The sequence below is a fragment of the Schistocerca serialis genome, chromosome 5 (assembly GCF_023864345.2).
Source record: "Schistocerca serialis cubense isolate TAMUIC-IGC-003099 chromosome 5, iqSchSeri2.2, whole genome shotgun sequence".
NCBI classification, from domain to species: Eukaryota; Metazoa; Arthropoda; class Insecta; order Orthoptera; family Acrididae; genus Schistocerca; species Schistocerca serialis.
This window is the reverse complement of record NC_064642.1, coordinates 829,965,810-830,037,898: the sequence shown is the minus strand read 5'-3', so window position 1 is coordinate 830,037,898 and position 72,089 is coordinate 829,965,810.

The following is a 72,089-nucleotide window of genomic DNA, read 5'->3' as shown; positions in this document are numbered from 1 at the left end:
CTGCTTATGCTGCCCATGTTTTTAGCTTGCCCGGGCATCCAAATTACCGTGTCCTGTTCCCGCGGTCAGTCGTCCATCTGCCAGAACGTTGGCCCCGGTCGGGTTGTCCGATCGCCATATGCGTCAAAGAGCTCCTCTCTGGGCTTGGGTTTTCCCAGTTCCACCTCCTTTCCGGGCACCTCTGCGCACGCCCCCATGGTGTGTGCCTTGCCCTTGCCTTCGGCTCGATTTGGCACAGGGCCCAAAGGATTCAGTCCCTCCAGAGGCCTTCAGATGCCACTTTTCTTCCATCCTGGCCACGTATCAGGGCTCTGGAATTGTTTACACCGACGGCTCGATGGTCGCTGGTCGAGTCTGTTATGTGCTAACTCTAGGGGACCATTCCGAACAACGTTCCTTGCCGGCTGGCTGCAGCGTTTACACTGCTGAGCTGGTCGCCATCTTTCGAGCCCTAGAGTATATCCGCTCCTGCTCAGGTGAGTCCTTCGTTATCTGTAGCGATTCCCTGAGCGGTTTACGAGCTCTCGACCAGTGTTTTCCTCTTTCTCGTCTGGTGATGGCTATCCATGAGTCCCTGCATACTCTTGCGCGCTGCGGCCGCTCTGTGGTCTTCGTGTGGACCGCAGGCCATGTTGGGATACCTGGCAATGAGAATGTTGACCGCCTGGCGAAAGAGGCCACTAGTAAATCATCTCTGGGGATTGGCCTCCCAGAGACTGATTTGCGGGCAGTCTTACGCCGTGAAGTTCTTCTTTCGGTTTGGGACGCTGAATGGCGCAATCTGCCCACGCCCAACAAACTCCGTCCAATCAAGGCGACGACGACTGTGTGGCGGTCGTCCATTCGGGTCTCCCGCCAGGACTCTGTTGTCCTCTGCCGGCTGCGCATTGGGCACACTCGGCTGACACACGGCCACTTATTGCGCCGTGAGGACCCACCTCTATGTCGCTGTGGCTCCGTTTTATCTGTGGTCCATATTTTATTGGAGTGTCCACTTTTAGCTGTGCTCAGGCAGTCGTTCGCACTGCCTGATACGCTCCCTGCCCTTTTAACAGATGACTCTGCTATGGCTGACTTAGTTCTACGTTTTATTCGGGCAGGGGTTTTTTATCATTTAATCTAAGTGTTTCTGTTTTATCTTCTTGTTTTGTGTTGATTCTGGCCTTTGGCCTCCGGTTTTAAACTGATTTTTTAATGTGTTTTAAGTGGTTGGCTTTTCCTTTTTTATTTCTATGGTCGGCCAACTACCGTCACACTCTGTGTGATTTTAGTTCGTTTTGTCTGGTCTTTGTCTCAGTTTCTCTTGTTCTGTGTCGTCTGTGCTCTATTCTGTTACTCTTTTTTATTCTCTGTGGGTGTTTTTCGTACTTGGAAAAGGGGACCGATGACTGTAGCAGTCTGGTCCCTTTAATCCCAGAAACCAACCAACTTTACAAGCATCCTGCGCAACACTCGATCACCCTGTCCATCAGTACAAGAGTTCTGCCCGGTCTCGTCTCGGCTTACATGTGGTCGTTCCTTCGCGTTTCCACCTCCAAATCACATCACCAGCAGTTGGCCCAGGCAGGTTTAGCAGGGCTGAAATGTCCCTGACGGATTTCTTCCTCAGGTGAAACCCAGTGACTAACTCGCATTGCAAGTACTGAGCCCTCCCGGCCGACTCACTCCACCGTTACCGGTGCCCTGCTGGCAACGCAGCCCTCCCCGCCTCCTTTTATCCTGACGTGTCCACCTCTCATAACATCTGCTTGCCAAATTCGTCACTACACAAGTGTGTCCAAACACTTTTCAGAACTTAGTGGATAATGAGCATCACGAAAAGAAAACAGTTCAAAATTAACGCTGAAGTTGTTGAAACAGTTGTTGATCTTTCGTATATCGGAATATTCCAGAAAACGGCTGGATAGTCAGGAAATGTAATAAACAGCAGATTAAAAATGGTGCAAAACACGTTTAATAAACTAAACTGAGTGTCTGAAACGAAGGCTGCGATGTGTTTGCTTGCTGTCTTTGCGGCAGCATTGAGCAAGCAGGGCTTACGGAGGAGAGAGAGGCTGCCTATGCGGGAGGCAGGGAGTGGACTCAGCGTGCGACTGTCAACCAGTGACGTGGCTGGCGCGCAAGTCCCAGACACCGTCTGGATCGACAGCGCGGCTGGGACTGCAAGAGTTAAAAATCGTGTGACAGTAGTCGTAACATGACAGCTAAATGAAAACTGAAATAACTATCGTGCAGAACAGGATCTAAAGGCACAACAAGATGAGGGGGAAGAAATTAACCTGTGGTCGCGTGAGGGGGTACTTGCTACAGGCGGAGGCTCTCCCCCACACAAACACCGATAACACTGAAAGTGGGGGAGTATTATAGTTTAATGTAAAGTCCTCTTTCCATCAGGATATTCAACACTTCGGCAGTGGCGGTTTCGTCATCCGCAAGCACCTGAGGTAGTGAGGTACGGAAGCAGAGAGCGTGCCACACGTCGGCCAGCAGTGCGCACTCAACAAGCGTGAACCTCGTGTGGGAAATGTGTAGTTAGCACAGAACAATGGCATCTCCCAGAAAGGCCCGGAAAGGTGTACGCCACACCTTTGTTGGCACTTAAGGGGTCGTATTGATTGGCCTGCCATTCAAAATCCCAGAACCTCAAAATATTGCGTCGAAGTTGTAATCATAAATCTGTGCCCAGTATTCCGATTGGTTGGTTGGCTGGTTTAAAAGGGGGGGGGGGGAAAGGGACCAAACTGCTTGGTCATCGGTCCCTTGTTCCTGTTAAAACAATCTCACAAGGGAAAGAATAAAACAAACGAGACATAAGCACAGTACCAAGAGGCAGGAAAAACCACAAGAACGACAGAAAGGCAACAAACACTACAAGGAACAAAAGAGGACAAGAAAACCACAAGAGACGCAAGAAACAGGCAGAAGAGATTAAAACAAGAAAGCAGATTACCATGCCTGGAAGATCACGAGAATAAAAAGACAAGTGAGCCATTCTCCAACACATTAAAACCTCCAGCCTAAAAGCCCTGGGATGGTCGACGCAGAGGGACGAAGGACATGCGCCAAAATTTAGAGAGAATGATAACCCCTCCCCCCTCACGTATAAAACGTAAAAATAAATCAGGCGATAAGGCGTTGCCATCTAAAATTAATGGCAACGAGTCCAGTAACCGAAGATTTCGTCGCAGGGCAGCCAAAGTAGGACTGTGCAACAGAACATGGGCCTCTGTCAACCGGTCGCCACACCGACACTGAGGTGGGCCTTCACAGCGCAGCAGATAGCCGCGGGTGACCCAGGCGTGGCCAATGTGGAGCCGGCAAAGAGCCACAGAGTCCCTGCGAGAGGCTCACATGGAAGACTTCCACACATTCACAGTCTCCTTAATGACACACAGTTTGTTGTGTGTACTGTTATGCCATTCCGTCTCACAAACCCGAAAAACGTTGTGGCGTAGTAAGGAATGCAGGTCAATTACAGGAATGCCGATCTCCATAAGCGGGCTCTGTGTAGCCTGTTTGGCTAGCCTGTCAGCAAGTTCATTGCCTGGGATGCCGACATGTCATGGAGTCCACACAAACACCACTGAACGACTGGACCATTTCAGGGCATAAATGGACTCCTGGATGGTCGCTACCAGAGGATGGCGAGGGTAGCAGTGGTCGATAGCTTGGAGCCTGCTCAACGAGTCAGTACAGAGCAGAAACGACTCACCAGGGCATGAGTGGGTATGAGGATGGCGAGGGTAGCACTGGTCGATAGGTTGGAGCCTGCTCAAGGAGTCAGTACAGAGCAGAAACGACTCACCAGGGCATGAGTGGATATGAGGATGGCGAGGGTAGCACTGGTCGATAGCTTGGAGCCTGCTCAAGGAGTCAGTACAGTGCAGAAACGACTCACCGGGGCATGAGTGGATATGATCAAGAGCACGAGATATGGCCACCAGCTCTGCAGTCAAAACACTGCAGTCATCTGGCAAGGAGTGCTGTTCAGTATGCCCTCTGTGAACATAGGCGATGCCAACATGACTATCAGCCATCGAGCCGTCGGTGTAAACCACTTCAGAGCCCCGGGACATGGTAAGAATCGAGAGAATCGAGAGGAAGTGACAGTGCAGAGCCACAGGAGTAGCTGAGTCCTTAGGGCCATGGGAAAGATCCAGACGAAGCTGTAGCCCAGGGCTATACCATGGAGGTGTATATGAAATGGCCTCGAGTAGAGGTGATAAAGGGAAAGAGTCCAGTTCAGATAGAAGGGATTGGATGCGAACTGCAACTGTAAGCCCTGACCTGGGAAGCTGATGTGGGAGATGAACTGCTGTGGTTGGGAAAAGAAGATGGAAATCTAGATGCTCAGGAGAACTACAAATGTGTGCAACGTAACTGGCGAGCAGTTCTGCACGCCTGATCTGCAATGGAGCGACTCCAGCCTCCACCAGTATGCTGATCACTGGACTCGTCCTAAAAGTTCCTGTCGCTAGCCAAACACCACAGTGGTGCACTGGGTTGAGCAACTGCAACGCTGAGGGCGCCACTGACGATAAACCAAACTACCATAGTCAAGGTGGGACTGAACAAGGGCTCTGTAGAGTTGCAGCAGTGTAGAGTGATCTGCACCCCAGGTGGTGCTGCTCAGGTAGCGGAGGGCATTGAAGTGGTGCCAGCACTTCCACTTAAGGTGACGAAGGTGTGGAAGCCACGTCAATCTGGCGTCAAGAATCGGTTATAAAAATTGATATGTTTCCATTAATGTGAGTGGATCGTCATCAAGGTAAAGTTCTGGTTCCGGATGAATGGTAAGACGCCGACAGAAGTGCACGACACACGACTTTGTAGCTGAAAACCGCCCTGGCATGGAGCCAGGAACCAACACAACTGCCGACTCACCACACGTTCTAGCAGCTTACAAAAAAAGTTGGTGACGCTGAAGGGCCGATAGCTATCCACATCAAGCGGGTTTTTACCGTGTTTGAGCACTGGAATGATGGTACTCTCCCGCCATTGCGATGGGAAGACGCCATCGCACCAGATCTGGTTGGCGATGTCGAGGAGATGTCTACTGTAGTCGGACGAGAGATGTTTAATCATCTGACTGTGGAACCGATCTGGACCAGGAGCTGTGTAAGAGCAACGCGCAAGGGTGCTGAGGAGCTCCCACTCTGTAAATGGAGCATTATAGGGTTCACTGTGATGTTCAGTGAACAAGAGGACTTTCCCGTCCATCCGCCATTTGAGGATGCGAAAGGTTGTGGGGTAATTCTCCGGCTCAAGCATAATGCTCAGCAAAGTGCTCAGCAATTGCGTTTTCGTCGGTAGCTAACACACCATTGATGTTAATGCCAGGGACACCTGTCGGGGTCTGGTATCAAAAACATGTCTAATCTTCGTCCAGACTTGGGAAGGTGACGTTAAGCACCCAGTGGTAGAGACATACCTCTCCAAACACTCCTGTTTCTAACTTCTTATATGGTGGTGAACGTGGGCATGGAGATGTTTAAAAGTTATTAGGTGCTCCAGGAAATGGCGCCACTTATGTCGCTGTAGAGCCCGCCTACGCTCTTAAGTGGCCTCAGCAATTTTCAGTGTCCACCAAGGTACTGTCTTCGCCTGGTGCACCCTAAGGAACAAGGGATCGCGTTTTTCGCTGCAGAGACGATCGTCCTGGTGACTCGCTCAACCACCACATCGATGTTACCCTGTGGGGGAGATTCAACAGTGACAGCAGAGGTGAAAGCTTCCCAGTCTGCCTTGTTTAAAGCCCATCTGGGTAGGCGTCCTTGGGCATGATGCTGGTGGAGTGAGAGGAAGATCGGGAAATGGTCACTACAACACAACTCACTGTGGGTTCTGCAGTGGATAGATGGGAGAAGTCCTGGGCTGCAAAGTGATAAATAAATGAGCCAGGTGGTGGAATAAACCACAGCAATTCCACCGGAGGATGACGTTATCGTGAGGCTGGGAAGGCATGAACCATGCAAGGAGGCAGGCTACCCCTTAGGGTCACCTGCTATCACCGACGAGCATTTGTATTCATTCCTATTGCGAATGAGGCATCATTAAGATCCAGGTCCTCAGGGGACGCTGAGATCTCGACCTCATCCTCAGATGCAGAGCTGGTAGGGAGTGGGATGATGCGGCCACCAGAGGGTCCTGTTTCTTTGCAGACTTCTTCTTGGTGTGCTTGCTCTCTTGCTTCTCTTTAGGGGCTTGCTGGGAGGACTTTTCCAAAGTAGCTTCAGGCACAGAGGAAGATCGTGAAGCTCTTCATCCAGCAGCTTTTGGCTCCTTTAGCCACTGGCGGGTGTCCATTGTGGCATTAGTGGTGATTTTGGGAGAGAGGGTCCCAAGGGACCCCTTCCACACGAGAGGAGCCGGAGGAGGCTATAGCTTCTCCAGCTAGGGGGAGGGGACCGATGTCCCCTGTGTTTGGGGGCAACAGAAGAAGATTTTGGCTGTACCATCAAGGGGTTAGATGTATTCTGGCGGCCCGGAGGGCCCACTGTTCGTGGCACAGAGTGTGGAACGACTGGCACTTGTTATGGCGATGTTAAAGTAGCTGCAGCATATGTGGACGTTAACCGAATGGGTTGTAATTTTTCAAATTTACGTTTAGCCTTTGGTAAGTCAGCCAGTCCAGGGTCTTGTACACCATTATTTTGTGCTCCTTTTGGAGTACTTTTCAGTCTGGCAACAGGGGGAGAGGTGCTCTCCACAGTTGATACAAGTGGTAGGAGGCGCACATGGAGTATCTGGATGCAGTGGACATCCACAGTCTCGACATGTGGCACTGGAAATGCAGCAGGAAGACAGGTGCCAGAATTTCCAGCACTTAAAGTGCCACATAGGAGATGGGACGTATGCTTTAAACCATCACCTTTTGAAGCAATGAATTGCCCTCAAAGGCCAAGATGAAGGCACCTGTAGCAATGCTGTTGTCTTTAGGTCCCCTGTAAACGCGCCAGATGAAAAGAACACCTCGCCGTTCTAAATTGGCGCGGAGCTCGTCGTCAGACTGCAAGAGGAGGTCGCGATGGAAAATAATCATCTGGACCATGAGGACTGACGGAAACAGGCGAGTACCGCCCGGGATTTGGCTGGGGGATACTGTTTGAATCTAGACTGCACTGTTCCTCATCTTGGACAGCACTGCCACTTCCCCAAACGTATCCTCAAAATGGCTTTTTAGGTAGAAGGGAGTCACCACACATTCTGCTACAGACTAAATACTGAGGCGAATATGGCTCTCTTCTTTCTGTAGCCCTACGTTCCTCCCATGGTGTAGCGAGGGAGGGAAACGATTTAGGGTCGTACCTGTTAGCATTGTATTCGATCTTGCCCTTCTTAGACTGCTGGCGCCTTATAGTCACAAGCGTGAGATGACTTGGTCCACGTCATCCACCTTGATGCCACCTGCTCTGATCAGGGGCTCTCCCCACAGGCGCCACCCAGCCACAGGAAAGGCCACCTGACGCAATGGTCATTGCCTGGAGACCGGATGCCCCACGAAGATGGGTGTCTACTCCTTGGCATACGTGGGGAGTTTGCAGCTCAGGAATCAGCAGTTGGATCCCTGTGTTGTGGGGTGGGGGGGGGGGGCTACCACCAAATGGGTGCATGATGGCCCGACCACAACAGACTGGCTACCATGCTGGATATTGGGTGGAGAGAAATCCAATATTGTCATGGGGGCGAAAGAGCATAGGACACAACGCAACAAGATGATATACCCCGGAAAGTGTCCTCGTCCAGATAGTTGAATTTCGGGTGGAGATGCAAAGCAATGTCGACAAGAGGTTCAGGAGATCGAATCTAAGGGTACTATGGATAACTCGTGCACCATGTAAGGCGTCCTTCCCCATATGGCCCGCACTTCTGTAGAATTTGGAAAGTTACAGGTCAAACCATAAAATGGGACCTGGACTTATAGAGCCGAAAAGTGTGAGACTCCTTTCAGTCGCCTCTTTTATGACAGGCAGGAATACCGCGGGCCTATTTTATCCCCCGGACCCACATGGGGCCAGTATTCCGACATCAAGTTGATCTCCTGTAGTAGCATCTTTAGCTAAACGGTCGGCAAGTTCATTTCCTCGAAAGGCTTTATGGTACGGTGTCCAAATGAAGAACACTGTCTTTCCAGAGATGTAGAGATCAATCAGTAGGTCCTGAATATTGGCGACCAAAAGATTTTTTCGGTAGTACAGGGATATGCCTTTACGCAACTCATGCAGTCGCTACAGGTCAGAAAGTTCGTCGCGGCAAGGGATTTGACCTGCCGCAAAGCTGTAAGCCTGTGTCCATATGTCAGGAGCGGAACTCCCACTGAGCCCTCTGAGCGAACACGGAAGTGACGAAAGGGGGGGGGGGTTCCGAGTGTCGGTCTGTGTTGAAGCTGGGAGCTCGTTAGGCCAGTGGCTCGCAGGACTGTTATCCTGCCATTGCTTGATCTATTTCAGCACGTGTTGGGTGGGTGAACTCCTCTTAGAAGGCTTCGTCGAATGGCAATCCACTCTGCAGTGTATACACTGCAGGCACTCGCCAGAGAGTGCTTTTCGTGTGCCCTTGCATGTGCAAAACCGTAACCAACCCTGTCATTGACTTTCGATCCATCCGTCTAGATGCATACCGAAATAGAAAAAACGTGGAGGATCTAACGAAACAGGTGTCAAAGAAGGGTAGGATCAGCATCCTTCTTGGGGCTACAAAAGAGGTCCATCCGTATCACAGGACAGGGTACAGACCACAGGTGATATCGAGAGGGAGCTCTAGGAACACATACTAAAGGAGACTGTCGAAGGTCCTTCAGCAAGGTATCGAGTCGGATGCCAGCCGGTTGGGCGGTGTGCAAACAGTCTAAACAGTTGGTTACGGAACAGAGTTGAGTGACGTGGTTGAATAGGTATCTGGCAGACTATTACGGCGTAATTAGCCAAAAGCTGCTGGCTACGCGATTAACTCTCGCGTGCTCGATAGCACGTGTGACAGCTCCCGGCCCGTCGGCACGGGCGTGAGCAGCCGGTCGGGTGAAGTAACTGCCGTGGGACGGCTACTAGCGGGTGGTTAAGCTCTCGCCTATTTACGGCGGCCGTAAGCTCTGGCGCAAAGTCTGTTGTACGCGATGGGGAGCTTTGGAAATTAATTAACCCGGCCGTCGCGCAGGCGTGTTTCACGCCGCCCCGGCCACGCGCCTGGTTAATAACTCGGCTCAGTGGCGCCGCTGCACTGGCGTAAATAAACGTCTGCCTGCGGGTGCGCGCTTCCGTGCCCGGCCTAGCCCAGCCTCAAACCGCTGCGTCGCAGTTCACGGCCGGCCGTTAAATGAGAACACGCCGCAGGCACTCCCAGTCAACGCCTCAAGTGTTTGAGCTTTGTCTGATTACTTGAAGTTCAGACAGCTGAAAAGTGGCGGTGGCAGTGCGGTTTTTAAAATAAATGTTAATGTTGTATCTACTCGATCACTCCACCAATTGGAACAGGGAGCAGAGCTCAACTAAGCTAAGAAGAAAACCAGAAGAACAAAAAATAAAAGCAGTCTTGTGGAATACAGAGGGAATCAAAGGTGCTCTTAGTCTAACGCCAACAGACATTCTCCAAAACTTGGATCTTGCAATTCTAACAGAAACATTCCTGATAGACAACTGGCAACATTTCTACAATTTTCACCTAATGGCAAAGAAGGGAGAAAGAGGACGACCCATGGGAGGAATATCTATCCTACTGAAATCCTGGATGAACCCCACAAAAAAAATCATAAAACAAAAAAATACTATGCTAGTAGGAGCATCAAACGTAAATATAATGGCAACCTATTTGCAACCGCACACAAATGCAGTAAAAATAATTGACGAAGTAGTCACACTCATCACACAACGCGACAGCAAACCCACCGTTATTGCAGGCGATCTCAACTGCAGAATAGACGCAGAGAACTATAAAACAGGACTAGAAGATGTGTTCACCCTACTGAACGACAGACAAATACCTACATATATATGCCACAATGGGAAAGGCACCGTTGATATCGCATTAACAAGACGAGAAATAAAAGGAAGTATTCAACCAATATGGCATGACTCCATCACTCCTATACGAAAGCACATTCCAATGAAGATAAAAATAAATAATGTCAACTCACTAACAGCAAGAAAGACCCACCAAATCAGACAAAGAAAAATAGATAAAGAGAAAATAACAAACCAACAAGACGGACTCATACGCCAAATATAGACATGAAGGAATGGGAAGACCAGTTCAGTAAGATACTGAACAAACGAGCAATCCAAATACCCCCAAAGAAAGAGAAACATCATCAAAAAAAAGGAAAAAGACAATGTATGGGAACCTCTAAATGAAGAAGATGTAAAAGAAGTAATACGAGTAAAAACGCTGAAGAACAAGAAAACAGAAGGACCTGATAATATACAGGGTGATTCAAAAAGAATACCACAACTTTAAAAATGTGTATTTAATGAAAGAAACATAATATAACCTTCTGTTATACATCATTACAAAGAGTATTTAAAAAGGTTTTTTTCACTCAAAAACAAGTTCAGAGATGTTCAATATGGCCCCCTCCAGACACTCGAGCAATATCAACCCGATACTCCAACTCGTTCCACACTCTCTGTAGCATATCAGGCGTAACAGTTTGGATAGCTGCTGTTATTTCTCTTTTCAAATCATCAATGGCGGCTGGGAGAGGTGGCCGAAACACCATATCCTTAACATACCCCCATAAGAAAAAATCGTAGGGGGTAAGATCAGGGCTTCTTGGAGGCCAGTGATGAAGTGCTCTGTCACGGGCTGCCTGGCGGCCGATCCATCGCCTCGGGTAGTTGACGTTCAGGTAGTTACGGACAGATAAGTGCCAATGTGGTGGCGCTCCATCCTGCTGAAATATGAATTGTTGTGATTCTTGTTCGAGCTGAGGGAACAGCCAATTCTCTAACATCTCCAGATACTGTAGTCCAGTTACAGTAGCACCTTCGAAGAAAAAGGGACCAAAAACTTTATTGGCTGAAATGGCACAGAAAACGTTCACCTTAGGCGAGTCACGTTCATACTGAGTTGTTTCCCGCGGATTCTCAGTGCCCCATATACAGACATTGTGACGGTTGACTTTCCCAGCAAGGATAAAATCACAGAAATCGATTCTTTTAATCTTATCAGCTGCAGACAGTGCTTGAACCAATTTCAGACGATAAGGTTTCATAACTAACCTTTTTCGTAGGACTCTCCATACAGTTGATTGTGGAATTTGCAGCTCTCTGCTAGCTCTGCGAGTCGATTTTCCTGGGCTGCGAACAAATGCTTGCTGGATGCGTGCTACATTTTCATCACTCGTTCTCGGCCGTCCAGAACTTTTCCCTTTGCACAAACACCCATTATCTGTAAACTGTTTATACCAACGTTTAATACACCACTTATCAGGAGGTTTAACACCATACTTCGTTCGAAATGCACGCTGAACAACTGTCGTCGATTCACTCCTGCCGTACTCAATAACACAAAAAGCTTTCTGTTGAGCGGTCGCCATCTTAGCATCAACTGACGCTGACGCCTAGTCAACAGCGCCTCAAGCGAACAAATGTACAACTAAATGAAACTTTATAGCTCCCTTAATTCGCCGACAGATAGTGCTTAGCTCTGCCTTTTGTCGTTGCAGAGTTTTAAATTCCTAAAGTTGTTGTATTCTTTCTGAATCACCCTGTATATAATGAACATATACAAGATGCGAAAGAGGCTCTCCAACACGTATGGATCAAACTATTCAACAAATGCCTGGAACTTGGAAGAAGTCCGACCCAATGGAGACACTCGATAATAAAAATTCCCTACAAAGGTAGAGGAGACCCAACGGACACAAACAAGTAAAGAGGCATAGCCCTAGAAAATACTAAGTTCAAGATGTTTTCAAAGATAATTACACAAAAAATCAAAGCCTTTGTGGACAGTCTCCTTCCAGAACCACAAATGGGCTCCAGATCTGGGAGATCAACACTTACGGCAGTCAGACTTCTTCTAAACAACATCGACGAAGTGCTACAAAAGAAACAAAGGTTCTACACAGTGTTCACAGACTTTACCAAAGTCTTTGACCTGCTGGAATGAGATCTCATATTCCAAAAACTGAAAAACACAATGGGAGAAGATAGTGTATGGGCAAGAATAATCAAGTCAGTCCTCGATTACAACTAATCACAATATCACACAACCTCTCTTTTTCGAACCTCATTTTGCAATCGAACAGAGCCTTACAGGGTGACCCAACGAGCCCTTTGCTGTACATTCTTGCCACTGAAGAAGTACTGCGAATTGGAGAAAATGAAGAAGATGTACACATATATGCATACGCTGACGACATAGCCGTAGGATCAACAGATATACAGAAGCTGCAGAAAATCATTGAGAAAATAGATAAATGGTGCAGTGAACACAAACTACACATAAAGATAACAAAGACAGAAATGGTGATTTTCAGAAAAGGAAGCAAAACACCCAAGAATGTGGAAATCAACATCAGAGGACAAAAAATTAAAATCTCATCAGACTTTAAATACCTAGGGGTGACATTGCAACCAACAGCCAAATGCTTCACAAAACAAACAATAGAGCGTGCAGCCCAAGCAATTACATACATGTATCGCAAGCAAAGGGTGACATCCGAAATAAACAAGCTTCTTCAATGCAACAATTCTAATACAGGCGAAGTAATGAGCTTTCACGCTTCTAGTCAGGTTCCTAGTCTCGAAGCTTCTCTTCGACTGGGCCGCTACCAGTCGGGCACTGCGCCTGTGTCCTCTTCGAATAGAGGCCGCTAGTGTCGCGTTGTCGTCCTGGAGAGGGGTCGGTCAGCGTGCGATTGGCTGACGCCTTCTTCGCAGCGCTCTCTCCCCTCTCTCGTTCCCGACTGGCTTTCCGGCGCTTGACTTTAAGCCGTAACATAAATCATCGTACGTTGCACGGCACAACAATCATTCACTTGCACAGTACTGTCCAAATAATTGTTCGTTGTATGCCTCGAATTTGGCCTATACTCAAGCCTATAGGTGCAATTAAATTCAGCCTCAATTAAATTCAGCCTTCTAAGATTTTATAATTACTGGCTCAGCACTTACACACATTGCTACAGGGGGAATACAGCCATTGATGCATTGCTCCACTCGATCTTTTTTACACATATTTATAGTATCCTCAACATATTTATAGTATCCTCCTCTCACATATGGACGCCAGAGAGATAATCTGTAGCAACAATGCACAATACAGGTCTTTTAGTTTAAAAACATTTGAACGTTTTAAATGTGTATTAGAGTGCCACGAGATTAATTCTAGCATTGCCTCACCATACTCATGTAGTATGTGTAGACACTTTACGTCAAACATGTGAATTTCAGTAGAAGTATGCGATGGGTAATACTCGACCATCATCTTCCTATCTATATATTCCATCATACTGCGTAGATAGTACCGCCCATACCACGACCATGCAATTTAGCGTCTGCAAGTTGTGCAGATTCTACCCCTACAACTAGTTCAAAGACATTGTCAGCCACCAGACCTACATTTGCTCGTTTAGAACGACTGACAGACATAGTGCATGTGTCAGGTAATAAGAATACTCTTGTGGGCCTTGGCTGCTACTGTTGTGCTATGACTTAGTTGTACAACATCAGGTCCAAGAGGACAGGGAGACATCCCGTGGGCAGCGACTGTAGTTCAGGTGGGAACACCTGCGTGGCCGCGTGCAGCCGTGGATCAGGGCCCCGTTGCTGCTGAGGTTGTGTCGGTGCATAGTTGAACGACACTAGGTTAGCAGGACACAGGTGCAATTCAGGAGCACACAGCGGCTGTGCGGCCGTGTCTGTAACAATAATAGCAAAACCCTAAATATAACGACATAGATACATAATAATAATAATAATAATAATAATAATAATAATTAGAGATGATGAGGCAGAATCAGTTATTCTGCCTCATTATCTTATTCATCATCATCATCATCATCAGCCAATTCAATCATTAAATGATGTGGCCTCTTCGAGTCGTGGATTCAGGTAGGCTTTCAGCAGTCTTCTCCAAGTGGGACGGTCTTGGGCAGTTCTCTGCCAGGTGTTACCATCGATCTTCTTGATGTCATTGTCCCATCTGTCTGGTGGTCTTCCTCTAGGCCTCCGGTGCTCTCTCGGACTCCACTCCAGTACTAGCTTCGTCCATCTGTTGTCTTTTCTTCTTGCGACGTGACCAGCCCACTGCCATTTCAAGGAACCTACTGTCTCTAAGATGTCATTAACCTTCGTCACAGAGCGGATGTCATCTGCCCTTTTACTGTCCTTTCATGTATAGCCCAGCATTGATCTCTCCACGGCTCTCTGTGCTGTCCTAAGTTTCCCTTTTGTAAATGAGTTCAGTGTCCATGTCTCGCAGCCATACGTCATCACAGGAAGAATGCATTGATCAAATACTGCTTTCTTCAAATTTACTGGCATTTTTGATCTGAATACTTTTGAATTCTTCCCAAATGCTTGCCAGCCAAGCTTGATGCGTCGATAGATTTCTGGCCTTATGTCTCCCTTCATATTTATAATATGGCCAAGGTAGACATATTCACTGACTTCTTCTGGTAAACTGTCCTTGACTTTCACATCTCCAGCTGGGACCCATTTGTTGGACACTACTTTTGTTTTGGAAAGGTTCATGTTCAAGCCAACCAGCTGACATCCCGATGCAAGATCTGCAACTAAGTTTTGGAGCTCTGCGAAGTCTTTGGCCAGTAAGGCAATATCATCAGCAAATGTCAAGTTGGTAAGCCCTCTTCCATTAATTCTAATTCCCTTACCTTCCCAGCTCAGCTTTGACATAGCCATTTCCAATACAGCAGAGAACAGTTTTGGGGAGATGGGATCGCCTTGCTTGACACCCCTCATGATGCGGAATTCTTTAGTTGATTCGCCGATGTTAACATAAGCTGAAGAATTCTCGTAGATTTTCCTGAGCACTTCAGTGTATGCTGCTCCCACTCCTTGCTCACTCAAAGCTTGGAGGACAGCTACATGGCTAACGGAGTCAAATGCCTTTTCAAAGTCAACAAAGGCAATGCAGAGAGGCAGTTGGTATTCATTCGTTCTGCTTATCACTTCACTAACGGTCAGAATGTGGTCAATAGTGCTAAAATTGCTTCGGAATCCTGCTTGTTCTATAGGTTGGGCTGAGTCTAGGGTGGAACTAATTCGTTTTAACAAGATCTTTGTGAAAATTTTGTACAAAATTGAGAGCAAGCTGATAGGTCGGTAGTTTTTAATATTGTGAATACTTCATTTCTTGTGTATCAGTGTAATCTTAGCCTTGTTCCACGATAATGGGACTGAAGCATAGTGCAGGCAGGAAGTAAATACTTTTGCCAAGTGATTTATTGTTACCTCTCCTGCCAGTTTGAGGATGTCAACGCTGAGCTCATCATCACCCGACACTGTTCCCTTCTTCATGGTATCTAGAGCACACTTGACTTCCGATGGGAGTATATCTGGGACACTAGGTAAATCATTTAATTTAGATACACTCAAGTTTTCCCTTGGATTGCTATACAAATTGCTATAAAAGTCTCTGATGAACTTCAAAACCTCCTCCTTTTCAGTGATTCGACTGTCATTTCCATCGAGTGCGATAATTTGCTTTTTACCGATTGTAAGTTTGCGTTTGGCTGACTTTAAACATGTCTTGTTCTCCTAGCTTGCTCGTAAGGGGTCTTCAGTGAATTTCTGTATGTCAGTTTTCATTTCTCTTCGCACTGCCTTACATAGTTCAGAATACGCTACCATGTCACGATCGGTTTGGATTTTCATTTCCCTTCTCTGTTGTAAAAGGGTTTCAGTTTTGGCACTGAATTTCTTGGGTTGTTTATTTTTTTGGCATAGGCCACCGACTTCTTGTGCACTTGAAACAATCATTTCCGCCAAATCACCATCTTGAGTTACGTGGAACTTGCTTTGGAGGACTTCTTGGAATTTCGAGGAACGTTCCTCCAGATTTTTGATTATCTTATTACGAGGGCATAATAATTTTGTTGTCTCAATGACATAAATGGTCATTCTAATTCATGTTATTCCGTGAACCTCTGGTGTAGGAAGGTACATCACTGTGTATCTTTATTATAAATCACTTTATGCACACACTGTCCTTCTCCATCTGTGTTGCTATGTATTATTAAATGTTGAATTGTTATATGGGTCATCTGCTGGGTTATAGAGTATCAAAGATAAATTAGGTGTTGAGTTTCTGGTGCCAACCTAAATGCTTGTGTGACTTCGGGCTTGAGGGGATGGTAGCGGTTCCCCGTCCTCTTCAGGGAAAGTAGAGCGACCGCTGGGAGTGGTCCCCACCTTTTTTTTACTCGTTTCCGGGACTGCAGGGGTTGAGCACGGAGCCAGTGATGGTCTCTGCCATATGAAGATTTTGTACTGCGCCACGCTTTAGGTATCACTAAAACCAACTTTGTACTATGTTTCAATCGTAGGAGATATACTGTACGAAGAAGCTCTACCAGCACTGCAATACGTAAGTGAAAAGCAACGCCGGCCAATGTAACTCACTCTCGAAATTCTACAATTAGTTGTCCTGACAAAATCTTGCGTACACTCAACGACGTAATCTGACTAGAAACATCGTCTGTACTATCACAACGATGTCACGTAAGAATTTATAGTCAGCTTGTCACGTTATGAATTACATTACCGCTCGCTACATCACTATGTAGGAAAGAATGGACACAATAACACTTTTCGTGGTATAATGGGGTCAGTGATATCTGTCTGCGTACTAATCACAACAACGCATCTGAGTGTCAGGATTCACTAGGCTCGAAGCTAGTATCAATCACCTGAAAAATACTAAATGATAGAGTTTGCGGGGAGCAGGAACGATGAATTTACTTCACCAATAACAGCATCCTATATTGGAGAATACATTCACTGGGCAAAGATATAATTTTATACTGTTTATGTCTCGTTGTCAATCAACTATAACTATAAGCAGTGCCTTGCTACAACAACATCCTTGATTCTATTGAAATTATATCGTAATTAACTACTTTGTTAATCTCAATCTTTCGGAATTAAATGGACTAGCCTTTCACTTATAATTAGTCGCATTTCCATAGCACGCAAACTTCCTTTCGCTGTCTAAAGATTAATTATCTTTCTTTTCGATAGAAGTTGTTCATTGAAAACTACTATTCCTTTTCTTTAATTTCTTTGAACTTAGCTGTTACCAATATTCCAATCTTTTACTTTACAGGCCTTTGGATTTACATTATTCCGAAAATATATATTCCAGATATTAGCCGGCTATCAAATAAGCCTTTGATCATTTTTCCTGTAATAATTGTGGGATAAAAGATAAATAGGGTATTGACTTTCTCAGTTTAAAACCATTTTCTTTATTTCCTGCATTTAAATCAACTTCAGGTACAAGTCAGCGTTTAATTTTTCGAGTGTTGGTTATCTATTCAAAACCGCACTGCCACTGCCACTTTTCAGCTGTCTGAACTTCAAGTAATCAGACAAAGCTCAAACACTTCAGGCGTTGAATTCCGCGGCCCACTAATATTTAAAATTCCAAACCACATTACTCGATGATCTCTTTCGGAGAGAATTAGCGCGCTCTCTTTTAAATGGTTCTTGGTTTAGGGCCAAAGAGAAAAGCTGTCACATTCTCGATAAACTACCGACTGTTTTTCAATAAATAACTATTGCGCAGGACGACCATTCTCTTTAATATAGACTACACATTCAGTGCAGCCAACGGGATTTCCGGAATTTACTATATTTCGACGCTCACGACGAAGTCACACAAAAAATTCCAACCCCAGTATCGGTAATTCACTGCTCCTTAGTGCTTGCGAACACCTATCAAATCACAATAATACAATGCAACGCTAGTATCCCTTAGTGCGTTCTTTAGTCCACCACCACAAAACAACTAAAAGACTTCGTGTGAACACGTCTCTTCACATACACTATACAACGGAAAATCTCACAAAAATATTGAAATACGGTTAGATTACCATTGCGTGGCTATTAAACAGCACAGCACACCATTAATCACAACTAGGAGAAACTGATCTCACACTTCAAAGAATCGGAGCTTTCCCTATACCTGGTGAGTCTACACTCTACCAAAACCCGGCGGAATAATCATTTCCTACGTAAGCCGATAATCTTCTCAAAATACATTTCTAAACAAGTTAGAACTACTCTGAACACATTTGAGTTCTATCACCATTGCATGTGCAAATCGATCTCTTCACCCTCGTGAGTCTGACTACGCGAACGATACTCGGAAACTATTCGAAATATACTGAAATTGTTAAAGGACAAGCCCAGAACCATTCTCTGCGAACAAACATATCACGCCAATTCTCTCTTTAACAATAAATGTTTCTTCATTGCAGTCGCCAACAAACGTTCGTAGTGGCCAGTTGCATCGTACTTGTTAACTTAGCTGCACAACGCGATTCAACCATGAGCTGGGCGTTGCAAACTCGCTGACTTGACGGAACACAACTTTTCTCGACCATCAACTGTCACATATCTAAACATTTTAACACAAAAATTTAAGAAAACCATGTAACAACTTTAACTCCGCTACTGCAGGTTCCAAGCCTGGGGCCTCATCTCGCAAGTGATGAGGAAGGAGGAGGGGGAGGAGTAACACCTCGTAAAAAATCCTGGGTCCATCTGGCTCAGGATGGTAGCACCCTGTGAGGGCCCCTGGCTAGGGTTACAGGTGAAGCCCCGGAACCCAGACACGTCTTTGTGGTAGCCACCGGAATCTGGTCAGCTCTGTGAGCTCGTCTGTGATTGAATTTTCTGGAACTCAAAACTCCAGTCGAAGTTATGTGATATATTAAAAAACTAAAAACCCGCCTCGATTGCGAAAAAAGCACCTACTGTTAAGAGTTAAACCAGGTTTCGGCGTAGATAACTACACCTTCTTCAGAACAACAATAAAACACTTAACACTAGGTGCTTTTTTTCTCAATCGAGAAGGGTTTTTAGTTTTTTAATATGCACTCCTGGAAATTGAAATAAGAACGCAGTGAATTCATTGTCCCAGGAAGGGAAAACTTTATTGACACATTCCTGGGGTCAGATACATCACATGATCACACTGACAGAACCACAGGCACATAGACACAGGCAACAGAGCATGCATAATGTCGGCACTAGTACAGTGTATATCCACCTTTCGCAGCAATGCAGGCTGCTATTCTCCCATGGAGACGATCGTAGAGATGCTGGATGTAGTCCTGTGGAACGGCTTGCCATGCCATTTCCACCTGGCGCCTCAGTTGGACCAGCGTTCGTGCTGGACGTGCAGACCGCATGAGACGACGCTTCATCCAGTCCCAAACATGCTCAATGGGGGACAGATCCGGAGATCTTGCTACGGCCAGTGTAGGAGATCGCTCCCCACACCATGATGCCGGGTGTTGGCCCTGTGTGCCTCGGTCGTATGCAGTCCTGATTGTGGCGCTCACCTGCACGGCGCCAAACACGCATACGACCATCATTGGCACCAAGGCAGAAGCGACTCTCATCGCTGAAGACGACACGTCTCCATACGTCCCTCCATTCACGCCTGTCGCGACACCACTGGAGGCGGGCTGCACGATGTTGGGGCGTGAGCGGAAGACGGCCTAACGGTGTGCGGGAACGTAGCCCAGCTTCATGGAGACGGTTGCGAATGGTCCTCGCCGATACCCCAGGAGCAACAGTGTCCCTAATTTGCTGGGAAGTGGCGGTGCGGTCCCCTACGGCACTGCGTAGGATCCTACGGTCTTGGCGTGCATCCGTGCGTCGCTGCGGTCCGGTCCCAGGTCGACGGGCACGTGCACCTTCCGCCGACCACTGGCGACAACATCGATGTACTGTGGAGACCTCACGCCCCACGTGTTGAGCAATTCGGCGGTACGTCCACCCGGCCTCCCGCATGCCCACTATACGCCCTCGCTCAAAGTCCGTCAACTGCACATACGGTTCACGTCCACGCTGTCGCGGCATGCTACCAGTGTTAAAGACTGCGATGGAGCTCCGTATGCCACGGCAAACTGGCTGACACTGACGGCGGCGGTACACAAATGCTGCGCAGCTAGCGCCATTCGACGGCCAACACCGCGGTTCCTGGTGTGTCCGCTGTGCCGTGCGTGTGATCATTGCTTGTACAGCCCTCTCGCAGTGTCCGGAGCAAGTATGGTGGGTCTGACACACCGGTGTCAATGTGTTCTTTTTTCCATTTCCATTAACTAATGATTGCTGACGCGCTGCGATGTTGAAGGTTCTGAAATTATGTGAGATCCTTCGTGATTTCACCACCAAAACCTCAACACAAACCAATAATCATGACAGAACAACAGGAAAGAATCCGCTACCCTGGGCCCCAGTCAGTAAGACTGGGTAATAGACCTGATCATCGGATTCCAGGCGATCAGGCATGTCATGAAGGGAAGAATCCGAGCTTCTCGAAAAGCGCCAAGACAAAGAGAATATTTTACATGGGAACGCTCAACATAAACACTCTATTGAAGCCAGGTAAATTGAAACAATGAACAAGCACCATGGGTAAATTTAACATCAAAATTATGGCAATACAGGAAACACGATTCTCAGATGAGAACCACTTTGATTCGAAAAATTACATAATATATAAGGGGAAACCAGCCATAACCATGCCAGGAGGTAATCTCAAACTCTTCGGAACAGGATTTGTAGTACATTAATCGATACTGGACTCTGTAATAAGAGTTCATCTCAAAATCAGAAAAACTTTCAACACTCACGATACAATCTGGAAACAAAGCCTATACACTAATTAGTGCACATGCCCCCATAAATAATTATAACAAGAAGAACCCAGAGATTATAGAGTAATTCTGGGAAGATCTGGAAGAAACTACCAGCAAAATCCACAGGAATCACGTAAAAGTGTTACTAGGCCCAGTTAGGCAAGGAAAGAAAATTCCGAGACACGACAGGGAAACACACGGCCCACAAGAGAACAAACAAAAATGGAAAGAACTTGATAAATTTCTGCAGGAATTTTGAGCTGAAAAACATGTCAACGCAATTCCAGAAACCACATAGAAAACTAGTAACTCGGAAATCCCCCAACAATGCTCTAGGAGAATTTCAGATAGACCACGTAGCAATATCCATGAAAAATGCTAGAGAAATAATGAACGTAAGAACTAGGAAAAGAGTTTTTGAGTCTGATCATCACCTTCTCCAAATTAAAGCAAAATTTATACCCAACAGACAAATCAAGAGAAACAACAGGCCTTTCAGAACAAGAAAGAAATAATAGAAATAATAGAACAAGAAAGAAATAATAGAAGAAATCACGAAAATCAACAGCAACGATTAGACGCAACTGTCAGAAAAAATTAGAGAACTGTTAAAATTGGGGCAACCACCGACAAAAAGCAAACTTTGATGGTGAACATGACATGCGACAGAGCCATAGAAGACAGAATACAAGCCTGGAAAAAATTTAACAGTCATAGAACGCAAGAAAAATGGGAAGCATAACTTCCCACTATTGCTAGCAGTACTTGTCTAGTTGCAACACAGAGAAAACACAAGAACACGAAACAAAAGTCAATACTCTGTAACGCAGCCAAAGGCTGGAAAGAGAGTGACACCTGTTCCGGAATCTACAAGAAATGGAGAGAAAGGATCCCGTTATTTGTCAACTCTCTGGAACCCCGAAGGCCAGCGGCTATTTCCGTAGCAGTACGAAAATATTCTGTTCACTCCAGTAACTATCTTCTCTGGAAATATCACGGGTTCTACGACCTTTAACTGGAGTCGGGAACACAGGTTAACTGTAGTGGTAGCCCGTTAACCGACAGAGGACAAGAACTGTTAGCGAATACGATCAACTGCCAGAGAAAAACACCGACCTCTGACAGTTATTTCCACAGTCGCTCGAATTTCTTATGGTAACTGTTTGTATTACCCGCCCAAACTACAGAGCGGTGGTTGAAGGGAACGACCGTACACGTGTATTGTCTTTACGATTGCTCATATCAGCCACCGCTCTGACGTTAACTTTAATTGTTTGTGCTGAAAGTACTTATCAACAGACGACGCGCAGTCTTACAGCTATTTCCATGGCGTGTAGAACACCTACCAGATGTACATGGAAACGCAACCAGATCTTAGATGTGTTGACGCGAAAGCGTAGCACGATCTTCGTTCGGTAAACAGATGGCGCGTGGCACTGCTGGCAGTTGTTGAAATAACTGCTACTGCTAGTATCAGAAAAAAATGGTTCAAATGTCTCTAAGCACTATGAGACTTAACATCTGAGGTCATCAGTCCCCTAGAACTTAGAACTACTTAAACCTAACTACCCTAAGGACATCACACACATCCATGCCCGACGCAGGATTCGAACCTGCGACGGTAGCGGCAGCGCGGTTCCAGACTGAAGCGCCTAGAACCACTCGGCCACTTCGGCCGGCGCTAATATCAGATGACCGGTTATCACAGTAACTGGTGCTTCTCAATAACCTGGTATTTCTATCAGTTACTTTATTTTTAGCCACCTCTAGTACAGGACGGCGTCGTCCATCTGCCACGAAAACTGTACCGAAGCCTTCAAACGTCACTTTTCGGCCCTCGGAACGCCGGTGAGGCCGCGTCCTCTGTCCTGTCCACATTAGGGTGTTGACGGCTTCAGAATCACATCTCTGCTATTAATTTTAATAGGAGACTGAAATCTGGTCGTAGTAAACGTACACACGTGAATGCAACCTTTAGGATTCACTGCTTCAAAGTGCAGAGGGTTGCATTTGTAGAGCGTTGGAACAGTTTCATCTAGTGCGAACGTTACACGTATTATTAGCTGTGTCTAAGAGTTAAGTTTGTGTCAAACTTTTAATGTCTTTAGTTAAAAAATAATTTGATTGAAATATCACGCCGATTACAATATTAGAATGGTATCATGGTAAAAAGAACCGTTTTAACCGGTAAACTGGAAACTTGTGCAACGCTTGCTTTGTGACAAGTTTCCCATTGTCTAACACGGCTGGGCAGCCCAAGGAAACAGGGTGAATTTAGCGTCCTGGAGGCTTCTGAACCTCCCAGGCGGAGGGATACCAGCTGAAGAGGAAAGTTTGTCTGTCAGAGCACTCCGTGGGAAGGACGCGGACACTTTGTGCCTAGAAACACTACCACCTGTTTCTTCTTGCCGTGGAATGACCGTCACGGAATGCGACTTATTGCTTGGGCTACTAAAGGTCGGCCCCCGGCACTAATAAATTTTTTACACACCATTAAATGTTCAAAAATGCTGAACAGAAAGGAATTTGAACGCGATAAGAGGCCACGCCTCTGAGAAAGAGAGAAAACGAAGATGGTAGGAGTGATCCGTGTCGGCAGTTAACCTTCTGGCCAGGCCCACTGCCTTACACCCGACCTGCACAGGTAGCGGGCCGGACAGCCGCACGCCGCAGCTGCTGGCAACACTGCCAAACCACTCCGCCGCTCGTCCTCCAGTGCTGCTTGGCTGCCGGCTGGCTGAGATAGAGGGCCCCCAACTGTATGTATCCACTGGGGCCTGTTCTGCATATCGTACGTTCCTGTTTTCTGACGAATTTAACAAAACCTGCGAGGCAGGAACTCAGTAGTAACAGGTATTTTTTTTTCTAACCACGGTCGCGTGAGATTCAATTTGAGTAACGTTTTTGCACTAGTATGTGACAGCCCATAGCTCATCGAGATAGTCTCTGCTAGGGTAGCAGACTTGAAAAGGCCAAAGCGCTTTACAGACGACCTGTTTAATGGTATCGAATAAATGACTATTCGCGTTCTACGCGGACTCGTACAACATTTCTCACTTCTGCTGCAAGCCCGTCGCAGTCTGGGGCGACGGCTGCCCCCTCGGCCTCCTTTCCCCGTTTATGGGTAACTATTGGCCGCTATGGTTCATCGTTTGCTGAAAATGGCTTCCTTATTAGCAAAGGATGGAATGGTTGCTTCTGTCCTGCAGTGCTGCCTAAGGACGAGGGGCTTCAGCTTGAGCTCGCAGTGGGCGCCGACCATTGCAGAAGTTAGTTCTTCCACGAGGCTCGGTATTTCCGGCGCACAAAGCCCTGATGCGACCGCCCACCTGAGCAGGGCGTGGCTTCCTCCTCCTCTTCTAACGTGATCCTCTGTGCTGTCTAGTGTCTCTCAAGATCTCCCACAACCGGTTTACCAAAAAGAAAAAGGGCGCTTGGAGACGACACCTCGTAAATGATCAGAGCATGAACGAGGTAACTAAGACCGTAGCGAGATCTTTTATTTTTCTCCCGAGCGATATTGCGCTCCGTACTATACGAAACAAATGCGAAAACGACGCCGACCAATAACAACCAAAATCTCCAGCAACGAAACGCGTTAATCGGAATTCAGTTTTATATTTTAGCAAATGTGATGTTAGCGTACGCAAGCTAGGAAGAGTGCTTAGTGCTCGACAATCGTAGCGCCAAATACAAACAAGAACGACAGCGTAAAATTCTGCCGCTGATTCCGACTCGACCGCTTATAGTTTATCCTCGCGGCCGATCTGTATTTGAGACCGGTATGGTCGCTGGTCCGGTAGTTTACTTTGCACGCTGGTGTAATGAAAAATAAACGAACAGAGTTAATGGAAACCCCTGCTCCCTCTAAAGCACGAAAAAAAAGGGGTGCGGGAATCTTGCCCCCGTCTCTACTCGATCCAATATCCGTTCGTTGTCCCCCAGGGGCGCCAACTGTTATTACTTGTTAAACGAACCACAGGTCACGTTCCAGCCAAATCGGGAAATTCTGATGAAGGCTGTAGTTTCTCGCATACGCCACAGGCGGATGTACACCGGATGTAAATTCTGTTTATCGTCGGGATTGTCAGAGCTGTATGCCGCAACCCCGCCTTTCCCTCAGGCTGGGCGCATACGTCAGTTGTTACCCGATCGGCGGAAATGGTCTTATGTGTGTGTATACACTCTGAAAAGGAGGGTGGGAGGGAGGGGCGGGGGGCGAGACGGTGCTGGCCACGGCGCGGACGGCCGTGTGCCGGGGCTGCGAAGCTCAGAGACGCGCTGGTCGGGGAATTCTGTAGACACAGGCGGGATCTCGTGGTTCACCGGGAAGAGTGAAGGGTGAAGCTGCATATGGTGCTGTGATGTCGTAACTTAGACATAGGCCACGAACCACGATATGGTGGACAGCCTGCAAAATAAAAATCTAGTGCACAGATACGAGTATCTTCAGAATTTATTTCGTAACGATTTAATTATACTCCGCGATTGTACGTATGTTCCCACCTGTTGGGAAAGTAATACGATAACTAGGTACTGAAGTATCTGATTATCTAATTTCGTACGGATAGCCGTCACCGTTTGTTACATTCTGTTTCATTCAATATGGCTGCCGAATTTTGCAACAGCCATCTCACTCAAACCTGCCTACTTGTCCACCTTTCGCAGATGGCCTGCAGTAGCCCAAGACGGGGCGACGCTGCCTGTCCTGGATTACACAGTGGAGAATGCTTGTGATGAGACGTGGACGGCCTGCTCGTTATTCCACCATCCTTCAACCACTTTCCATAGTTGCTCACGGCAGTAGCAAGGCAACAGGAGACCAGCTTCGTCGTTTAAGAGATCAACAGCGCCAAAACAATGTACACTTTGTCGAAACATCTTACATCAGTGGATTTCCGTATTTTCGGACCGTATCTTCGCTAGAATGACAGCCCATTCATGTCTCTTCCGCTTACCTTCTTTCCTTACTGTGTCGCGTGCTCGCAACATCACCAGCAGACATTCAACCTCGCACTGGGCAGTGGTACTGGGTGCGTACAGGGTAATCAGAAACAATCTGTGAAGTTTGCAACGGTGTTGCAGCGGAGGTTGGTTGAGATGTGATTGTCAATTAAAAGACGTCACACGCTACGCCGTTTCCGAGCTATTCAGCAAATGAAGTCAGCCAATCACATCGTCGCGCGCGCAAATTGAAGCAGCCTGCCTCAGACAGTGTTGTGAAACGTGTTTTCGTTTGGTTTCCTCAAACCGAATAACCGTAGATTCAGCTCACTTAAATTTATCACTTCCGAAAAAGATACATTTTAACTGGTGATGAGCATTTAAACAAGCGGTAAACTCACGTGCCCACAGCTGTACAGCAGTTTAGCTCGTTCAAGTGCTTGAATTTACGATCGCAATGACCTGCTTGGCTAATTGCAATGCTAAACAACCGGGAATCAGCACAACGTATAGAATGTTTTTCCTTAAGAATTATTTCTCAGCACAATCTCACCCAAACACCTTTACAAGCTTTTCTGACAACATTGTATTTCGTATACTAGGTATGATCATATTATGTGCACGGTATTCTGAATAATAGATTGTATACAGAAGGGACCTGGAGACTCCGGAAGAGTTTTTAGATAGGTTATATAATGGTATGATAGGGATTAATTACCCAGACTTTAATCTGTAAATCTTCCAGGACGAGATCTCTAGTTATAATTTATTGTTTTGAACTGCATATTAAAGCTGAGGAAACTGCAGAGAGAAACTTTACAATATGGAACCTGCCTTTGGCACAATTGATTTATTAATCTCCATTGCATGATGTAATTTTAGATTTTTTACTTCTGATGAAGGTATATTTATATGTACCGAAATTTTGGTCAAGAATTTTAATAAATTTTTATCCTGCAACTGTTTTGGCTGTCATCCTTTATCGTGAAGAATTTCAACAGTTACTGTTGCAGCCATGTTTAAAATCTTGTAATATGATAGAACCAGAGGTTGTTTTGTTCAAATGGCTCTGAGCACTATGGGACTTAACTTCTGAGGTCATCAGGCCCTAGAACTTAGAACTACTTAAACCTAACTAACCTAAGGACATCACACACATCCATGCCCGAGGCAGGATTCGAACCTGCGACCATAGCGATGGTGTCTAGAATCGCTCGGCCACCCCGGCCGGCCAGAGGTTGTTTAAGAGAACCATTAGACAGTAGTTGACTAAGAGGGTCTGAGGAACCCAATAGAAGACGAATGGGTAGTCTTGAGAGTTGAAATATTGAAGGCAGCAGAGAATCAACTGATCAAAAGCACCAATCCCCGTTTTTGAAGTCCTCGAATAATAGAGGATTCGAATTTACACTGTCTGATATAAAAGGTGAATCATCCATAAGACACGGTAGGATATCGATGTAACTTCAGACATGTACACATCTGCTACAGGTAGGACGGAACCCACAGTAGATGGTTGCTGTTTGCGTTTAGTGTTGTTACCAGGCCCGACACAGTATATAACGGGCACGAACAGCGCCACAAGTTGAGCGATCGCTGTGTAGGACCGGGCGCTGATGACCGCCCAGTTGAACGCCCCACAAACCAAACGTCATCTCTATCATGTAGAGCACGGAGATGCCAGGTACTCTAGTGAGACTGCGTTATCAGCACCTGACATAAGGGATAACCATATCGGCGGCTCGTCGAATCGTGCAGTATCCAGATTTGTCGGGCATTCGAATGTGACAGTGGGCCGACGCCGGAGTGCACGAGAACGTGGGGGCAGGCAGACTCCTCGTCACGTTTCCGGTCGATCAAGTCTGATCACTTGGAGGGAGGACCGCCGCAGCCCCTCCACGTCTGTGCCTCTCGCCCGAGAACGAGTAGCGGATTGCCTGCAACGCTCTGCGTCACCCCCCACTACGGGTCGGGCACGAGCAGCAGCCGGGCTAGGGAACTAAGCGACGTACGCGTAGGCACCGCGGCACAAACTGCTGTGTCTGGTGTGACGCCGCGACCGAGAACGTTGAACTGCTGACCAGTGGCACCCCACTGTGTTCAGAGTTCGGTGCCGGCCTTTATGACCGTCCTTGGCGAGCATGACGGTCCCCCTCCTCCACCACTTTGGAGGGGCACAGCGGTGTTGGTTCTGGCGTCACGGCGTGGGAAAGCGTCGGCTGTGGCTCCACGTCACCACTGGCCGTGATCGGGGGAACACTGACAGCACAGGGGGACGTCGCGGGCGTGCTGCGCCCCCTCGCTCCACAGCATCGTGGTGTCGTTTTTGAACGGGACAGTGCCTGTCCACATGTGGCACCTGCCTGCGTGACGCTGAGATACTCGTGCGGCCAGACACGTATCCAGACCTACCTCCGACAGAATCGGTGTTCCACCCGCTCGGAAACCAAATCCGTCCCAATTACAGTATCGAGGATATAGAGGCCCAGTTACAATAATTGTGAATCAACTTGCATTAGTTGAGGATACAGTGGCGTTGTGACACCCTCCCCAACCGAGTCGGTGCATACATCCAAGGCAGAATCGATGGAATCTCATACTCATGACAGGCGTCGTACTGCCAAGTTATTTGTCAAATTTGACTCATTTTGTAAACGCTATAATAAAATCACATACCCTCTCCCCTCATTTCCCGGGTGCTCTTCTTTCTTTTCAGGCAGTGTAATTGTCGAAAGAAGAGAATATAAAAATTAAGGAAATGGAGCAGGCAAAAACAAATACAGACGACTAAAAATGAGATAGACAAGGTTTAGTGTCAGCAGAAGAGCCAACACCGTGTTACGAGTGGAGGCCGAAATGCACGCGTTTCAGCTCAAGCAGGCTGGCGTGAGGAGGGAAGGACTATACTGACGTGAGGTCTGGATCATGACAAGGAATGAGAATACAGAAAGCAGACGTAATTAGTTTGATACTTAACTTTAATCCATTAATGATGAACGTCGCTCTTGACGGTACATCAGTCACAATACTATCTGTTCAGAATACATTCTTGAAGATATTACTTAAAGTAAGTGAATATGGCGCCTTGCTACGTCGTAGCAAATGACGTGCTGAAGGCTATGCTAAACTGTGGTCTCTGCAAAAGAGAGTGTATGCAGACAGTGAACCATCGCTAGCAAAGTCGGCTGTACAACTGTGGCGAGTGCTAGTGAGTCTCTCTAGACTAGACCTGCCGTGTGGCGGCGCTCGGTCTGCAATCACTGATAGTGGCGACACGCGTGTCCGACGTATACTAACGGACCGCGGCCGATTTAAAGGCTACCACCTAGCAAGTGTGGTGTCTGGCGGAGACATCACACAAGGAGTGCAAAACGGCTAAGTAGGTTTCCCTAGAGGACAAACGCAAGGCCGTAGAACACATGACGAGGAGGGAGACAGATGACGCTCGTAGCAAAATTAAAGAGACCTTTGGAGAAGCAGCTCTATGAATATTAGTAGCCCATACACTAAGCCAGTGCTGAGCAAAGAAGCAGTAGCTCAAAGGTGGAAGGACTGCATAGAAGGGCCGTACAGCGGAAATAAACTTGAAGGCAGTATTACAGAAAAGTAAGAAGAAGTTGATGAAGATGAGTTGGGAGGTATAATACTGCGAGGAGAACTGCAAAGACAGCTGAAAGATCTAAGTCGAAACAAGACACGAAATATCCCCAGACTTAAGAAGATATATCAATTCCAGTTTCAAAACAGGCAGGTGCTGACATATGTGAACACTACCGTTCAATTATTTTCACAAGGCGTGGTTGTAAATTACAGACACGAATTATTTACGAAAGTCTGGAAAAAGTAGCGAAGGCCAAGTTGGAGAAGATCAGTTTAGAATACATTGAAAAAGGTGAAGCAATAGTGACATTACGACTTATCTTTCAGGATGGGTTAAGGAGGGTGGAACTTGTGTGTGTAGAAGAACCAGCTGTACCCGCCGCTAGTGCGTTGCTGTGATTCAGTCTGGTTAGCCCTTGTGTCCACATTGGGTAACTCAGGTAACCTTTATAATCATAACTACCGATTTATCCGGTGTACTGAAGCTAGTATACACAAGCCTCAGGTTATTCCTCATTTGCATATTTATAAGTGTCAGAGACAATCATCAACATGTGCAAAACATATGAACTGATTACTAATTTGACAGATTAAGTTACATAATATTATATAGATACTAAATTTTGCTGCTCGTTACACGGGGATATTATTTATTAGCAAAATCCTTACACTGTTGCAGTAATGCATTGATCATCACATTTTTTTTATACTTCTTGCAACTTTTTCTTATTTTCCTCTTCCTTTTGTTGGGCTGAGGTTCGTGTGCAAAATAGTCACCAACGATTTTGAGCCGTCACTCGTTCAGGTACCAGAATCCGAGGTCTTCCTATCGTGCACTCAGTATCTGATTTCACGAAAAAATATCTGAAACAGTTAGGATTTGATGATCGGCAGTAATGGAAGACTACCTCAGATGTTTTCCTAGATGCAGTAGAAACAGTCTGCGTCTATTATTTAGGAGTATGTGTACGCAGAGACCTAAACCAGAAACTGTCGTGTAAAACTGGTTGCATGAATATCAGATTCAAGAGTCATTAGAAAAATATTAAGAAACGTAATTCGCCCACGAGAAAGATTCAGTAGCGCAGATCCTTGACCTACTGAATACTGCGCATCAGTGAGCCACCCGTACCATATGGGTTAATAGTGGAGAGGGAGAAAATCCACATAATACCACTACGTGTCATCAAGGATTCGTTCCATAAGCGTGAGAGTGTTACTGAAATGCTAAAGAAACTCCATGCATTGGCGAACGCCACGAGGGAGGCGTTGTGCATCACGGAGAAGTTTACCGTTGAATTTCATGGAGCATACATTCCAACAGGGCTTGAGTGGCACCTTACGGTTGGTTGGTTGGTTTGGGGAAGGAGACCAGACAGCGTGGTCATCGGTCTCATCGGATTAGGGAAGGATTGGGAAGGAAGTCGGCCGTGCCCTTTCAGAGGAACCATCCCGGCATTTGCCTGGAGTGATTTAGGGAAATCACGGAAAACCTAAATCAAGATGGCCGGACGCGGGATTGAACCGTCGTCCTCCCGAATGCGAGTCCAGTGTCTAACCACTGCGCCACCCCGCTCGGTGGCACCTTACGCCACACACACACACAGATCAGAGGTTCGAGCTATTACGCAGTATGTGTGACAGTCGTCCTTGCGGCACTGCATTCGCAAATGGAATAGGCTGTGGGGGCAGGCCACTGTGGTAAGTGGAATTCTCTCCGCCTCACTCTCTTAGGTGGTCTGCTGAAGGCAGATGTAGGTGTAGCAAGACTGTACAATGAAAATCTATGCATTTCGATTTTAGACAGTTTTCTTCCGCTGCAAACTGGTCATTATCGCCATAAAAGGGGTTGAATAATACACAACACAGTGACATCAAATTAATGCTCAAAAATATACCTCGCTGTATATAAGTGTAGCATTTTGATACGGTTTCGAAAAAAATGTGTGTGATATCTTACGGGACTCAACTGTTAAGGTCATCAGTCCCTAAGCTTACACACTACTTAACCTAAATTATCCTAAGGACAAATACACACACCTACGCCCGAGCGAGGGTTCGAACCTCCACCGGGACCAGCCGCACAGTCCATGGTTCAAATGGCTCTGAGCACTATGGGACTTAACTTTTGAGATCATCAGTCCCCTAACTAACCTAAGGACATCACACACATCCATGCCCGAGGCAGGATTCGAACCTGCGACCGTAGCGGTCGCGCGGTTCCAGACTGTAGCGCCTAGAACTGCTCGGCCACCCCTGTTGGCTGTCCATGGATTTCGAAAAAAATGAAATGTAATATCATATAATGGAAGTTAATATAGTACTACATGCAAATGCTACCTGCAATATTTTAACGCCGTTGCTTTGATAATGAATGTTTATTAGAAATTTAGTTCCGAATTTAACTGCAAATGCAATAAAAAGGCGCCAGACGCAAATTTAATTTGAAACGCATTACTGTGCTCTTCCACGATAATATATAGAAAATATGTTACTGCACAGGCAGTGAATTAGTCCTTTTTTTGTATTAAATTTCCGCAATGTCTAGTTGGAAGGTTGACATAGTAACAGTTTTTTAGCTATTTAAAAGTTACGTGTTAAAGGAGCGATACGGAAATGATGAATAATGTGCAATTAAATTGTTGCGGCGATTTTTTCACAGAAAAGTACACGAAAAATTCACAGTACTGTAATTAAACTTCCAATATCGCATTAATGACGTCTCTTACCAAGGATACCTGTAGTTCTTATGAGTTCATCTTACCCATATCGGCAGAGAAAACAGTTAATTTGCCTATAGCGCCTACTTTCGTGTCTGTAGACTTTACGCTTCGTACGTGACACACAGGAGTGATGTCTGAGCACGTTGACAGTAAGATGGATGGAGGGGGTCGGGGGGTGTAGGTGCAGACTGCCCACCAAACGGGAGCTGCAGCACTGAGCTCACCCCACCTCGTCCGTGTGGCAGTTGTAACAGCGGGCCAATGTACGGAAGTCTCCTGCTCGAGGCGACACTGAAACCTGCGGCACTCCTGTTGTTGTTGTTGTGGTCTTCAGTCCTGAGACTAGTTTAATGCAGCTCTCAATGCTACTCTATCCTGTGCAAGCTTCTCCATCTCCCAGTACTTACTGCAGCCTACACCCTTCTGAATCTGCTTAGTGTATTCATCTCTTGGTCTCCCTCTACGATTTGTACCCTCCACGCTGCCCTCCAATACTAAATTGGTGATCCCTTGATGCCTCAGAACATGTCCTACCAACCGATCCCTTCTTCTAGTCAAGTTGTGCCACAAACTCCTCTTCTCCCCAATTCTATTCATTAGTTATGTGATCCACCCATCTAATCTTCAGCATTCTTCTGTAGCACCACATTTCGAAAGCCTCTATTCTCTTCTTGTCTAAACTATTTATCGTCCATGTTTCACTTCCATACATGACTACACTCCACACAAATACTTTCAGAAACGACTTCCTGACACTTAAACCTATAGTCGATGTTAACAAATTTCTCTTCTTCAGAAACGCTTTCCTTGCCATTGCCAGTCTACATTTTATATCCTCTCTACTTCGACCATCATCAGTTATTTTGCTCCCCAAATAGCAAAACTCCTTTACTACTTTAAGTGTCTCATTTCCTAATCTAATTCCCTCAGCATCACCCGACTTAATTCGACTACATTCCATTATCCTCGTTTTGCTTTTGTTGATGTTCATCTTATACCCTCCTTTCAAGATACTGTCCATTCCGTTCAACTGCTCTTCCAAGTCCTTTGCTGTCTCTGACAGAATTACAATGTCATCGGCGAACCTCAAAGTTTTTATTTCTTCTCCATGGATTTTAATACCTACTACGAACTTTTCTTTTGTTTCCTTTACTGCTTGCTCAATATACAGATTGAATAGCATCGGGGAGAGGCTACAACCCTGTCTCACTCCCTTCCCAACAACTGCTTCCCTTTCATGTCCCTCGACTCTTACAACTGCCATCTGGTTTCTGTACAAATTGTAAATAGCCTTTCGCTCCCTGTATTTTACTCCTGCCACCTTCAGAATTTGAAAGAGAGTATTCCAGTCAACATTGTCAAAAGCTTTCTCTAAGTCTACAAATGCTAGAAACGTAGGTTTGCCTTTCCTTAATCTTTCTTCTAAGATAAGTCGTAGCCACTCCTGCTCAGAGCTCATTCCTCTCGTCGTCTCTGTGTACGAAGTCTGTCTGAAACGACAACACATCCAACTAACAGGTATCTCTCGGGAGTGCCAGCCGTGACGAAAGTGGTCCACCTGGCATACACTGATGAGCCAGAAGATTATAATCACTGCCCACAGCGAGGATGTTTGCTGCCTAGTTGCGATGAGGGCACATTAAGCGGCAAAAGAAGTATACGAACGCAGCAGAGGCAAATGGGGATTCAGTCCAGCGGCAATAAGTGGCTGAGATGCTGACACTGACGAAAGTCAGACTATTGTGGCCCAGTGCCTGCAGCTGGTCGGCCGTCCGCGTGCCACTGTTGTCAGCATTTACGGGAACTGCCCGAATACTGAAACTGCGAGTAGGCGGCAAGAAGCTGGACGTCCGTACCTCGTCACGGAACACAGGGATAGGAGGCTTGCCCGCTGTCTGAAGCAGGATAGGCGGCGACCTGCGGCACATCTGGCAACAGAGTAAAGAGCTGGCGCAGTGTTGGGTCACGCTGTCCAGCGCACAGTGCTGGACATGATGTTCCGCAGCGGAGCACCCCAACGCGTTCCCATGCTGAGCCGACAATATGGCCAGTTATGATTACAGAGGCACAGGATCTTCGGCATTGGAGCGTGGATCAATGGAATCGTGTCACCCGGTCTGAAGAATCCATTTTATTGTTAAACCAGCTGGATGGTAGTGTCCAGGTAGGCCATCACCCACGCTAACGGCTACTCGAAGCGTGCAGCGCGCCACGGACGCAGGCCGGTGGGGCAATGTTCTGTTACGAGGGCCTTCACTTCCTCCTCCGTGGGATCTGCGGACTAGGTGTACATTATCAGGGGCCACCTGTACGCCTTATGCCTGATGTGTTCCAAAACGGCGGTGGCATCTTCCAGCAGAATAACTCTCCTTGTGACAAGGACAATGTGCTGCAGTGGTTTGAGAGGCACCATACGCTAATGTCTTCACCATCAAATTCGGTTCGTCTGAATCCGACGAAAGCCAACTGGGACGCTGCCGGGCGCCACCTTCGCGCCCACAAACCGACCGCCGGTAAATTACGGGAATTGCTTAGGCATCGGGTGCCACAGACCTCTGGAAACCTACCACGTACATGTCGAATCCGTGGCACGCAGAATCACTGCTGGATTACGTTCCAGAGGTGGACCGACATGTTTTTAAGTGGGTCGTCATAATGTTTTGTCTCATCAGCGTATGAGACGGACGGAATACCTCAGACTTCAAAAAGAATGTAATAATTCTAATACCAGAGAAGGCAGATGTGAATGTTACCGAAGTACCGGTTTAATAAGTGACGGTTCTAAAACAATGACACGAATTCCTTACAGAAGAATGGAAAAACTGATGAAAGCAGACCCCGGAGAAGATCAGTTTGATTTCTGAGGAAGTTCTGGGAACACGCGAATGGTACTGACCCTACGATTTATGTTAGAAGATAGGACAAGGAAACGTAAACCTACCTTTATTGCTCTTTTATCTTTAGAGAAATATTTTGACAATGCTGACTAGAATACACTTCGAAAATTTATCTCCAATTTGTACAGAAACCCGACGTTAGTTACAAATGCTGACGCAGTCGAGAAAGGAGAAAAAAATTGAGACCCTTCAACGGGATAACGTTTTCAGAAACTTCTTTCCCAGAGGGTGTTCGAGAACACTGCTCATCCTGTGGAAGGAACTCGCCTTTGTGAACAGCGCCCAGATCAGCACCCATTTAGCCAGACTGAGGAATTCATCCGACTAGAGGCCTGTTGGGTGACAACTGGACTACAGCGGTGCATTTACACCGAACTTGGTGTAGCATGTACAAATGTTACCCTTGTCAACGGTGCGTACTGTTCCACTTTGCTGTATTTTAACGCACGACAACGTAACAATTTCTGTTTTGTGACTTTTATCTCTTTCAAGCGAACATCTAACTTTTAACAAATAATATCGTATTTACGACTGTTGTGACTCTGGTGGTCATAGATGTCATAAGACAATTGATTTAAAATGTCGAATCCAGAACTCGACACGTCAACGACAAATGCCTACAGAGTTTGCACATCACGAATAATGTGTGATACGCTGGTCATTGAAGGGGTCCAGAAAATGACGTTCTGTACGTGGTCCAGTCCTCAAGTTTTATGGGTGAGATTTCGAAACATATTGATGTAAATCTCGCTGTACGTTCCGCCAGGGACACGGGGTGAGCGAAAGAGGCAGTGAATTGGGGGTTCTTCACCTTATACTTTGTGGGGCTGCACTGGGCATCGCGAGGCCAGCCGAGGAGGCGCGGCGGCCGACGTGCAGCGATCCATTTCCGTTTCTTCAGAAGGGGAGAGCGGCAGTGTTTGCCGTCTTCCGGCCGGTCGACGCACATTGTGCAATCTTTCTCAAACGATTTTATTGAAACTATCGGTCTTATGATTGTATTTTCCCCTGAGACATTTAAGTCTCTTCTTTATCTGCTCCCTCATCACCTTTCTCACCTTTGTCGTACGGTAAAAGACTTGTAGGCAAAAGACGTTGTTTAAAGATTGCTGTCGCAAAAACTACTACTCCACGTGTGAGTAAAGTAACGACAGTGATATAAAGATGTCCGCTAGAAACAGTTTAATGACTTACAGGCAGCCGCCACAACTCTCAGGGCAAAAATAATGCGAGGGCCACTTTTCTCTTCCTTCTCCTATAGCTTTTTTCAGGCGGCTCTACATTACAGATAACTGTCTCATCTGCGACAAGTCTGAAAGTACAGTTAACATTTTCTGTCATCTCAGCGATCATGAACTGCAAGGACCCTGAGACACTACCTAAGGAACGCCTGAAGTTACTTTAAAGCGTCGACTCCATCCAAGACAGGATGCTGCGCTGTCACTACCAAGAAATCTTCAGTCCAGTCACTAGTCTTATTTTATAAATAGTGTGATGCCACTTTCGTTAATAAACGTGAATGTGGCGCCGAGTCAAATGATTTTCGGAAGTGCTGCACCTACCTGCTGACTGCCACGTGAGACAGGTGCGAGTTAGCGTTCGCGTGCCCAATGTTTTCGTAATCCATGAGCTTATTCTTTTCGAGACACCTCACTATATTTCAGTTCAGAACATGTTCTAAGATTCTACAACAGAGGGACCCCAAAGTTAGTGGTTGGTAGCCCTGTGGATGCGCGACTGAGTTTGGTATCTACACTGTCCGATCAAAAGTATCCAGGCAACTACTAGTGGACATTAACATGAGATGTGTCCATTCTCGGGCTTTGTGACGGCTGGGGGCACTTCCAATAAGGTTTCTGAATGTCTGTGGGGGAGAGGCAGCCCTTCCATCGAACAGCTGCAAGTACAGTGTCATTCATCACTCCAAACCACTTGTTTCCGATCATTCACTGACCAGTGACATCGACCTTTACACCACCACAAGTGCCGCTTGGCACTGACTGCAGAAATGTCTGCAGAAATGAGCTGCTCTAACACTGTACCAGATTCTTTTCAACTCTTTATGCACAACCTTGGGCTAAGTGGACTGCTGTTTCAGAGAAAACCTCTCAGCCTGCAAGATCCGGGCAACCACAAAGGGTGGGATTACTGGTAGTTGGGAGCTCCAATGTCAGGCGCCTTATGAGGCCCTTAGGGACATGGCTGCAAGGAGCGGAATAAAGTCAATGTGCACTCCGTGTGCATACCGCGTGGAGTCATTCCAGACGTAGAACGGGTCCTTTTGGATGCCATGAACACCACGAAGTGCAACCAGCTACAGGTGGTGGCTCACGTGAAAGACCGAACAGTTTCAGAAAGGATAGGCTAAACACAACCGACGGTGTGGCTTGTTTGTTGCTGTTGGAAGTAGTTTATCTTTTAGCAAATTTGAAGTACATGGTTCCTGTGGGTTAGTATGGATAGAGGTCATCCTTGGTAACCGGAATAAAATAATAATTGGATCCTTTTACCGACATTCCAACTCAGATGGTACAATTCCTGAAAAGTTTAAAGAAAACTCGAGTCTAATTTGAAACACGTACCCGACTCGTACAGTTAGTGGTGACATGAATTTACCCTCGATATGTTGGCGAAAATACATGTTTACATCCACAGATAGCATAAAACATCATCCGAAACTGAGTTAAACGCTTTCTCTGAAAATTATTTCGAGTAGTTAGTTCACGGCCCTCTCAAAAAGTAAACGGCTGTAGAACACACTTGATCCCTTACCAACAAATAATCCTGAACTAATAACGAGCATCAAAACGGATACAGGGATTAGTGAACATAGGGTTGTCGTAGCCAGACTGTGTACCGTAACTCTCAAATCTTCCAAAAATAAATTACAAATATACCTATTCAAGAAAGAAGATAAAAATTCTCTGAACGCTTTCCTGAGAGAGACTCTGCTCCTTCCAAGCTAACAGAGTAACAGTAGATCATATGAGGCTTGATTTCACAGAAACAGTATCGACAGAAATTGCGAGACTTATACCAAATAAATTAACAAACGACGTAGCTGATCCATCTTGGTACAAAAAAACGGGTCAGAACACTATTGCAGAAACAGAAGCAGAATCCCGAAGATTGGCGATCTTTTACACAAGCTCCAAATTAGAGCGGACTTCAGTGTGAGATACTTATAATAGTTTCCACAACGAAATCACATCTGGAAACCTGACAAAAAATAGAGATTCTGGCAGTATGTAAAGTACGCTAGCGGCAAGACAATCAATGCCTTCTTTGTGCGATAGCAATGGAAATGCTATCGATTACAGTACTTCTAACATTCTGCGTGGTTTCTGTTTGTTCTATATCGTGTCTCCCTACCACTTTCGCGCAACGACGCTCTGAGCGTGTTTTTTAGGGAATTGACTAGTTTGAACCTGGGACCTGTTGCTGGTAAGGAGACGCCAGATCACACATGACATGTAGAGTTCAGAAGAGTTCAGTGAGACTAGCGATGATATAACCAAATACTTAATGATTCCAGCGTCAGCTACACTGCACTCCCTGTAAAAGAATCTTAATACTAACTAAATTTAGTGGAAGGGGTTCAAGGCTTTCCTATTTTTAGTTAGCTGGTAAAATAACGTCGAAAAAGCAGTTAAGTTTACCATTGGAAATTTTATTCTACTCACAAAACATTGTTTATAAAATGCACTATTGATAAAAGGAAATGTTTTAATACAGGATGGTAAAAACCAGCTGCGTTCAACAAAAATGTGAACGAATATTCCCTGAATGGGTTTCGAAGTTCTACAATGGATCGAAGGATGACCTATGCCATATCACATCTATAATCTAGGTTTAAATTAAGTTTCACAAGGGAGAAAACTATCAAAATGGTCTACAGTGACCATCAATTATCTTTAATTACTTATCTAAATTGTCGTAAATTACAGTGGCTGATGTGGCTTCTCAATAACTATATAACAGAAAAATCATCGCGTTTTAGATTTTTACTTCAAGTGGCAAATGTGAACACCATGAGCTTTAATTGACGATCGACACTAATATTACGCAAAAAGGGGGTGTAACAGATGAGACTTCTGCAATTCTGAGTGAAGCTTTATGCGCTGTTATGTGGCATCGCTTGTATTCATTACCTTGTCGGTGTTTGTCAGGGGGCGGCGGGCAGCACAGCTCCGCTCACCTCGCCATCTCGGAAGCAACTCTCTCCTAACTTCTCCTTACTACAATTTACCGAAGTTGGTTTTAAAAAAAACTATCTGGCTGTGTTTTCATCTGACCAATCAGGGTCTCAATGTTACGCTTAAGCTCTGCCTACAAAAATTCTGTCGATCGAATGAGAAACGTTATACTTTTCGTGGTGGGGCAATGTTTTTAAAGTTTGCAACGTGACAGAGACGCGAAAAAGTCTCACGCTAAAACTTGCAGCTGGTGTGGTCCTTTTAGTGTTATCGTAAGATCTATACTGTTCTTCTGGAGGGCTCTAGCTTTTAACATGGGCTGGGGGGTGGTCCTAGCGGTTAGCTGGCGACGTGGGTGTCCGTCCCTTATCAGGGCCTTTCAGCTTAACACGGTTCTGCTCTCGGCTTCTGTTCTCGTTTCTCCCCTCAGAACTGCATCTGTCTCACGGTGGGAAGGTATGACATGCATTTAGGCATTCTTGTGTTAGTCTGTGGTATTCCATTTGCTTACTCGTTACTTGTATTACTTTGGTTAATTTAATGTCACGATTCATTCAGAGCTATGTGACATACTACTGGATTTGCTTATCATGTCAGGGTTTTCATGGAAGGTGTTGGATTTGCCTGACACCTTACATATCACCACCCTTCGAACTTAATTTTTGCACTGAAGTTAGGCAATGATTGAATCATTGTCTAAGTCAGTCAAAAATTATTCCATTATGTAAATTTTGTTGCCTACTGTTCAGCCACGTTATTCTGTTCTATGCTAGTTTGTATAACTAATTAATATTCTTCCACATTATTATTAAAAATATGTTTATATTGACAATGGAAGAATATTTTTATTCTATTATAATAATTATTTTTTCATTATTTTCTTTCTTTATTTAATTGTGAAGTTTGTTTTTTAGGAAGTTTGTTATCGAAAGTGAGGAGTCTTTGACATCGATTTTCTTAGAAATATTGTTTTTATAAATGTAGTAATTAAGTAATATCTATTCCTAACACATTTTCTAAATATCATGTACAAGTAAAATGTTTTTGTTTCTAGACACTCATTTCAACATTGTTACACTAACAAATAAGAATTATTTCCAAGAATTGCTTTGACAAAGAAATATACATACACAAGTATTGAGATATTATCCTAACAAATGGTACAAATGTTAAAAAATGGAAAACATTCAACAAGATAATTTTTTTACTCTTTGTTTTTATAGGGAGAAAATAAGTAAAATATAGTTATTCTTTTATTTTTATGAGGAGAAAATAAGTAGCATATAGTTTTAGTGTTTATTATGCCTTACTTTTGTTCTTTATATACTGTCCATTTCAGATGGACTTGAGCAAGATGGATGTGGGCAAGTATTTGATGTACAGATTCGTTCGTCGTTCCTTGTTGGCTTTGCAAGTGTGTGTTGCTGTTGTGGAGGTCCCATAATGAAATGGAGCTGTGAGTGCAGAATCTCATGGTTTATTGGCTTTGTATGCGTGAAAGTCATCGTTATGTGGCGCTGAAAGCGGTCGTTTTTCGTTGTAATACTTTGCATACGACAAGATTACAATAGGATAGGGATTTGGGAAGGTATGTCGTCTATTCTTCACCCATCTTCTTTCTTGGTCTCAATCTTGCTAAACTTCAACTTCTGTTCTTCCTGCTTTTTCTCTGCTTCTTGCTTGATTCTTGGTTCTTCTCTGGGCAGGATATGGAAATATTTATTGATAACTAGTTGCTTTGAAGTTCTCCTCCTAGTCACAGTTTGATAAATGGTTTGGGCATGTCATTTCTACTTTGTGGACGTTTTTTTCAGTTTCGTGCATCAGCGTGCTGTTTAATAGCGGTAGTGTGACTTTTACACATACTGTTTGCCAGTGGTGGCTTGGCCAAGCCATCTTCTCGTCGGGCCGTTTTTTGCTCACTCCGCTGAGTCAGGGCATCCCGTGGTTTATGAGCGGTGAAAGTCCGGTGTTGCTTGTCAATCCCTGCACCGGTCCCTTCCGTGTTCCGCCACTCTGTGGTTCCGTCTTCTGTCCCAGCAGGGTTCCACCTAGCAGGCAGATTTATTTCCCACTTTCGATACAAGGGCCCCCTGTTGGTCTTACTGTCCTTTCCCTTCTCTCGACGCTTCTGCATTGTAGGAATCGTGTCTTGCTAATTATGTCCTTTTCTTTCTTGATACTTCTCTCGTTGCAACTTGTGGGTTGTTGCATCTCGTCCTTGCTGGAGTTTTTACAATGGTTCTTACAAAAAGCTTTATTTATAATCATCTAACATATGTTTAGTACCTACACTGTTTTACGTCTTCTTAAAAGCTTTACAAATTTCGGCGCCCTTTCCATGTTACAATTCTAAGATATTTTGAGTTTTAACTTCTACAAAAATCCTCAAATTCGTTTATTTTTTATTTTTTGTGTAGTGTCGTGGTGTGTAGCATTTTAGTATTTCATGCTGTTAGACTATCTACGTTTTATCCCTTCACCTTAATCTGGGCTACTATTGTGTTATTTTTGTTTTTGTTTTTATTGAAACTACTTTCTTTTCCACACCTTCCTCTTTCTTCATTCTTCTTTCTCCTGACGATCTTATCTGCAACATAATCTTGAAATATTGTGCTGATTATTTACCAGTAATAAAATTAATCTTCAAACTTTTTGATATGGCTCACATGGTGAAGTTCTAAGGTTTTGCCTGTTTTTGGGTTCATTAGTTCCACAGCATTATCATGAGCAATTCAGCTAATTATGACAGGTCCTTTGTATGCAGCATAAAACTTACGTATTTTGTGTTTCTGTTTGCTGGAGAGATGGTGTGTTTTTACAAATACTTTCTGGCCTAGTGAGAATGTTCTTTTAATTGCTGTTCTATCTCCTCTTTCTTTTCTTTTAATGGCTGCCTTTCTGATGTTGGAGAGTGCTGTTGCTATGACTTGTTTGTGCAGTCTACGTGGTACAATAGGAAATCTAACATTTTCTCTGGTTATGTTTGGGGGTTCAATATTTTTAAGTGCAGTAACTAGAGGTAGTAGTGTAGTGCTATGTGGCATTTCATTTATTACTTCTTGAAAATCTTTAAGGTATATATCCCAAGTGTTGTGCCTTTTGCCTGCATATAATCGGCATAAAGTGCCTATGTCCTTCATAGATCGTTCTGCTGGATTTACGCTAGGTTTGTACTTAGATATGTAGATGGGTTTTATTTTGTGTTGTTTTAACGTGTTCTGCCATTGCACTGATTTGTATTGTGAGCCATTATCCGAAATTATTCGTTCCACTCGACCTACTTGTCTGAGAAAATCTTGTCTAAATGCTTTACTTATAGTAAGACCTGTTGCCCATTTTAATGGTGTCAAGGTAACATATTTAGAAGTAAGTTCCAAAATGACAAATATAAAAATATATCCATTTTTTGTGCGTGGGAGGGGCCCCATCAAATCTGTTGCAGCTATTTGTTTTAATCTTTTAGGGATTATTGGAAACATAGGTGGCTTGGTTTGGAAAGTGATGTGTTTAGCCCTCATATATTTTTTGCATTTGACTAATACTGTTCTAATTCGTCTTTCCATATTAGGAAAATGGCTTGTTTGTTTTATTTTTAAAAACCATTTCTTTGGTCCAAAGTGGCCATTACTTAAATGTGTATACCATATGTACTTATTAATTAGTTCATCTGGGATATAAATTTACCATTCATTGGTTGCAACATTTCGTCTAAAAAATAAAACATTGTTTTTTACGAGATAGTGCTGTCGAATGTCTGGAAAATCCTTACTTCTCCACTTGTGTTTGATTCCTAGTATTTCGGGACCCTTGTCCTGTTCTTGGCCTATATTTTTCAATGCTGTCGTAATGTAGTTTTCGAAAGGTACTTGTTTCATATAGTACATTGTAAACTGGTCTTCTGCTGCTTCCAAACCTATGTTATTGGATGCACCCTGTGGACATCGTGATAAAGCATCTGCTAATACATTCGCTGGTCCTGGTGTGTGTCCGCCGCTCGTGGTCTCGCGGTAGCGTTCTCACTTCCCGAGCACGGGGTCCCGGGTTCGATTCCCGGCGGGGTCAGGGATTTTCACCTGCCTCGAGATGACTGGGTGTTTGTGTTGTCCTCATCATTTCATCATCATCCAGGAAAGTGGCGAAATTGGACTGAGCAAAGATTGGATAATTGTACGGGCGCTGATAACCACGCAGTTGAGCGCCCCACAAACCAAACATCATCATCATCATCATCCTGGTGTGTGTGTAATAATGAAGTCAAATTCTTGTAGTATTAACATCCATCTGGCTAACCTCCCATGAGTTAGTTTGGCGGATAACAGAAATTCTAATGCTTTGTGGTCAGTGTATACTTTTGTTTTTCTTCCGAATAGGAAGTATCGAAAACGTTGGAAGCCCCATACAATGGCCAATGCTTCCAGCTCCGTGACTGAATAGTTTTTCTCGCTTTTTGTGAGTACCCGACCGGCAAATACAATTGTTCTATATGATCTTAGCCCTGCCTGATCGTATTCTTGGAATAAACAACTCCTAAACCTGTATTCGCGCTATCAGTGGCCATACAAAAATTTTGTGTTAGATCAGGATGTGCTAAAATCGGTGCTGTTGTTAGTGCGTATTTCACTTTTAAAAATTCTTCATTGGCTTGTTGATCCCATACCCATGGCGTGTTTTGTCCAGTCAATGGACATGGGCGTGGTGTTGCGAGAGAGTCGATCCAAATAAATTTTTTATAGAATCCGGTGAGAGCTAGAAATCCTCTGAGAGTTTTCTTATTATATGGAATACAGAATTCTTTGATTGCCGTTAGTTTTTCTGGGTCGGGCATTACCCCTTTCTCTGAAATTATGTGTCCTAGAAATTTGACCTCTCGCCTTCCAGATTTGGATTTTGTTATATTTACTGTGACCCCAAGTTCTTTAATGATCTGTAAAAACTGATTTAATGTGTCGTTGTGATGTTCCCAAGAGGGTTCTGCAAGGCGTTCGATACATTTCCCCACAGTCGTTTAATGAACAAAGTAAGAGCATATAGACTATCAGACCAATTGTGTGATTGGATTGAAGAGTTCCTAGATAACAGAACGCAGCATGTCATTCTCAATGGAGAGAAGTCTTCCGAAGTAAGAGTGATTTCAGGTGTGCCACAGGGGAGTGTCATAGGACCGTTGCTATTCACAATATACATAAATGACCTTGTGGATGACATCGGAAGTTCACTGAGGCTTTTTGTAGATGATGCTGTGGTGTATCGAGAGGTTGTAACAATGGAAAATTGTACTGAAATGCAGGAGGATCTGCAGCGAATTGACGCATGGTGCAGGGATGGCAATTGAATCTCAATGTAGACAAGTGTAATGTGCTGCGAATGCATAGAAAGATTGATCCCTTATCATTCAGCTACGAAATAGCAGGTCAGCAACTGGAAGCAGTTAATTCCATAAATTATCTGGGAGTACGCATTAGGAGTGATTTAAAATAGAATGATCATATAAAGTTGATCGTCGGTAAAGCAGATGCCAGACTGAGATTCGTTGGAAGAATCCTAAGGAAATGCAATCCGAAAACAAAGGAAGTAGGTTACAGTACGCTTGTTCGCCCACTGGTTGAATACTGCTCAGCAGTGTGGGATCCGTACTAGATAGGGTTGATAGAAGAGATAGAGAAGGTCCAACGGAGAGCAGCGCGCTTCGTTACAGGATCATTTAGTAATCGCGAAAGCGTTACGGAGATGATAGACTAACTCCAGTGGAAGACTCTGCAGGAGAGACGCTCAGTAGCTCGGTACGGGCTTTTGTTGAAGTTTCGAGAACATACCTTCACCGAGGAGTCAAGCAGTATATTGCTCCCTCCTACGTATATCTCGCGAAGAGACCATGAGGATAAAATCAGAGAGATTAGAGCCCACACAGAGGCATACCGACAATCCTTCTTTCCACGAACAATACGAGACTGGAATAGAAGGGAGAACCGATAGAGGTACTCAGGGTACCCTCTGCCACACACCGTCAGGTGGCTTGCGGAGTATGGATGTAGATGTAGATAATCACATCATCAACATAACAAGTAATTTTTTGTAAAATTTCAGGACTGAGTATAGTATTAAATCCCCTAATAAACGCTGCTGGTGATATGTTTAAACCAAATGGCAATCGTTTAAACTGGTAACATCTACCGAATACGATAAATGCTGCAAATTTTCTACATTCTGGGGCCAATTCTATTTGCCAGAAACTACTCCGTAAATCAATTGATGAAAATATCTTAGCACCGTGGAAGTTTTGTATCAATTCCTCTAATTTTTCTGGGCGATCTGTCTCAGTGATTATGATTGTGTTGATCTGTCTGGAATCGAGCACTAACCTGATGCTCCCATCTCGTTTTTCTACAATATGGAGCGGGCTGTTATATGTGGAGGTAGCTGGTTCAATAATATCGTCATCTAACATTTTAGATATCTCCTGGAATATATTATTCCTGTAGCTTAATGGGATTGTATAGGGTGGCTCTCTAAATGGTTTGTGCTGTTTTAGTTCAAACTTGTACTGAAAGTGTTTAATACTGCCAGTCTTAGGTAAAAATACCTCTGCTTTATCTCGTAAAATACCCTCTAATTCTCTTTTACTGTGTTCCGAAATACCTTGAACTTCTTGCAATTTTTCGTCGACTTCTTTATGGACTTCTAACATGAGTTGAGGCGATTCCCCCTTTTGTGCATACCATTCTAATTCTTCATCCTCTTTATCTCGCGTCATTCTTAATTGTTTGTTTATAACTGGTATTTCTTCTAATTTTAGCTTTTGCTCAAAGAGAAGTGTGACATTCCCGAATGTTACGCTACCTTTCCCCATATCTATTATCGCTCGTCTCTCGTTTAAAAAATCTGCACCTATAATCAAATCTACAGTTAGTTTAGGTATAATCACGAAGCTGGCTTCGATCTTTTGACCTTGACACGAAAGAGTTAACCTTGTTTGTCTCGTAACTTCCGCAGCATTGTTTCTAATAGGACCTCTTACTTTAATCTTACGTGTTTTCAGAACTGGCAATTCCTCATTGGCATTACACTGCATGAATAAATTTTCAGAGATCGCAGTCAGTTCACTTCCGCTATCAATTACAATATTGACTGGGATATGCTTTACCATGGCCTTCACAACTGGTTGAATTTGAAAGGGTTTGGTCTGTTCTTCTTCTTATTGCATCAACGAATCCTCCACTGAATCATACATCAGTCTTTTTAGGAATTTCCCTTGTGAATTCGAACTTTCTGTAGGATAAGCTTCGACTGCTACTTCTCTCTCTTTTATTTCCTCTTCTCTATTTCTTCCTTCATTTACGCTTCCTTCAACATCCACTACTTTTTCCTCATCCTCGTCTATCTTCTCCTTCCTTGTCGCTACTTCCACATAATCGGATCTATATGCTCTAATTATCGCTTCATAACTTCCTTCATTATATACGTTGGGTTGTGTGCCCACTCGTAACTTATTTTCAACTTCTGTCGACTGCGCATTATCCTCATTGAATTCGCTTTCCCTGGTTTCCATCTCAAATAGCTCTGCGATACTTATTACTTCGCCCTTTCCTCCTACATTCGTTGTGCATGCCTCTGGTAATTCATCTTCCTCGTCAGTATTCTCCCAATTAATTTCGTCCCAACACGATATTGTTATTTTCTTGTCTTCGTTTTCATCTGGTCCCTGCGGATTTGTTTCTTCCTTCTTCCCTTCTCGTGATAAGATTTTTACTTCTCTGTTCAAGGTGCTGCAATTGTCCTTGGTCGGTGCGTCATTCTCTTTGGCATGGGCGCTTAGTTGTCAATTCGAACGTTTATCGGGGTTTGGTGGTCTTACCTCCACCTCTTCTATCTGTATACTCTTTTCTTGTTCAGCTTGTTGATAGTGGTTTCTTTGTTGATAATTTGTCGGTCTATTGGTTCTCCAGTACCCGTTCCGGTTGTCGTTATTCCCTCTGTAATAGTTGTTGCCGTTCCTGGGTGAATTATAGCTATTGCCATGTTCTCTTCTAAATCCATAACCGGTTCTTTGTCGAAATCTATTGTCGTTTCTTGGTGCGAAGTTATCACATGGTTCGTAATTATTGTTTCTTCGTACTGTGTCTTGTGGATTCCACTGCTTTTTGCTTTCGTTTTCACGTGCGCTTCATCTTTTTCTTGCGTCATCTTCCGAGAATATGAACTCTAGTTCGCTTAGAATACCTTTAAATGCTTCGACGTCATTGCCTCCGCGACCTACTAATGATTGCTGGTATTTCAATGGTAGCTTCATCGCGCATAATTTTACCAACTCTCCGTCACTGTATGGTACATCTAAGCATTGATTTTTCTTTGTCATTAATTCGAAAAATTTCACGGGACTCTTCTCTCCTGAATTTTCAAAAAATGGGTTCTGTAATAATTCGTACTTCACTCTGTTCTCTGCTTCGCTGGACCAATATCGTGAGAGAAACTTCTCTCTGAAATCTTCGTACGATCGGCATGTCGCTGCAACATTTTGCATGGTTTCTGCGACTGTTCCTGACATGTGTGCACATATAAAGTCTAATTTGTGTGCTAGCGCCCAGTGTTCTGGTAATCCTACTCGGAACTGGTCAATGAAAGTTCGTGGATGTAATGAGTTTCCTTCTCGAAAGTGTTGAAATCTTCTGACTGAGGAAATGATCGTTGTCGTACTTCGTCATAGTTCCATATGAAATTCGCGATTCTTCGCCACTTTTGTTTCTGATCATTTCTCCCGTCGTTCTTTCCGGTTGTGGTAGATCCATTGGATATTGTCCACTGTAACTTTCGCCTACCCTTTCGTAGTATCATTGGAGTGATACGAAATAATTTTCTTCCATCGGTTGTGAACGTGTAGCTGAATGCATTGCACTGTACTCTTCGCGATCTGGCTTTCCATTGTCAGGTATTGGTTCGGTATCTTGTCTGGCTAACCTTGCTGCTTCATTGCACGATCCAAACTGTCTTGAAACATACATTTGTGGTTCCGCATGTGTTTGTGATGACGTTTGTTCATCAAGAATCTCGAAACATCTTTATTGCTGTGCAGGCTGTCTGATTTCACGTATGCTGCTTTCCGCCTGTGATTGGAATCGCAAATGCGTAATATCTTCGTTACTTGCTTGTTTTTCCGGTGCTGTTACAGATACGGATGTGGTTGCAGGCTCTGTGTTTGTTCGATCCTGTTCACTACGCTCTTCAATAGTTTGCAACAACTCTGTTCGCAATTTCTGAAATTGTCGCTTCGTTTGCGCTTCTATTTTGACTATGCGGTTATCATATCTTTTCAGCGCTGCTTTTGTGATACTTTTGTATAACACACTGTTTTCAACGATTTCACGCGCTGTACCTGCTGCTTGTCTAGTAATTACGTTTATCTGTTTCTCTAGTTTCTTGACTTCTCCCTGGGTGTTGTTACGTAATGTTTTGATCTCGTCCTGAATGTCATTACGCAATGTTTGTACGTCCGCTTGTACCTTGTCAATGTCTGTTCTCAATTGATTGTGACCTGTTATTAAGTTTCCTATCACTTCTCGAGATTCTTTTGCCTCGTCTTCAATATGACTTAGGTGTAACTGAATTTTTTTGTTTTGTTATTTAATCTCACGCATTTGTCTCGTGGTTTCTGCATTCTGAATTTGAATTTGGTTCGCTATGTCTTTATTTTGCCTTGTCATGTTTTCCGTAATTTGTTGTAATAATTCTGCCAGATTGGTGGGTACTATTGCGTTTTCTTCCGACGTCCTACGCTCTGTGTTTTCGCCCAAGTGTTGGTTCGCAACCGATTGCATTGAACTGTGCTGTGACACGTTTCTGCTCGCATTCCTTGTACTCTGTGGTGAGGGAGCTCTGATTACTTGTACTATGGGTTCTACGTATTCAAGACGCAAGTTAGAATCCTCATCGACTGTCTCTCTACTTTCCTGCTCCTCTGTCATATGCTGACTCATATTTTCTATGCCTTGACGTACATTATCCTCGTTATGGTGCGTTATATGTCCTATTTCTCACGATACTGCATCGTCTGTTGTACTGTCCTCTATTCTCTGTCCATTTTCATGCTGGGTCTCCACCCCAATTCGGTCAAGGTCTCGATCTGCTATTGCTAATCTTTCCGAATCCCTTATTTTCTGTTTTAAAAGCAATTCACGCGCCCTACTTCGAGTCAACATGCGCTCATACGATCTCACGCGTTTCATAAACTTTTTGTTCACACGACTTGACACTTATTATACCCAAGACCGACAATCAATTCACTTACTAATTGGGTCAGAACCAACTTGTCAACGATATATCCGCCACCTGTGCGCTTGCATTGAGGAGAAAACTTAATTCTAACAATTTTTAAATTTCATAACTTAATTATGCTATTGCCTCTGCTAGAATGTCTCACTTTCTATTGAATACTTTCTTGCTATCTATCGACTATGTATGCCTTTGAAAAAAAAAAATTTTTTATTACGAAATTTTTACAGCAGGATATTTTTCTGACCTAGTTAGGCATGTGGTCGACCTTCAATGATGGTATTTTACCATCCTGGCGGGGTCGCCATTTTCTAACATTCTGCGTGGATTCTGTTTGTTCTATATCGTGTCTCCATACCACTTTCGCGCAACGACGCTCTGAGCGTGTTTTTTAGGGAATTGACTAGTTTGAACCCGGGACCTGTTGCTGGTAAGGAGACGCCAGATCACACATGACATGTAGAGTTAGGAAGAGTTCAGTGAGACTAGCGATGATACAACCAAATACTTAATGATTTCAGCGTCAGCTACATTGCACTCCCTGTAAAAGTATCTTAATACTAACTAAATTTAGTGGAAGAGGTTCAAGGCTTTCCTATTTTTAGTTAGCTGGTAAAGTAACGTCGAAAAAGCAGTTAAGTTTACAATTGGAAATTTTGTTCTACTCACAAAACATTGTTTATAAATTGCACTATTGATCAAAGGAAATGTTTTAATACAGGATGGTAAAAACCAACTGCGTTCAACAAAAGTGTGAACGAATATTCCCTGAATGGGTTTCCAAGTTCTACAATGGATCGAAGGATGACCTATGCCATATCACATCTATAATCTACGTTTAAATTAAGTTTCACATGGGAGAAAACTATCAAAATGGTCTATAGTGACCCTCAATTATCTTTAATTACTTATCTAACTTGTCGTAAATTACAGTGGCTGATGTGGCTTCTCAATAACTATATAACAGAAAAATCATCGCACTTCAGATTTTTACTTCAAGTGGCAAATGTGAACACCATGAGCTTTAATTGACGATCGACACTAGTATTACGCAAAAAGGGGGTGTAACAGATGAGACTTCTGCAGTTCTGAGTGAAGCTTTATGCGCTGTTATGCGGCATCGCATGCGTTCATTACCTTGTCGGTGTTCGTCAGGGGGCGACGGGCAGCACAGCTCCGCTCACCTCGCCATCTCGGAAGCAACTCTCTCCTAACTTCTCCTTACTACAATTTACCGAAGTTGGTTTTAAAAAAAACTATCTGGCTGTGTTTTCATCTGACCAATCAGGGTCTCAATGTTACGCTTAAGCTCTGCCTACAAAAATTCTGTCGATCGAATGAGAAACGTTATACTTTTCGTGGTGGGGCAATGTTTTTAAAGTTTGCAACGTGACAGAGACGCGAAAAAGTCTCACGCTAAAACTTGCAGCTGGTGTGGTCCTTTTAGTGTTATCGTAAGATCTATACTGTTCTTCTGGAGGGCTCTAGCTTTTAACATGGGCTGGGGGGTGGTCCTAGCGGTTAGCTGGCGACGTGGGTGTCCGTCCCTTATCAGGGCCTTTCAGCTTAACACGGTTCTGCTCTCGGCTTCTGTTCTCGTTTCTCCCCTCAGAACTGCATCTGTCTCACGGTGGGAAGGTATGACATGCATTTAGGCATTCTTGTGTTAGTCTGTGGTATTCCATTTGCTCACTCGTTACTCTTATTACTTTGGTTAATTTAATGTCACGATTTATTCGGAGCTCTGTGACATACTACTGGATTTGCTTATCATGTCTGGGTTTTCATGGAAGGTGTTGGATTTGCCCGACACCTTACATAAACAAACGACGTAGCTGATCCATCTTGGTACAAAAAAACGGGTCAGAACACTATTGCAGAAACAGAAGCAAAATCCCGAAGATTGGCGATCTTTTACAGAAGTTCCAAATTTAGAGCGGACTTCAGTGTGAGATACTTATAATAGTTTCCACAACGAAATCTCATCTGGAAACCTCACAGAAAATAGAGATTCTGGTAGTATGTGAAGTATGCTAGCGGCAAGACAATCAATGCCTTCGTTGTGCGATAGCGATGGAAATGCTATCGATTACAGTACTGCTGAAGCAGAATTACTAAACACAGCCTTCCAAAATTCCTTCGCCACGGAAGAGGAAGTAAATATTCCAGAATTCGAATCAAGAAGAGCTGCTAACATCATTATCCACTTACAAGTAGATATTCTCGGAGTAATGAAGCAACTTAAATTACTTAACGTAAGCAAGTCTTCCGGTCCAGACTTTATACCAATTAGGTTTCTTTCAGAGTATGCTGGTGTAATGGCTCCATTCTTAACAATCATATACAGCCACTGGCTCGGCGAAAGATCCGTAACCAGTGTTTGGATAGTTGCACAGGACACACCAATACTCAAGAAAGGCAATCCACTAAATTACAGGTCCATATCACTGACGTCGATGTACAGCAGGATTTTGGAACATCCGCTCATGTTCGGAAAACACAGAAAACTTTGACGACTGGAGATAGGACGTTCATATTCACGGGACATGTACATATTCTGCAGAAACGATTAGCATTTGAACCGTATCGGCCCCGCGGATTCTAGGTGAACAATGATATGGTGGCCCAACACCATCTACCGGTAAAGTGTGCCCGCGGCTCTTGTTGTAGCCGTAAACCAAAGATGATGGATCAGTGTGAGTTGAGCAGACGTGCAGGATGCCTCGCAGATGTATGCGTGAACTGCACCGTCAAATCAGTGAGTTCTGTGGCGCATTATTGGCATGAGAGAATGTGGTGTATCCATCCGCGAAACTGTTGCCCATGTGGACGGAGTGTTTCGGCAGTGCAGCGTGTGCGTGCAGAATAGTTTACGGAAGGCCGTAGAACACGACGAGGTGGTTCAGGTCGCACCACCCAGACCACTGCCCGAGAAGATCGACGCCTCATCTGAATGGCACGGCAGGACAGATCTGCGTTCTCCTCGGCTCTGGCGCAGCAGTGAAACAGTGTAACACATCGTACGCTATTAGGTGTGACAGTCTGACGCCGTTTATTACGGCATGGGTTAAGTGCGCGTCGTCCACTTCTCCGCCTACCTTTGACGAATGTGCAGAAACACGCTAGACGTCAGTGGTGTATGGAACGACGTCACTGGGGACAGGAATGGCATCACACAGTGTTGTCGGACGAATCCAGGTTCTGTGTGTTTGAGATTGGTGGCCGCATTTTGGTTCGCCGCAGACAGGGTGAGCGGCATCACAGTGACTGCATTCACAGAAGACATACAGCACCAGATCATGGCCTTATGGTGTGGTGTGCTATTGGATAGAACCGATAAATCACAGTTGGTGCTTTTCCAGGGCACTGAGACCCGTATGACCTACGTGAATGACATCCTGTGAACGTAGCCATACCGTTTCTGCATAACACCCCAAATGCCATTTTTCAGCAAGACAATTAACAACCACAAGTTGCTGCACGAATACACGTGCCTTCTTGGTGCCACAGGATGTAAGCCCTTTGCCCTGGCTCGCAGGATAATCAAACCTGTCGTTAATCAAAAATGTGTTGCATATGCTGAAACGATGGGTGCAGCTCTGTTGAAACGCCTGGTTAAATCCTCAGGACAGAACAGATAGTTGGAATTGTGGAAAGGGGCCAAAAATGAGCGGCTGTCAGTTACACTCGAACACATATAACTTTATTTAGTTGCCCAAATATTACAGCGCAAATTTCCGAGTTTAACTATCGACTGAATATGTCACACAATCTTATGGCTTAAGGGCACAACCCCTTCAATTTTTAAAACGGCTGAAAGCCCATGATTTAAAATACAACTACAACAAATTTTCAAAAGACAGAAAGCGCAAGGTTTTATTCTTAAATAATATTTCAAATGAGGCTGAATGCCCAAACAGTCTAAGACTTGACAAGTAAGAAATTTTAATTTTAAAATGGCTGAAGGCCCATGATTTAAAAACACAACTTCAATAAATTTTGAAAGGCAGAAGGCCCAAAGCTTTAAAAAAAATGTAAATGAGGCTGTAGGACTAAAAAATGCAAGACTTGACAAGTAAGGAACTTTCAATTTTAAAACCGCTGAAGCCCCATTATTTAAAACCCAACTAAGAGCATACAAATTCAAACCATCGGCTATGAGCCATTAACATACACAATCAAACACCAAGAAGAAAAGGCAGTACAGCCAGCGGCGCTCTGAAGTTTCTGGGGGTCGGTCTGCACTTGAAATGTTAACGTTCGCTGAGGGGAGACAGGTAGTCGGCCCAACCATATCCAATCCGCCGGCAACCCAACCAAGAGACAGTCAACGGACCCACAGACAAGACGACTTGCCTTCCACCTGCCAGACAATTATGCGTGATTTGCAGAGTATCCATTTGTGTGTACACAGATGGCGATGTAGCACTGTCGAACTCACGAGTGACTCGTTTCACTGATATCATACTATTTTTTACAACGAAGCTTGGCGTAGCTCGAAGGTTTCTGCCCTTCACTACTTGAGGCGTGTGTGGTCTCGGATTAGCAGTAGTGTTGTTCCTTCGGCTGGCCCCTCACAATCACATCATCAGGAGCCGACTTGGGCCACTTCAGTAGGGTTGAGTCTGTCACTCAGGCGACATCCAGTGACTAGCGCACGTTCCAAGTCACTGAGGTCCTCTCAAAGCCCCATTCTGCTCTTACCTTTTTTGCCCTGACAGCGCAACACTCTCCGGCTCACGTTAAACTGGTGCGTCGTCCTCTCGTCATGTACGCCGGCCGCGGTGGTTTCGCGGTTCTAGGCGCTCAGTCCGGAACCGCGTGACTGCTACGGCCGCAGGTTCGAATCCCGCCTCGGGCATGGATGTGTGTGATGTCCTTAGGTTAGTTAGGTTTAAGTAGTTCTAAGTTCTAGGGGACTGATGACCTCAGAAGTTAAGTCCCATAGTGCTCAGAGCCATTAGCCTCTCGTCATGTACAGTCAGTGGTCAGGTCCGCATTATGTGGCAGTGTCCGCGTACTCACGATCAGGCAGCAAATTCCACCCGTCTCTGCTGTGGTGTCAGAACTAAAATGGGCCGCCCGGGGTGGCCAAGCAGTTCTATGCGCTACAATCTGGAGCGGCGCCACCGCTACGGTCGCAGGTTCGAATCCTGCCTCGGGCATGGATGTTTGTGATGTCCTTAGGTTAGTTAGGTTTAAGTAGTTCTAAGTTATAGGGGACTGATGACCTCAGAAGTTAAGTCCCATAGTGCTCAGAGCCATTTTTGAACTAAACTGGGCCAGCACTGATGGTTGTTTTCTTGCCTTCTGCTTTGTGGGCCGGACGCGTGTAATGTTATTGTATCAAAACCTTTATTTTGTGCAAACTGTTGGGTAAGGTCTGCCTCTCTCTCCTTTTTTTAAAGCGTTTATTTTGCGCGTAACATGTGAGCGAGGGCGGCTGGCCCCGCTGCCCTGTGGACGGGCCGTGTTTCCGGCGGCCCTCCCTCCGCTGAACAACGCGCCGCCATTGTCTCCCGTACAATGGGCTCGCGGCATCGCGCCAAATAAACGCTGAAAAATTCGCAGTGGGGCGTAGTCTGTTAAAATACCGTAGCCAAAGTGTAGTCAACTGCCAGGTAAAAACATCGGACACGCCTCTTCTGCACACACGGTCCAACCTGCGGGCTTCACGAGCGAGCGGACTTGTCGGTGTGAATCGAATCGGGTTACAGTTCGTGGAGTTAGAGTTAGACTAATGGAGGATTGTTAGTATTATCTCTATTTTCATTCGCTCTCTCTCTTTCTCTCCTTTATCTATATATAGTTTTTAATATAAGATTTCATTACGTGATATAGTGATAAAAAGAATCAACCAAATAGAATCTTTAGTGGAGTCCTTCGTCTTGGTAATCAGCGGCTGGCTTGGTGTAATAGATGTTTACATTTATTATTACTGTTAAACACTGCAGTGAGTTGGGAGAATCAATTGTTTGGATAATTTGTTTCTTTTACGAAGCCGGCCGCGTTGGCCGTGCGGTTCTGGCGCTGCAGTCCGGAACCGCGTGACTGCTATGGTCGCAGGTTCGAATCCTGTCTCGGGCATGGGTGTGTGTGATGTCCTTAGGTTGGTTAGGTTTAAGTAGTTCTAAGTTCTGGGGGACTTATGACCTAAGATGTTGAGTCCCATAGTGCTCAGAGCCATTTGAACCATTTGAACCTTTTACGAAAGATTGCGAATTCCAGATGTGGACTAAGCCTTTTTGGACGATTTAACACAGACTCAGCGATTGCAGGCTCTCTTCGACGCAGCTGAAACTTCCCCACTAATTACAGGGCCAACGTGATCGACAAATGATTCAGAAAAAACTCATTCGTTCATTCACTCCAGAACAAAAAAGTCACAAACCTTATTTATGGAGGAAATCGTGTATTAAATCCATTACATGTCCAGATCTCCGGTGATTCCACGCCTTAATTATTTTCCTTTTACAATCTCTTTCTCTTCAAAACAAACGGCTAGCAGCACAAATGTTAATTGGCTCGCTTTAGTGAGAAGAAAAGCAGAAGATGTATCTCTCAGAAACACGTCAATCCTTCAACAGATACTCCAGAAGCTGTCCTAGTTACCCCTCTAACAACCATGGAGAATGCATATATGCATCTGTTATTTCAAAGAATAAATGCACTAGAAAATGCTTTGGCGTCGACGAGCTGTCGTCGCATATATTACGAGAAAATCACTTTTCCAAAGTGAATGAATATCGATAGTTTGATTGAAAATGATTAATTGGTGCGTGGTAGAGGGTATTTGCTGTGGGGACATTACAAACTCTGCAGAAAATGGAAAAAAACAGCCGCGATTTATTTTCGCCTGCCATGTTAACGATTCATAACTATCAGAGAAGCGTCATGAGTGCTGAATTTTGAGTAAAACTTACATTTCCCTCATTGCCATTTTAAATTTGCTCCTTTTGCCAAAACGCAGTCGAGTTTACACAATGTCACCCCACTAACACATTGTGTGGACACAGTTGCGAGTGATTTCTGAAACAGTGGTTTATTAAATTTATTAAGGGAGGAACAGAGGAAAAGTAAGGTCAATAGGTTATGAAAAAGCACATCCTGGGAGCAAAACTAAACGTGTAACGTGTTCACTTATGATGTTCCAAAATCCACAGTGTTTTCGTGTCACCAGCTGATGATGACCACTGCAAATGACATTCTTTCAACGAAAAATTCGCAGTTAGCAGAATAACGTGATAAATAATGAAGTTTTACATAATAACTAGATGACAAAATACTCTCCTCTTTTCGTCTTATTATTTGCCAAAGTCTCAATTCGACATTTCGAACCGTTTATGAAATATGACGAGTGTTGAGGATATTTTATTCTAGCTTTACCGCTGGCAGGTGCGATCGCGAATGAGTGAGCTACATCAGATAAATTTTCTCCAGATTGGTGACAGAGAGAGACCTCAACCAAAGTCTAAACAAAAATTCAATATGTTAGCTAAATTTCATAGGCAGCAACATATTATGTGAAATGCACCAAAAGAAAAATCATTGTGACCCCTATTTTTTATTGCGAACTTTTTCGAATTTCCGGTAGTGTCTTATTTGAATGGAAATATGACAATAACTATGATCATTAACGAAATTATGAGCGTGTCTTCATGAAGCTGCCAGATAAAGCTATAAATAACGCAAAATGATTTTTTACGCAATAGTTTCAGCGATAAGCAGAATGAATGAATTAAAATTTGTGGTGGAGGCAGGACCCGAACCTTCTTGCTTGCTAGGCAGAAATGCTAACGATATTTTTTCCATTTTGTTCGGTGTTGTTCGTTGCGTTTGGTCTGGGCGGACGTCACAAGACATCCGTTCAGGTTGATCGTTGATTCCTTTACCCAGTTTTTTTTATTACAGAGGGCGAGCAGTCCTCTGACCGAACACGCTGAGCTACCGTGCCGGCAACAAGGCACCACATTCGATTAAACCACCACAGCACTATGTTCAATGTTGCTAACCATTAAACTACCGCCGGCCGATGTGGCCGAGCGGTTCTAGGCGCTACAGTCTGGAACTGCGCTGCTGCTACGGTCGCAGGTTCGAATCCTGCCTCGGCCATGGATGTGTGTGATGTCCTTAGGTTAGTTAGGTTTAAGTTGTTCTAAGTTCTAGGGGACTGATGACGTTAGAAGTTAAGTCTCATTGTGCTCAGAGCCATTTGAACCATTAAACTACCACAGCACTATGTTTAACATTGCTGCACGAACTACGAAAGTTGAGTTCCCTGCCCAACACAAACTTCAATTCATATCTTCTGCATATTTTCCTTACATTATCACTACTGCCAGGGCTCTCCAGTATTGGAATAGCACCCCAGCGTTGGACGTAATGGGAAAGTCCTGTACCACAGATGATCTTATAGATCTTCAATCATTATCACAGATAAAATGTCTCAGGGAAAAATATAATTATAAGATCTATAATATCATCTACGGTACAGGAGTTTACCATTACGTTCAACGGTGGGATGCTATCCAATGCCGGAGAGTCCTGGCAGTAGTGACAATGTAGGGGAAAAAAAGCAGAAGATGTGAATTGAGGGGAGGGCACTCAACTTGGGCAGTTCGTGCAGCGCTGCCAGTCACAGTGGTGTTACGGTGTAATGGCCGCCGGCACGGTAGGACGGTTGTTCGGTTGGAGGGCTGCTCGCACTCTGTAATAAAAAAAAACTGGGTAAAGGAATCAACGATCAACCTGAACGGATGTCTTGTGACGCCCGCCCAGACCAAACGCAAAGAACAACACCGAACAAAAGGGGAAAAAAAAGGTTAGCATTTCTGCCTAGCAAGCAAGAAAATCCGGGTTCGAGTCCCAGCTGCAGCACAAATTTTATTCCATTTCTTCTGCTGCAATCATTATCGCTGAAACTACCCGACATTTAGGAACTTCTCCCAGCTGCTCATTTTTAATCTGCTTTCCTCATTCACAGTTGGTTAATTCTGTACATCACGCGTAGTACCGCAGGTTGACTCCCTAGTCCGTTTATATAAAAAGCTGTCATCCGCCATTCTGTCCGATTGAAACAATTTTAAGTAATTATTACACATTATTTACAACAATATCTCTTCTGCTACATTACACTTAATAGGAAATCCGATAAAAAACGGTGTACTGATCTTAGACCGCCACTCCGTCCATATTAGCGGCATCTTCTAAAACCTTCTGCACAGTATTTGAAGTTCCTTCCAACAATCCAACAAGAAGTACACTCCTGGAAATGGAAAAAAGAACACATTGACACCGGTGTGTCAGACCCACCATACGTGCTCCGGACACTGTGAGAGGGCTGTACAAGCAATGATCACACGCACGGCACAGCGGACACACCAGGAACCGCGGTGTTGGCCGTCGAATGGCGCTAGCTGCGCAGCATTTGTGCACCGCCGCCGTCAATGTCAGCCAGTTTGCCGTGGCATACGGAGCTCCATCGCAGTCTTTAACACTGGTAGCATGCCGCGACAGCGTGGACGTGAACCGTATGTGCGGTTGACGGACTTTGAGCGAGGGCGTATAGTGGGCATGCGGGAGGCCGGGTGGACGTACCGCCGAATTGCTCAACACGTGGGGCGTGAGGTCTCCACAGTACATCGATGTTGTCGCCAGTGGTCGGGGGAAGGTGCACGTGCCCGTCGACCTGGGACCGGACAGCAGCGACGCACGGATGCACGCCAAGAAAGAAGGATCCTATGCAGTGCCGTAGGGGACCGCACCGCCACTTCCCAGCAAATTAGGGACACTGTTGCTCCTGGGGTATCGGCGAGGACCATTCGCAACCGTCTCCATGAAGCTGGGCTACGGTCCCGCACACCGTTAGGCCGTCTTCCGCTCACGCCCCAACATCGTGCAGCCCGCCTCCAGTGGTGTCGCGACAGGCGTGAATGGAGGGACGAATGGAGACGTGTCGTCTTCAGCGATGAGAGTCGCTTCTGCCTTGGTGCCAATGATGGTCGTATGCGTGTTTGGCGCCGTGCAGGTGAGCGCCACAATCAGGACTGCATACGACCGAGGCACACAGGGCCAACACCCGGCATCATGGTGTGGGGAGCGATCTCCTACACTGGCCGTACACCACTGGTGATCGTCGAGGGGACACTGAATAGTGCACGGTACATCCAAACCGTCATCGAAGCCATCGTTCTACCATTCCTAGACCGGCAAGGGAACTTGCTGTTCCAACAGGACAATGCACGTCCGCATGTATCCCGTGCCACCCAACGTGCTCTAGAAGGTGTAAGTCAACTACCCTGGCCAGCAAGATCTCCGGATCTGTCCCCCATTGAGCGTGTTTGGGACTGGATGAAGCGTCGTCTCACGCGGTCTGCACGTCCAACACGAACGCTGGTCCAACTGAGGCGCCAGGTGGAAATGGCATGGCAAGCCGTTCCACAGGACTACATCCAGCATCTCTACGATCGTCTCCATGGGAGAATAGCAGCCCGCATTGGTGCGAAAGGTGGATATACACTGTACTAGTGCCGACATTGTGCATGCTCTGTTGCCTGTGTCTATGTGCCTGTGGTTCTGTCAGTGTGATCATGTGATGTATCTGACCCCAGGAATGTGTCAATAAAGTTTCCCCTTCCTGGGACAATGAATTCACGGTGTTCTTATTTCAATTTCCAGGAGTGTATAACCGGCGACCAAAAGTTTCCGTTCGAAGGCCACACTAGCCAGCCCGCCCTCTACTACCCGCACTGCGTTGCTTACACAGCCGCATCGGAGTAGCGCTGGATTGCGTACACGCCGCGGCAGCGTCCTCAAAAGGAATCTTTTTGGTCGCCCCTCATGCTGTACAGTGTAAAGTAAGTGTAATCTTAGGGGGAGGGATGACAGAAGTGTGGAATTCTTCCCCTAAAGCGACACGTGTTTACTGGCGAAGACTGCTGACTGGCACTGTTTTGGATTCTGAAGGAAATGTGGCGCCTTGTTCGAGCAATGGTTCCAGTGCCTTCCTCTAGTTACTGCACCTTTCAGCACGAAACAGATTCGTTCTCTTGAAAGTCGGACCTTCTTCACATTCTTCATGAAAAAGCTCCCCTCGGCGTGTAACCACTGAGCAAAGTTCTTTTCAAGGTTCATCTGACAAGTAATATTCGCGAACAAGTTGCCATCAGCGCCCACCTCAGAAAAAAATCCACAGGAAGGTTCCACATAAGTCCAAAAAGTATAGAGTCTCTTCATCAGGCACAGAATTTGAAACAAAGAGGAACTAATCATACAAAAGGAAAACAGCTATAATCACCACAACTCATTATAAAGCTGCCACGGCTGAAGGAAAAAAAAAAATATATATATATGAGGGCGTGTTGCTAAGTAACGACTACGAATTTCTTATGTAAAAACTGTGACAGCATTTTAAATAAAATAAACGTTATTAACATTATTCACTTGTACATATTAATTTACGACGCAGTCGCCGTGGCGACGAACACATTGCTCCCAAAGAGAGACCTGTTTCTCGATACCGTCACTGTAGAGTGTTTGACTTGGCTGACGGAGCCACAACCTGCTTGCACCGCGGCGTCACTATCAAACACAAGTTCTCGAAGGCATTCTTTAAGTTTTGGAAACAAACAAAAATCGAATGTAGGGACTGTACGGAGGATGACTGATGACAGGAAACACAAGGTATAGGACTACTGCATGTGTCACGGCACTGTTGTGTGGTCTAGCACTGCCATGCCGAAGGAGACGGTGGACTAACTCCCTGAACTCGAAAACCGTTCCTCACGCGCCGACACAGGCACGTTACACCCACTGCCACGCTACACGCTGCAATTCGGAGTCCTCTAGCGGCAGGTGGCTGGGAATATTTAGACACGAAGAGTAAAGGTGCAGTATGTTAATAACATAAACCTTTACGAGTATTCACGTAAAAAATCCGGAAGCATTGCTTTTCAGCACGCCCTCATAAGAAGAACTTTTAATGAAGAAAAGCAACTTTAAAGAAAAACAAATTAAAAAGGCCAACACTGAATTTAAGGAGCCACAAAAAAAAAGAATAAATAAATAAATAAATTAAGAAGACAAAAGTGGAGCCAAATACGAGAACGATTCTGCTAAACAGAAAGTTTTTGGAGAATGAGTCCGAGGAGAAAGTTCCGATGATTAAGATGACGGCACATTTAAACTACACTACTGGCAATTAAAACTGCTACACCACGAAGATGACGTGCTACAGACGCGAAATTTAACCGACAGCAAGAAGATGCTGTGATATGCAAATGATTAGCTTTTCAGAGCATTCACACAAGGTTGGCGCCGGTGGCGACACCTACAACGTGCTGACATGAGGAAAGTTTCCAACCGATTTCTCATACACAAGCAGCAGTTGACCGGCGTTGCCTGGTGAAACGTTGTTGTGATGCCTCGTGTAAGGAGGACAAATGCGTACCATCACGTTTCCGACTTTGATAAATGTCGGATTGTAGCCTATCGCGATTGCGGCTTACCGTATCCCGACATTGCTGCTCGCGTTGGTCGAGATCCAATGACTGTTAGCAGAATATGGAATCGGTGGGTTCAGGAGGGTAACACGGAACGCCGTGCTGGATCCCAACGGCCTCGTATCACTAGCAGTCGAGATGACAGGCATCTTACCCGCATGGCTGTAACGGATCGTTCAGCCACGTCTCGATCCCTGAGTCAACAGATGGGGACGTTAGCAAGACAACAACCATCTGCACGAACAGTTCGACGACGTTTGCAGCAGCATGGACTATCAGTTCGGAGACCGTGGCTGCGATTACCCTTGACGCTGCATCACAGACAGGAGCGCCTGCGATGGTGTACTCAACGACGAACCTGGAAGCACGAATGGCAAAACGTCATTTTTTTCGGATTAATGCAGGTTCTGTTTACAGCATCATGATGGTCGCATTCGTGTTTGGCGACATCGCGGTGAACGCACATTGGAAGCGTGTATTCGTCATCGCCATACTGGCGTATCACCCGGCGTGATGGTATGGGGTGCCATTGGTTACACGTCTCGGTCACTTCTTGTTCGCATTGACGGCACTTTGAACAGTGGACGTTGCATTCCAGATGTGTTACGACCCGTGGCTCTACCCTTCATTCGATCCCTGCGAAACCCTACATTTCAGCAGGATAATGCACGACCGCATGTTGCAAGTCCTGTACGGGCCTTTCCGGATACAGAAAATGTTCGACTACTGCCCTGGCCAGCACATTCTCCAGATCTCTCACCAATTGTAAACGTCTGGTCAATGGTGGCCGAGCAACTGGCTCATCACAATACGCCAGTGACTACTCTTGATGAACTGTGGTATCGTGTTGAAGCTGCATGGGTAGCTGTACATGTACACGCCATCCAAGCTCTGTTTCAGTCAATGCCCATACGTATCAAGCCCGTTATTACGGCCAGAGGTTGTTGTTGTGGCTACTGATTTCTCAGGATCTATGCACCCAAATTGCGTGAAAATGTAATCACATGTCAGTTCTAGTATAATGAAATGAGATGAAATGTCGTGTGAGTAGGGCCTCCCGTCGGGTAGACGGTTCGCCTGGTGCAGGTCTTTCAAGTTGACCCCACTTCGGCGACTTGCGCGTCGATGGGGATGAAATGATGATGATTAGGCCAACACAACACCCAGTCCATCAGCGGAGAAAATCTCCGACCCAGCTGGGAATCGAACCCGGGCCCTTAGGATTGACATTCTGTCGCGCTGACCACTCAGTTATCGGGTGCGGACGTTCTAGTATAATATATTTGTCCAATGAATACCCGTTTATCATCTGCATTTCTTCTTGGTGTAGCAATTTTAATGGCCAGTAGTGTAAAAATACTTTTGAATTACGAAGGCGAATGTTGTTTCCATGAGTCGGAAAAACCGTCTCCACGGCTATAAAGAGCCGACGGGAGAGCGCTCTGGGGGCGGGCAGTCTCTCGCTGGACACACCTTCGGGCGGTCCTTTGCTAGAAAGTGTAAAGAGTAATACACGGAACGTGTGACGAGACGTGCTGGGAGATGAGTAGCGTCAGTGGCGCGCTGTTGGACTCCTGAGCAATTCTGCCAGGGTGAGGAAATAGGAAAAAAATCTGGCAGTCTCTGGACAGAATATTTCTGCAGTTGTTGGACTTGGAAAATTCCACCAGTTGCTGGACTTGGGATCATTTCAGGTCGTGGGGACTTTGATTTTACATAGGTAGTGTTGGACTTTGAGCATATTTGTCGAAGTTTGAACTTGTATTACTTGTTGTTAAGCGGGAACACGGTAGTGAATTGAACATTTGTTCATAGTTCAATAGCCATCCAGCCAACATGTGTGACTCGCAATTTGCTGTTGTGTGTTGGGGCTACGACAAATTTAATATCTTTTGATAAACAGTTGGAATCAGAAACAATCCTTGTGTCACTTCATTTTTGATGAATTTATTGATTTTCTGTTGAGCGTGAACTACAAGGTTCGGGCCTCGGAGAGCAACGTGAAGGTGTGTGGGGGGGGGGGGGGGGGGGAGGGGAAAGCCATTCTCCTGATTGTCCAGCGCACGCCCACGCAGCCGTCCGGAGGACCCCCAGTGCCCGTGGTCTGCTGCTGTGGCCGAGCGGAGTCGACCTCGCTTCTTCCCATCTGAGTTCCCGAAACGCCTCCGTAACTCTTACGTATTGTTCGAACTTACCACTAACAAATGTATCAGCACGCCTCTGAATTGCTTCAATGTCTTCCTTTAATCTTACCTGAGCAGTACTCAAGAACAGGTCACATAAGCGGCCTACAGGCGATCTCCTTTACATATGAACCACACTTTCCTAAAATTCTCCAAATAAACCAAAGTCGACCATCCGCCTTCCCTACCACGGTCCTCACACGCTCGCTTGGCTGCATTACGCCCACGTATTTAAACGACACGACTGTGTCAAGCTGGACAATACTAATGCTGCATCCGAATATTACGCGTTTGTTTTTCCTACTCAGCCGCATTGTCTTACATTTTCGTACCTTAAGAGATATCTGCCACTCATTACGCCACCTACAAATTTTGTTGAGTCATCTCGTATCCTCCTGCAGTCACACATTACAGTACACCACAGCGTCATCACCAAACAAGGGCAGGTTGCTGCCCACCCTGTCCGCCAGATCATTGATGTACCATGTGTAGCATATCACAGCGGTTCTGTCGCGTTTCCCTAGGGCACTTCTAACGACACCCTTGTCTCTGATAAACACTCGTCGTCATAGTCAACATACTACGTTGTATTGTTTAAATCAGTGGGGGAAGTGGCAACAAAACAATTATTCACGTTGTTGTCTAGAACGTATGAGTCTGGCAATATACCATCTGACTTTTGGAAAAACATAATCCATACAATTGCGAAGATTGTAAGAGCTGACAAATGTGAGGATTGTCGCACAGTTACCGTAACGGCAGATGCATCCAAGTTGCTGACAAGAACAATATACAGAAGAATGGAAAAGAAAATTGAGGATGTGTTAGATGACAATCAGTTTGGCATTATGAAATGTAAAGTCACCAGAGAGGCTATTCTGACAGTGCGGTTATAATGGAAGTAAAACTAAAGAAAAATCAAGACACGCTCATAGGATTTACCGACCTGGAGAAAGCATTCGATAATGTAAAATGGCGCAAGATATCCGAAATTCTGAGGAAAACAGGGGTTACCTATAGGGAGAGGTGAGCAATATACAATATGTACGAGAATCAAGAGGCGACAATAAAAGCGGAAGCTCAACTGAGGAAGGAAAGAGAAATTATCAGCATGAGCAGGCATTGATGGGAATGTGTACGTTGTAAATGCAGGCAGGATCTTTATGGTGGCAGTGATTATTTGGGGACTGAAAGCCAAGTGCAGCTATTAGGGATAGGAACATCTCATAGCACTAACTGGGGACAGAAAGCAGGGCTCAAGAGCTTCTTGCATCGGTATGCAGACGAGACATTCGCCCAGTAGACGAAGAACAGCCTACCCGCACCTACGTGTTAGGCACGTCTTGGCACAGCACGGCCGTGACGGAAGTCCAGGTAGCCCGACCAACGCGTTGCGGCAGTGTCGTGAATGCCCTTTGTGAACAGGAATGGCTGCCATAAAAAATTTACGAGTTTTGGTGTTGACCGTGGATAGGGTGCTGTCGAGGGAGCCATGAAATGGTGTTGTCCCTCGGCCTGCAGAGTTTTTGGGAAGCCTGAGGCCTTCAAAACAATTTTAGAAGGAACGCAACGTTAATGGCGGCTCTGAAACGACCTATGTTGGGACACAAAAGCACTTCTCTTAGTTTAGCCGGGGCCCCTGGTCAGACACGCGGTAACGTTTTGGCTGTTCAGATAATGATCTGCATGATAAATGTGTTGTTCACCTCAGAGCTGTACAGAAACGCGTAACATACTGCCTAAATGTGTTCATCCCACTCTTTCTGTTGTTTAGCAATTAGTGACAGCCTATCCTCTTGTTGCTTACTTAACTGTGACAACGTGTCATTTTGCTGTTTATCAGTTTGCGCCAGTAACTGTTTTTGTTCTTTATCCTTCTGTTTCTGGTGTTTGCTTAACAGTGAAAAACAACTATCCAACTTTAAGAAGTCACCTAGTAGATCTACATTCGGTAAGCTCACTGCAACTTCTGAAGTAACAGCCGGTGTCACCGTGTCTGGGTTGCACACCTGCTCTGCACTTCTACCGCTCCTGATTCGTTCCTAAGTTGCTGTCTTGTCTTTATGCGGTTCATCATGGCAATGAAAAATTGAACTCACAAAACACAATCACTTTTCCCCCAAAAGACACAAATGAATACAAATATGCACGAGTAAATCTCAATAGTAGGCACTGATTCTATTAGTGGTGCACAGTTTACTTTAACTTTAACTTTTGTTTCAATGTAAACTGGCTGTTGTGACCATTTTAAACAGATGTACATAAACGGTAATACTATGGTAGACCCCGGCACTGTTAATGTTGCTGCGAATACTCAGTGAAATTCACTAGTGCCTTACCTGGTTCTTGACTCTCTTTTTTTTTTACAACTGCGGTTTCTATTTACGCAGCATAGCTACTAGTATCTTCTAGTTGTTCTCTCAGTCGTAGTTCCATGAAAGATTAAACATTAATTTTCACACAATAAAAATGTGCATACATATTTATAGTGCATAACTCTCTTAATTATTTAATTATGCCCCACGTTGGGCGCCATTTATATCAGCCTCTGTCCACCTTTTATTTGATTTTGTGTGCGTGTAGCACATTGGTAGAACTGAAATTCGCGCTCGCTTCAAATTCTGGCGATCGCGATATAAATTGTTATTGCTGCTGATTTGATACTCGCTGCGCTTGCGATCGGGCAATAATCGACCGTGAGCGCTAACTGGCTTCTTATGAAGAGAAATGATAAATTGTGTCGCTATGGTTGCCTTTTAATTAACCTTTCCCAAACACAAGCGAGGACACGTGCATATGATATCAATTTTTGTGTCCCGGCTATTTTGAACATGCGTTTGGCAGTGGCTGATATAAACATTTACGATCACTAATTTGCATTTGATATTAATAACTTTTACGTAATGGTTGGAAAGTTAATATTGTAAGTAGGCTGTTTATGTTTTCTTATTGGTAACGCCACGTAGCGCTCTATATGAAAAATCACTGGCTGTGCTGTGTGCAGTCTGTGGCTAGTTTGCACTGTTGTCTGCCATTGTAGTGTTAGGCAGCTGGCTGTGAACAGCGCGTAGCGTTGCGCAGTTGGAGGTGAGCCGCCAGCAGTGGTGGATGTGGGGAGAGAGATGGCGGAGTTTTGAAATTTGTCATGAACTGCTGTATTTATATATGATGATATCAAGGTAAATACATTGTTTGTTCTCTATTAAAATCTTTCATTTGCTAACTACCCCTATCAGTAGTTAGTGCCTTCCATAGTTTGAATCTTTTATTTAGCTGGCAGTAGTGGCGCTCGCTGTATTGCAGTAGCTTGAGTAGCGAAGATTTTTGTGAGGTAAGTGATTTGTGAAAGGTATAGTTTACTGTTAGTCAGGGCCCATTCTTTTGTAGGGATTATTGAAAGTCAGATTGCGTTGCGCTAACAAAATATTGTGTGTCAGTTTAAGGACAGTCGTGTATAATTCTTCAAAGGGGACGTTTCACATGTCGACCCTTAGCCGAGGATACCTCACTGGAATCTTCTGATTTTTTCTTGTAGTTTGTGTAATTAGTGTAGATTTTGTTTATTGCTAGCGCGTAATTATAGAGAGAATTTCCTTTGTAGTTGTAGTTTTTCGTTGTTGTACAGTAAAACAGTTGTGGCATGCATGTAGATTTGCAGCAAGTTTTTCGCAGCTGCGCTTGCAATTAACTAAATATTATTTTCAGTGCTATGTTAATGTGTTCTCTTATTTTTGCTCTTCAAATTGTGCTTTTCTGTGTTGTCGTGTGAAATATTGTGACAATAATGGCGTGTGAAAAACGTAATACTAGGCTCCAAAGTAAACTGAGAAATGACAGTGAAGACGAAAGCAGTGTGATAGCGCCGCAGAGTAATGAATTAACAGACATTCAAAGTAGTAATTTGGTAACTGTTCATAGGGAAATGGAGCAGGCGGCAAACAATGGCGTGGACAGTGAAACAATTAGTGAAGAGGGACGCATTATCGATCGATCGGTCGGCAACAGCTTGCCTCAGGAATCGGGAATGACAGGACACAATTTTGCAAATACTGTAGACTCAGGTTTTGGGTTCTCACCGTTTTCTCAAATGAGTCAAGACACATTTTCTGCTTGTCAAAATGTGAATGTTGCCGGTGCAACTTCACTGCCGAAAAGCACTGAGGAACATGTTTCAGACACCAGTGCATTGTTATTACAATTAATGCAACAAATGGGACAAAAGTTAGACACAATGGAACAACACCAGAGACAAACACAGCAACAGTTAGACACAGTGGAACAAAATCTCAAAAAGTTAGACACAGTGGAACAAAATCTCAAAAAGTTAGACACTACACTTGAACAAACACGTGAAGATTTAACCACTGAGTTACATAACATCGAATCGAAATGTCAAAAGGTCTGTAATGACGTAAAAACACAAATTTGTGAGCATTTCCAACCTATTTTTTCGCGTCATGAAAATGTATTACAGAATCACGAAGCAGCCATAAAAGAACTGCAAACTATTATTCATGAAAATCATGAGACCTTGCAAGCTAAAATTGACTCAGTTGCATCTACCGATTCGGTTACGCAACTTGCAAGAACTCAGGAAAACTTAAAGGACACAGTAGATACCCTGAAAATTGGTTCAGAAAGACACATGGAGGAAATAAGTACACTATCGGAGAAAGTAACCGAACTTTCGGATCAGGTCACTAACTTATCTACAAAGGTAGATGATGATCTGAATGACACGAGACCCGTAGCCTTCACTGACACAGAAGAGTATGAACAAATAAGAAAATCCAAACAAAATCAAAATCAAATCAATACACAGTACAAAAGAGAAATCCGGGAAGTACAAGATCAGTTGACGCAGGTAATACAAGAATTACGTATTTCAGAGGACACTCGCGCTCCAATACGGGAAGAGGGACATAGAAATACGGAACAAACACAAAATAATAACACAGGACACTTCGGAAATTATGAAAGAAATTGGCAAGGCGCATTGGATTTTGAGATGGAACCGCCGAAACGAAGTAACAATGACCGACATGCAACTCGCCGACATGACGATTTTGACTATAAGCTGTTCATTACTACACGTAAATTCAAAACATTTAAGAATTCTGACAACGACATTCATCCACAAGCATGGCTCCATCAATTCTCTCATTGTTTTCCTCCCAACTGGTCGTTAGAACACAGATTAGAATTTATGTGTGGCTACTTAGAGAATGAACCAGCTGTAAGAATGCGATCGGTCATTCACGATTGCCACAGTGAAGGAGAATTTTACCATGCCTTCCTCTCAGCATATTGGTCTCAAGCCACACAAGACCGAGTAAAACATAGCATCATGATGATGAAACACTTTGAACAATCTGAATTTTCCAGTCTTGCCAAATATTTTGAAGACATGTTGCACAAGAATCAGTATCTTTCAAACCCATACAGCCCCTCAGAACTCATCCGCATTTGCTTACTCAAATTGCCTGAACATTTACGACATATTATTTTAGCAGGACGTTGCAAAGAAGACATTGAGGCTTTTCAGGGACTGTTACAAGAACTGGAAATTGACACAGACAGTCGCGGGATGCGAAAACAGGAAAACAATCACTACAAGTCACATCCGTCACAATTCCGTGACGACAGAAACAATAACTGGACACGACAGGTCTATTCTTACAACGCAAATCGTGACCAAAATAGACACCACCCGTACGACAACCGTTGGCAGAGTAGTAATAATTACAGGGAAAGATCACCTCTCCGCGGTAGTGACTATCACAGAGACAATCAGAGAAACAGACAATATGGGAACCAAAATAATTATTATTACGGGAGACAGAATAACTTTAGACGCAACGGTCCAGCGCGCAGTTACGATTCAGGGAGAAATTCTCCACCACTTAACCGACAAGAAAGAAACTACAGGAACTACCGACATGACGACAGACGATGTGATCGTAACGACAGACCTGAATTGCATCAGAACTGGCGGGATTCAAACAGAACAGGGCCTTCTCGTCACGGTGAATTTGTAGAAGTTAGGTCTCCAAACCCCAATAACGATGCGCGCCAACAAAGAGACCATAGGCAATGACTCACACCGCTGGCTGCCACAAAACGTACTTATGAAACTGACGACGCAGCTGCCGTAGCTAGTAATTACGTAAAAATTGAAGACATTAGGGACATCTTACTCCAAGAACACGACGTAAAACATAACAACATTGCATATCCTGTGATTCACATTACAGTAAATGACGTAAAATTTACGGCAGTACTTGACTCTGGCAGTCCCATTTCAGTAATCAGTGAAACAGCCTTTAGCAAATGCAACAAATCGAACGATTGCCCCACACTTCCGTTACGTAAGATTAAATTACAAGGTGCAATCTTTGGAAAAAGTGTAGATGTACGCCAACAAACCAACTTAGAATTCTTTTGTCAAAGCCACAGCTTCTCTATGAACTTTCTTATTGTTCCATTATTGTCGACGGAAATTATACTGGGAGTAGACTTTTTGAATGAATACAAAGCAATCTTAAACTTTCACGATGCTGAAATAACTTTAGAAAAAGAAGGTAAGTCAGTAGCTTTGAAATTTGAAGATTGGCTCTCAAACCATGACGAAGAAATTAATCGGCTTTACCTCCTGTTAGACAACAGTTCGGAATTTTCGACGGAACTTGACGCTAACAATCATTCTGCAAGTACTGACAGGGATGATATCGACGGCGCATTTGACACTAATAAGTTAATTCAGAATAAAATTCAAACAATTGAGAATTGTAATGACACTGATAGGCAGGACCTTTTTAAGATTTTACAAGCACATTCCACAGTTTTTACTCACAAAACAGGAACAATCAAGGGATTTCAATACCAATTTCGTGTTCGTGAGCATACTAAATTTTGTGTTAGACCATACATAATTCCAGCACATTATAGGGACCGTGTTAGAACAGAAATACAATCTATGCTTGACGAGGGCATTATTGAGCCTGCAGTAAGCTCATACAACAATCCGTTACATGTTGTTGAGAAGAAAAATGGATCGATCAGGCTTGTCTTAGATTCGAGACAAATCAATACTATCATTATTCCTGAAACAGACAGGCCGCAGACGATGGAAGAAATTCTTCAAAATTTTAATGGTGTAAAAGTGTTGTCTTCCATTGATCTCAGATCCAGCTTTTATCAGATCGAACTTCATCCAGAATGTAGAAAATACACAGCTTTCCTTTGTTTCGGCGTTTCTTATCAGTTTCGGAAACTTCCTTTTGGTTTGAACATTTCTTCAGCAGCATTCATTCGCGGGCTAAATTCCATATTACCTGAATTCTTAAAACGTCACATCACCTTATATGTAGACGATATTCTGATAGCAGAAGCCTCATGGGAACAACACAATCGCATCCTCAACAGCGTGTTACATACTTTTGCAGAATCTGGAATTACAGTTAACTTGGAAAAGTCTGAATTCGGTAGGACAAAAGTGAAGTTTTTGGGACATATTATTTCTTCTGAAGGCATTCAGCCGGATCCTGAAAAGTTAGAAGCAATCAGAGCCATTCCAGTTCCATCTACAAAAAGACAAGTCCGCAGTTTTCTAGGTCTCGTAAATTTTTACCGTCGTTTTCTGAATATGCAAATTCTTGTTACACCAAAACTTTGTTCTCTCACTGGAAAAAATACTATTTGGAACTGGGACGAACAAGCACAGTTGGAATTCAATTCTTTGAAAGAATCGCTACTTAACGCGCCAATACTAGCTCATCCAGATCTGTCACAAGATTTCTGCCTTAGCACGGATTCTTCTAAAGTCGGTCTTGGTGCCCATTTATTTCAAGAAGCCATAGAAAATGACACTACCGTTCAGAAAACCATTGCTTTTGCTAGCCGAGTGCTAACAAAATCAGAAAAAAATTATTCCGTTACTGAATT